The sequence below is a fragment of the Pholcus phalangioides genome, unplaced genomic scaffold (genome assembly GCF_987345545.1).
Source record: "Pholcus phalangioides strain wild (caught in Gottingen) unplaced genomic scaffold, Ppha-v1.0 ptg000011l_1, whole genome shotgun sequence".
Classification (NCBI taxonomy): Eukaryota; Metazoa; Arthropoda; class Arachnida; order Araneae; family Pholcidae; genus Pholcus; species Pholcus phalangioides.
Genome location: NW_028301604.1, coordinates 19399942 through 19472030, shown reverse-complemented (window position 1 = coordinate 19472030; position 72089 = coordinate 19399942). Strand labels below are relative to the sequence as shown.

General features: G+C 35.3%; 1 protein-coding gene across 1 annotated transcript; it reads right to left on the bottom strand.

Annotated features, from left to right (window-relative positions):
* Nucleotides 1-27607: 27607 nt before the first annotated feature.
* LOC149080183 (uncharacterized) lies at nucleotides 27608-71829 on the bottom strand. The gene is made up of 7 exons (XM_089239223.1): nucleotides 71645-71829; nucleotides 66211-66290; nucleotides 54314-54676; nucleotides 37368-37555; nucleotides 32092-32213; nucleotides 30937-31133; nucleotides 27608-28876 (listed from the first exon to the last, which is right to left on the bottom strand). The coding sequence occupies exons 1-7, from the start codon at nucleotides 71692-71694 to the stop codon at nucleotides 28542-28544; spliced, it is 1335 nt and encodes a 444-aa protein (XP_089095349.1). The 5' UTR covers nucleotides 71695-71829; the 3' UTR covers nucleotides 27608-28541.
* Nucleotides 71830-72089: the final 260 nt, after the last annotated feature.

Below are 72089 nucleotides of genomic sequence, written 5' to 3'. Positions count from 1 at the left end.
ATAATATATCGCGGGTTTTTAATTTAATGTCCAGAAGTACTAGATCCAGAACCTTGGTAAATTGGTTGTGTTTCGTTTGAATTCACAAACTCAAGTTGCAGTTGAAGCAATGTATCGATGATCAAGTTCAAAAAAGGAACAACTTACAAAATTGCATTTTTCAGTGATGCACTCTGTGGTGGAAATTATTAATGTAAGATTAAATTAAATTGGTATTTTTATGTCACCACAGTGAAGTGTACCTGAAAAAGGGGAAGAGGTGAAAATGAAAAGGAATGACAAATATACCAAACAAAAATAAAAAGGCTGGCCAGAAATCACTAGGGTTAACAAAACTTAGAAAATCACATTTATTTTAGCATTGTGTAAGAGTGATTCTCACAAAAAAATGCTTGCAAATGACAAAACAAATTCATATCACTATGATCATGTTAGAATTGACCCATGACGGAATTAATATTTCGACAAAAAAAATTACTGATATGGCTCTGCGAAAAATTAATCTAAAAAAAAGTACACACACATAAAAAACAATGAGGTACCTCATAAATTTTGCTGGCTTCTGGGAGTCTGTAAACACTGCTGATTGGTGAGGAGGCGATCCTGATGATCATACGTCGGAGAGCACTTTTGGTTTCCAGGACTGATGTATGTATGAGAGAAGTTGTCACGATTCATTTCAAAGTTACCTTTTACTGGATTTGCCGTTTGAATATGCACCTTAAACGACAATTTTGGATTACGACCAAAAGGATTTGATGAAGACCATAATACTTATAATGTGACGCGATCACTTGATTTTCTTTCGGAGGCCTCACAAGGAGCACCTCGTTCCTACGGCGTTACATCTTGACTGTGCTGACACTAGGTACGAAGTTTCTCTCGACCTTTTCACAAATTGGCGATGACGAGCTCGTCAAGTGTACGTGAGTGAGCTCGCCGCTGGCGGACGTGACTGTCCTTTGGTGCTGTAGCAGTCACTGTAACCGGTGCTTTCTGGTTTTGCTAAGCCTATACAAAGGCCCTGGCGTTGAATCAATGACAATAGTGCGCCCTCAGTTGGTAGAAGGTTGGTAACCCCTACTTGCTGCGGCGACATACAGTCTCGGCGATTGTTGAAAGTTTGAGAGCGATGTATTCAGAAGAATGACGTTCTGCCAAAGCTGCATTAAGAGTTAACTTTCAGGCGGCTTTGCGTTCTGCCGACAAAAGGTACCGCGCGTTCTTTGCAGCGACCACACACATTCTTGGGGGAGATGTATGAGCCGATTTTGCGATCGAGTTCGAATACGAAAAGAAGATGCAAATACGAAAAAAGGCATGACACACGCCATGAGAACGGCGAAGAATGCCTCTGCATTGCAAAATAGCTATAACTCCCAACTCTGCTTATACGCACTCTACTGTAATTATATCTGAGTTGATTCCGATTCAGTTCCATACAAAGTGAATCTTTAAAGCGCAGATATCTCAAAACATAGAATTTTCAGTTGTTGCCTTTTTGAAATGAGCCGTCGATATACATTCTGCTTATTAGACTTCACATGCTGTTAACGTTCGATAACATCTTTCAAATGAAAGTGCAATGACCTTTTTCGTACTCTCTAGTACCTAAACTTCTCTTTCTTCACTACTATAAAACCCCTTACAGTTAAAAAAACGCATTTTTTTTTTTTTTTAAATGATCTGTATCAATCTTTTCTATACAAAAACGTTTCAACGCCAAGTCAAATCTTAGCTATATCCGTGAAGAAGTGTGAAAAATCTTGACTTTCTTCCTGAATTTATTTTGAACTAGATCCAAACGTTAGCTGTATTTTTTTTCTTCCCTTACCTTGGGAACTTTTAAATTTTAAAGTTTTATGAAGTGTTGGGTGAACTTTAGTTGAAGAATTGCTGTCTAAGAACCTATTATAAATGGTTTTTAAGTAACAGTTGTTGAAAAGTTCAAAATTATTTGCTGCTGTGTATATTACATACTTTGGTTGTGTTTTCATACAAAATTACTTTTTTTTCGCATTGGTTGGTTGAATGCCAGGGTAAAAGAGCAGTTTGAGCATTAAATCATTTTGAAAGTCTTCCAATCGCTTCCGTAGGCGAAAAGCCAGGTAAGTATTCCGGTGATCGCTGATATGCGTCAACACGTCACGCTTTTCACTCGAAAAAAAATTAAAACAAAATTGGAAGCAAGCCCTTCCTTAAGAGAAGAAGTCATTACCAAGCACCGTAAATTCGACACACTGAATTAAAAAAAACATAAATAAATACTTCGTTTTCCAAAATAAAGAAAATAATAAAAACAAACTTTACATTTGCATATGCTATACTCTAAATCAGCGTTTCCCAACCTTTTTTTGTCCCATCGCTCCCTTCTTCAGAAATGTTTTTCTCCCATCGCCCCCAACGCAATCTAACCCATAGGATCCTATGTTATACCCGTAGTTTCTACCGCCCCCTGGAACATTCCATTGCCCCCAGGAGGCGTTAACGCTCACTTTGGGAATCACTGCTCTAAATGTAAGTTGAAAATCCATACAAATGTGTTTAATAGGGGATATGAAAGAAATCGGTGTTTGCTTGATTTATGCGTCATCAAAATCTGCACAATTTGATTTTACAGTATCAGAAGCTTTTGTTTACTAGTTTCAATTCTGCTTCTTTTCATTGAACAGTGAATGTGACACTAGCACACACACACACACACACATATAATCGAAACAGAACATTACTACTCTACTTTGAAGTAGCACAATCGGTGTGAAACATATGAGTTAAACTTATGAACTGAGTGAAGGTTGATTTTGAATCGATTATAGTACATAAAATCATCTCGGTGGTTTTTATTATACTGAAATGAGAAGGATACCATTTTTTTTTTTCAAATACCAAATACGATGTTTCCTATTTTGTTGAAATGCGTACAAAGCCAACAAGTGGAATTCTAATTTTCTTTATATCTCAAGAAAGATTAAACTCAAGAAACACTCGCGACTAATTTCCGTAAATTACACACTCAAAACGAGAAATAATCTAGTATTTCCTTTCACAACAGATTGTGTATTATCATTCACATTTGTCCTATTTTTGTATTTACTTGCCAAGAATTTCTTGAGAATCTGTGTGATTCATCAATGACACTCTGGGGGAATGTAATACTGCGCTATGAATTCAAACCATGAATCACCACGGCCTTTACAAGCGTGTAGGTTGGAGAAGAATGGGAAAAAACGGAAGAAATTCCATTATCACAGAGAACGCGCATAATTCAGGCACTGTACCTTGTGATGCATTAGAAACTTTTGCTGAAAACTCTAGGAAGCTACTTTCATAAAGAAAAAGTGAGTAAATTTTTTCAAGTTCTAGAAATATATAGAAATAGTCTCGATTTTCTGGATTGTTTTATATAAGCTAACTATTATAACGTTTGAGACGAAAATGCCCTAACTTTAATGTGCGCTTTTATCGACTTCACTACCATAAAGTTTTTAGTAATTCAATAAGATTAGTAAACAAAGAAGTAATATAAAGAAGCAATATATACAGTACTTCCACATGTCATGACTTCAATCCGTTTGAAAGCTACTTGTTCACAAAGAACTCGTATCGCGAAGCAAACTATCTAAATAGTTCTAAATAATTGAGTTCCATTGTAATTCATTCCACATTCCTACATTATTAACGCTGATTTAAAAATAAAAACCAATTGTCATCGTACAGATCAGTGAGGAAATAAAAGTGGTTTTGCTTACAAGACTGTAAGTACATTACGGCAATTGCTGTGGACTTCACTTGTTCAAAGGGCTTGGCTCTGGTGTGGTGAATGAGCTTGTTTGTTTCATACAGCTAAGTCGAATGAATATTTTTCGTCTATTTTTGAAAAGTTTGCGAAGCAGTTTATATCAATTTGTGAAGCCTTTATCGAATATTTTATGCTCGTAACTTACTTACGAATCGAGGTACTATTGAATCGTCAGTATTTGTGACTCCAAATGCCTTTTATTGCTGCAATTTCTTCGAATTCAGAAAATGCATAATTTTGTAATAAACTTTAATGCATTTTACTCACTCCAGAACTGAAAGTGATTTTTTATGAAACCATTCACCTTATAATACAATTTTATACATACATGAAATATATAGTACCAATGCCAAGATAATGTCAAAAGAAACACGAAAAAGATTTAAAATGCAATAGTTTTGTCGTTTTGAAATAAGTCAGTCAAGTTAGCATAAATGTACTGAAAATCCAATATGTCTTTTCATTTCAACCGACCGGATACAAGCGCCGGTGAAGGAATAAATAGAACTTTATAACGGACAATGTGAACTTATTTCATAACATATTAAACGTATTACATACGTCAATTGCCAGGATATGAACCGTTTCAAAATAGCGATTTGTCATTCAAAGAATTGAAATTTCAGGTTCCAAGTAATTTTTCACTAAAAGTATTCCTTTCGGTAACTTTAAGCCGAAGATATTATTTTAGAGTCAGAACCTTTTATATCTGCTATCAAATGGCTACGATTTTGCTGAAAATATTGCCTTTATAAAACATTTATTTTCACCAAAAAATTACTAAAGTTTCAGTTACGCATTTCTTAGAAGTAACAAGATTAATTTCTAAAAGTCGCAGCTGGGTCTAACAAAACTTGTTGTTTCTGCCATTTTACGAAAAGGAGATGAAAATAGTGATTTTTTTGTCACTTCAAATTAAGGTACTTCGTTCTTTGTGTTCCGCGGAACTTTTTTTTATCTTTTTGAAATACAAACTTGTCTATGTAGCAATTTAGAACAGTAAAAATTTGTGAAAACTAGTCATTCAGTTTTCATTTGTTTTTTTTCAACGTCACAAAACTCTCTCTTTCATGAGAATATATTGTTGTAAATAAATATTTCAGTGTTCTTATAGTACAATGTTTTGACTTGTTGAAAGTTTCAAGCTGCAAACTGTTCAGTGTGATACTCCGGTATTCTTTGTTTTGTTGGATAATAAAAAAACTCTTTTCCAAGAATTTAACTGCACAATTTTTTTATACGGGGAATAGTATTTCGGCGAATCTATTTACGTTACTGTTCAAATACGAATGTGATACAATTTTTTTTTTTTTGGAAATTGTTTATTTCATTTACGTACTTTACCATTAAGTAAATGTAGTCTGTGTGGTCTCCATATAATGAAACAACTTTACTTCATTAAAAACTTCTTTACAGGGTGATAATATCCAATGATGTAAATTAATGAAAATGTGACCGTTTCGATTCTATCGCAAAAATTCATTGTATATAATTTCATTATACTGAGACTCTACTGTATATACGATTAATTGAATGTAATTATTCAGACGTATCTATTCAGAACCGAATAGATACGTAGGTTGGCCACGTTTGATAGATAAGAATTCGTAATCTTCAACGTACAGTTACGTTTCAACGTATAAGATACCTTGGAACCTCTGAGTGAACTGTGAGAGGAAGGTGAATGCCAGCAGCTGCTAACATGTACCTATTCATTAAATCGAGACTTAGAGATGATAGAGACTTAATTAATTGCTTTCTGTTTCGATGACTGCCAAGACGCAAATTCAAGGGAATGCACGGGAAGCTACTTCGTTTCCTGCGCAGCGTGAGATTCTGCCAATCGCGGAAGATCGCATAAAAGATTTACGACTCTGACTTATTCTTAAATTCCATCAAGTTCAACCGCTGACGTCTTTCTGAAGCCAGTGGTTTCTTTACGAGCGACTTCGTTATAATCGGCTATGGAATTCTCTCAGTTCAAAGGTATAGATGGGGCGAAAATTATTTTCCAACACCAAATTGAAATATTGTTGCAAAAGAGAACGAGCGGGGCGTTTGCCGCTTTTGACGTATTTCTCAAGAGTCAGATTTAGTTGAATAATTACACTGGTCTACAAGGTTTTTCCAGCGTGGAAAAATTTAACTGTTCTTAATTAATTTTTAGGTACTCTGATTCAATCTAACCTTAAAAAAGGGCCATCACGTTCTAGTTTTTTTGTTATATGGTATTTAATTTGGAATATCTTTCAAAATTTACATATTTAGGCTATATGTCTGAAATGATATTAGAAATTATGTTTCTATTTTTGGTCATCTAAAACTTGGGAAATGACAACTCTGATTTTATCTCTAATTGCAACCGGATTCTCCGTTTTTTTAATTGAAAGAGAAACACACGCTTTATGTTTATGTACAGCCACCCTCTAGTAAAAAAATGAAGCTAAATCAATGCCGCAGATACATTATTGTTCCGAATAAGTTTTGCTTCTATGTTTTGCTGCCACCACTTCACATTAAGAGGTGAATACAAGGGTGCATAGGGGCATATATGCCTCCCAAGATGATCGAAAATTAAAAATATTTTTGTAAAAAATAAATATGGAAGATTAATAGAATACCTTTATCAGCTGTTTTAATCAATTTCTGTTTTATGAAGGTTAATAACTAAAAAATTATCTGGAAGAAAATCATTGTGAACCTCCCTTCCCCCCCAAAAAATTTTTTGTGACCCTTTCTAAGTTGATTATGCGTACGTCCCTGGCCCTGAGTATTTTCAAGTCCCCAAATAAGAAAACTATCGCGAGATTTTGTTATCACATAGAACTCGCCGCATGGCAATCATTTACATCTGCAATGAAGGGGTTTTGGAGAATATCTCAAGGCAGATGGGACCCTTTAATGATGAGTGATTACTGTTGGCTTTCACAGAAAGAGGTCAACGCGATACATAAGAGAAAGAAATGAATTATTTTCATTAAATACTAGAAAAATGAGTATAAATTTCGTTTTGTGTATATGCATGTGCACTCTATGGATATTATATGGTATGAATAAAAAAAAATTTTTTATGCTATTTGATATACAACTGTGTATGGATATTATATAATAACTATCGTGATAAATATATTATAATTTGCAATTAAGAATATGCCGATCATCTTCATTTCAAAGATGTGAAAGTCTTTCATAGCGTATGTGTATGTCAAAAAAATGACCATTATGCATACAGAAAAAAATAGTTCAGCGAACCCCACAGTGGTGGTCTGCTGAAGTTGGTTTTCTGTGGTTCCCAACTTCAAGGCGCAAATGCGACCCGATCTCCCCGTTAAAAAGTCTCGCCACAGAGAGCAACAGTCCTACAACGAAAAATCATTCAATCATAACACTTCACTCATAGTTAGAAAAACTGGTGGCAGATGGCAGCACTACACATAACAAGCATTACAGAGAAACAAAAAACTTCACGTCAGGTTTCACTACACGTACACGCACATTCCCGCATGTACCGATTCGTTGGGGGTTCCGGGGGGTGTGGGCGGGGCTCGTAGGTAGGGTAAAAAAATGGCTCGGGGTTCGATGATGTCAGTATTGAAGTCAGTCACCTCGTTGGGCAATTTGCCTGTTGTGGCGTTGTATTTGTATATTCATGTTATAAAAAAAAAATTAAAAAATAGTTGACCAGTGTTATAAAGAATCTCCAACGAGCAGAGGCAATGAAAGTCACCAAGGGGATTAAAATGGCCAAACCAACGAAAAAAAACATTTGCCGCTTTTGAAAAGAAGTTTATTGCTTATTTAGTTGTTTTGTTTGGATTTCCTCTGAAAGACTTAATCACACATTTCGCGCGTGCATGCTTATAGATTAATATCGTATATTGCCACTCATAGAGGTAATTGATCTAGAGAATACTAGAACTGGAAGATCAGGTGTTTTAATCCGAATAGCAACACCTTTGCCAAGCTCATTCATTTTATATTACCATACTTATTTTATACGAGATAATGAAAATACTGAAATTATTTTGTGTTGATGCTATTGTTAGTGTTAATATTATTGTTTTTCGAAGTGACCTTGAAAAAAAAATTAATTGTTAAATAATTTTTTTCATGTGCAAACTTTCCTCTCACAACTTGTGAGTATAATTAAATTAATGTGTTTGAAGAAAATATTAGAGGATATTAGATGTAGCTAAAATTAAATTGCAATAAAACATTGTTTTTATTTTAAAGATAAGTAATATTTTATTACCAGCACTCCAGGATTTGATTGCTAAGCTTATATGAAATGATTATTAAAAAAACACCCGAAATCGATAATTGGATCCGACCCGAATACATAAAATCATCATTTCGAAATGTCTAAGTCATCCACTTGAATCTGTTGGTTGAATATATTATTATTTTTATCATTACATAGCTTATGAATAAAGCCAAATGTGAGATCGGTGAAGTGAAAAATTGAGTTGTTGCCGCCCCCCCCCCATGGCCTATTAAAATTTCTTCGACGAACGCAGATTTCAGTGATGTATTGCAAACGACTAAATGTTTCCTGACCCAAAAGGAACTATGCATAATTTGTCAATATAACCGGTGAATGTAATACGTAATAACAGTGGTATAACTCTATAGGAAGAAAAAACACGCTGATTGTGAATAAAGACGCTTGGCTTCTTATGGAATTGAATATTTCAGTTCATTTTCAAAAAGGTGCAACCTGCTGCAGGGGGGGAATTTACTTTCGTTAAGCGCATGGCGCGTAATTGTTGCAAAATTGACACGTCACAAAACTTCATTGTTATAACTCCCAAACTATTCGTCCTATTCTAAAACGGAAAACACTTTTCTGTATTATTTTTTCATAAGGAATCACTGGTGTAATTATTAAGCGGCCAATAGGATTCACCTTTTATATGCAAAGAAAAATATTTGATTTCATATATTTCGAAATAAGTATAAAAAAATGGTAAAGCTGTAAAGATAAAACTATGCTACTCTTTTTTTTGAGACGTGTGATGTTGCTTCACCGTAGTTTCATCCAAACCAGTGGTAGTGTTAAATAATTCAATGCACTTGTTTGAAGATTGGCTTTGTGTTTCTTAGGAAAAAGATACGCTTGTAACGGCTTGCTCAAGGTCAAAAAATAACTAGTGGTCAGCATCAAAGGAAAGCAATTCGCATGAGCCATGACGTTAACGTTACTAGGATACAAATCCCTGCAAAGCGTCGGTAGATTCCACCCTTTGTTTATCAGACATCTATATTTGACCTCATCGTTACCTTTGACTAACGATGAAAAGATTATAGGACAACAAAAACCAATTAAACAATTATTATAACGGAATTAATTTGTAAACGGTGATGGATCCCTGTAATCAAGATGCGTGATTCATTGGTGTTTTTATTTGAATAGGGAATATTATAAATCTACTATAATTATTAACGACAATTTGCTTTACCTTTGAACAGTTCCCGTTTCTCAAATTAGATTGAACAATATATACTCTATCTATCACTTATCCACAAAACTCTTCTGAAGAAGCATTTTACTTACCTCATCCCGAAAATTTGCAACTCTTTGCCAACTGATATCCTTAATATTATTAATTTATTACCTTTCAAAAAATACATGAAGCAATATCTTTTTTCAATCAGTGACATCGAGAATTTCTTTTGATTTTCCTTAGCTCCTCAATCAGTTAAATTATGAATCTATTTGGTCTTGATCATTATATTGAGTTTTGTTATTTGTACTTATCTGAAAATTGTGCAACGTGTATCTCATATAATTGCACTCCTTGCTGTTGCCAAAAATATTGCAAATTATGCGAAAGTTTTGTTTGGACATTTGATTTTTTTTTTTTAAACCCTCCCTTTTCATGAAACTGTGTGTGTGTGTTTTTCTAATATTTCGTTTTTCTGTTTTAATTTGTTGATATTGTTCACTAATAAGCAATTGTGTTCCTTATTATTCATTACAAATTTGCAATGTATCATTAAGTATGGGTCTCTAGACCCCTGGTTGATTTTTTTTTTGTCTCATCTTGTATTTATGTAAAAAATTAGAACAATAAAACAAACAAAAAAAATATATTGGCATCGTTATATTTTTAGAGAAATCTAAAGCAATATATAGGTATCACATTAACGGAATTGCTCATTGCGCAGAAAAAGTATCTGATAGAAAGCATATATCAACAACAATGCATAAAATTCAGGATTATTTGATCGAGAATCTATGATCGATCATTGGATACAGACGCGGATTATCTCTTTCTTTCTTCTCTACACGGCCAAAGCTTCAGAGTATCAATGTGACCAACCAAGTGTTACAATTCGGCCAGACATTCTTTTTGCTGTCACAATGGATGAAGCAGGCATTGTATAAAAGATTACCTCTCTACGGAACAGCTGTTTTTGTTTCATGATTATAAGCACTGGCGTTACCAACCCAATCAATAGAATCAACGTTTTTCAGAGAAAACAAGGCCATAATCTTTCCGAATATCTTATTTTTTTTCAAACAGTATAACCAGTATATATCGTTTGTTTTTTTTCCAGGAGAGGAAAATAAGTATGGATGTCATATAAAAATGTATGAAATTTTGAAGCTTTTTTTCAAAGGAATAAAAACTTTTCTTCTACAGGCGCAAATAAATAAAACCAATATGTAAGTTACTTTCCGTGACGATGGTGAGAAACCAATTTCTTACAGCTAAAAAGGGGAAAAATAGTGGGTGTATAATTGTTGAATACAGGGTTGAATACAACCGTTACTACGGACGCCTAGTTATTTTTCTCGAACTTTCACTAATAAGGAGTTTCGAAAATTTGCATACCAATACATATCAGGAAGCCTTTCACGGTATATCTCAAATAATTAAATTTAGAATGCTATCTACATCGTTTCTTCAAAGTCATAATACATGTTTTATAGTTTGTTTATTGCAATCACAAAGAGCCAGAAATGGAGCTTGAAAAGGTCTGAAATGTAGTTTGTGAAAATTTATAGCGCAACCTATTTGCTTATTACAATTAAGAATTTATACAAAAATGAATAATTAACGTAAATGTTCTAAATTTCATTGATATTTGAAGTACAGCATGAATTTATCATTAGAATCTGAATATGCGGCACCAAATTTATAACTTTGTCACCTATAATTTTGTGCAGACAAAATCGCATCAATTTCATACCAATCCTTTCATGCGCATTGATATTTTCCTTATCATATTTTGGTATATAGTATTCAATTGATAAAAATATTTTTATTGAACCGAATATAAAACAGATTTCAGCAGGCCTTTGATGCCTATTTTAACGATTCAAACCGTAAATGTTTTTCAAGTGTCACTTTATTTGGAGTCAGTGACACTTGAAATTGAAAAAAGTTTCCCTTCTTATCAGAGAAATAAAATTGCTGCATAATTTGGTTTTAAGATTTTTTTCATGCACGCAATAACTTTTCTACTGCCTTGAAAATAATTTTATAAATTTCGATGAATTTAGTTTCATTGGGATTTAGGAAACCTTGAAAAAAAAAACATGCTTTCCAATTTCGCTAGATTTTTGCTTTTGGGGGAAATGAAAATTTACTACGTGATTTTCAGAAGAACAAAGTTGTATTTGGTGACATATCTCGAAATTCAAACGTTCTAGACCATAACCGACCTGAATAGCATGGCTGACAAATTGAAATCAGTGCATATGCTGTCATCCCATCTTCACATTTTGCCGGAAGCCAAACCGAAAATATTTTTCTCGACCTAAACTCGCTGGGTTTTTTATTGTTAACTTTTCTTATGTGGTTTGATGTTGCAAAACTTCTTTAAAATCTACATTTATAGAAAAATGGATGTAAAAATATTTAAAGTAACTTACTTTCTGCTTACTTCTGGGAACAAAATTTGCGTGAGCATAAAATAATAAAATTTACAATCATTCTGTTTTCGTATACTTCCTTGCAAAACATATTTAGTACATCTCTCATCCAATTTTCATTCGTTTTTGCTTTTGAAATAATTCCTGAAGTTTGTTCTCTTAATTTTAATTTTTTGTTTCTAATAATACCATTTTTATTATTTTTATTATAACATACGTATTTAGGCTATAACGCAAAATGTGAGGATAGAGAAATGAAGGAGTGCACCTCTCAAAGAAATTGTTGTTCGCAATATAAAAAAAATCGAAATCTATTCGATAGCGAAGTACGTTACAATAATAAAAATGTCATGGAAGCAATTATTCCGTCCTCTTTCGCGTATTATTAGGCAGATATTCTGATACATTGACGGAGACATCAAACGTTAGTCTTCTCATATCAATGCAAGTAATTTCTTTTTTTGGGGATATGTTTTTCTATCCGCTTGAATAATAATTATTGGTGAGAATTCTGAAGAATCAATCAACATAGGGCATAGAAGCAATAAGTTGTTCACGCAGTACGACGAATAAATTTCTTCCCAGCAGTCTCTAATTGCGTTCTTCAGTTCCATGACGTTATTATGCCTTTTGGAGTACCCAATCCTTCAACTGGTACCAAAAATTCTCGATTGGGTTTATACCTGAACTGTTGGCAGGCCAGTTCATCGTTGAAATGCTAGAAAAACTTCTTAGAAACCTCTTAACTTTTTTACTGCGATGGCAAGAGGCATTGTCGTCTTGAAACAAAGTCAGTCGAATCCCCTAACCAATTGTCACCATTGGGAATCAAAAAGTTTCCAAGAATGTCCGTGTAGACTTCTGAGTTCACTGTACGCTTCACGATGCTCAGTTTTTCTAATCCGTTAGCTGCTATGCAACTCCACACGGTAAACGAGCGACGAAATTTAGTTCTTTTATCGATGCACTCATCTTTAAACTTTTCGCCTGTTCTTCCCCAGACGAATTTATTGTAGCTATATCCAGTCCCCAAGCTGATTCTTGACTCGTCACTGAAAATGACATTATTCCAATCATTCATGCCCAGTATAGACGTGGTTTCTACATCATAACAACCGAGACCACTTCTGTTGCCAAGTTAAATAAAATTTAGGTATTGATATGCAGTACCTGAATCCCTTTTCTCACAAGCGATTTTGTACGGTGCGGTTGCCGACACGAACGTTGTACTTCACCTACGCTGCATTCAGCTATTTCGAGGTGGCACGGCGAGTTTTCTTGGGAATTACGATCAGTTTTCTATCATCTCTCTTTGTGGTACTACGACGGCGATCAGATCGAGGAAAATTTTCTACACCGTCAGTCCTCGGATATTTCATCCAAAAGCAGCACACCGTACTTTGAGCACAGTTGAAGATCTTTCAACATGGAAACACTATCCGTTTTTTAAAATCATTAGACATCTTCTAGAAGGTATCTCTAACACTTCAGAAAAAACTGTGATGATAAAAACCCGCTGGGTTCACTTTTTATACATTTTCTGGTTACTTTGCGCTTGTGTGAATAGTTTCATTTTCATAATTCGAGTCAACACATTGGTTTGAAACAGCGGTCGATCATTTTTTCCTCAAAATTGAGGTGATCGAACATTTTTTTCTCGGATGCTACAAGTTCATAAATTTATTTTCATGGTCAAATTATAATAAAAATTTATAATTTTTTTTTTCATTTATTTCATTCAGAATGATTGATTTTAACAAAAAATTTTCACTCGAAAAAAAAACCTGGTTTTTATTTTTTGCGTTTTAAACGTAACATTGCTAGTGTTTTCGTGGGTGAACGAACACTTTCTGACAAGGGTAGTTTTCCGTATATGTCTTGTATTAACAAGTGGAGAGGACGCACACATCTCTCTCTACATAAAATACATATTATTACTCGAATCATCGCTATACATTCCATCTGTAAAACACGTAACCGATTTTTGTCAAATACCCAAATTTTTAAGATACATTTGGTCATGAAAACTGACCACGTTTATCTCTTTTTGTGTATTGAGTTTGCAATCTTCGCAAATGGGTATGTCTCCCTGTTTTATCATTTAATTATTATGGTAAAAAAAGAATCGTGTTTAGTTGTTTCCACGTATGATAGAATAAACAGAAAAAAAAATTCGTATTATATAACCCATTAAAGACGACTCTGATTCTTAGAAAGAAAAGAAACACTGAGTAGGAACCAGTCCCACCATTTATTGGCAAAGAAAAAAATTAAAATTTCGAATGGAAAATTTTCTTACTAACCGGCATCAAAGGGTTAAATACAAGTGCAAAGGCCACAACAGACAAAATGTCCAACAAGGTGGCTGCAAAAAGATGTCCATAAAAAATATGGATGTCAAATATATATATAAACTATATAAAAAATACAGCAACCCAATAAGAGTAATAAAAAACCAATAATTATGAAAAATATAAATGATTGTCCATAAAAAATTATGATTGTCTCATCTAAGAATGGATAGCTTCTCAATTCATCCCAATATGTTCATCGTATGTCTTTTTAAACGTGTCAATTGTGTTAGAACTTACGACCCCCGAAGGTAAGCTATTCCATTTATTCACAACCCTATTAGAGAAAAACACACTATGACACCACAATCTAGAATTGCCCCTTACTAATCGATACGGGTGTCCCCTTATCGAAGCAAGTGATTGACTATGTATTAATAACTCATGGTCAATTTTATCCATTCCGTTGAAAATTTTAAACACCTCAATCATATCCACCCCACCCCGACATCTGCGGTCTTTCAATGTAAACATTTTCAAAATATCAAGTATCTCTTCATAGCTTAAGATCCGTGTGCCATGAAGAGCACGCGTTGCTCTTCTCTGTACCTCCTCTATCAAGTCAATGTCCCTCTGTTATGGTCTCCAAAAGCTGACGGCATACTCCAATCCAGGACGAACTAAGCCCCAGAAAAAAGGAAGAATTACTTAAAGAGAACAGGAAGAGACCTCTTTGAAAACGAAACCGAGCATTCTATTCGATTTTTGGCCACAGAAAACCTGAACCGAAAACCTGAGACGTTCATTAATAAGAATGCCCAGATCGGTGATCCTTGTTGCATCCGGAATAATCTGTAAAACGTGGGTTGTTCGAACAAAAATGAGCGACCATGCACTTGCCAATGCTAAAAGACACGCTCCATTCATATTCATTTGTTCACGCTGCAATCCTGTTTAGGTTGGTCTGGCGCAACTTCCTATCGCTATGATTCCCGACTATGCTCATTAGCTTCACGTGATCTGCGAATTTATTAACAATCCCATCGATACTCTGATCGAGTTTATCGATAAAAAGTGAAGAAAGAATGGGGCCAAGGACACTTCCTTGAAGGACTTCACTTGTCACAGTCCAATCACAGAATTCCCCATTCATCATAAACCGTTGTGACCTATCTCTTAACCACGATTCTTTTCAATTCAGCAAGTACTCCCTAATCTCGTGTAAACGCAAGAGTTCATCGCGTTGGACCTGATCGAATGCCTTCTGGAAATCAAGATAAAAAAACATCTACATTTTTGCCCTTACCAAAAGCGTTAGTCACGTCATCATAGAAGCAAAGAAAGTTAGTTACACAAAATTTCCCCTTTCTGAACCCATGATTATCCGACAATACATTATTCTCGTCTATCCACTTCACCAATTGCCTTTTGATAATAATTTCCAAAATTTTCGAGAGGTAATTTTTCAAACTCACTGCATGATAATTATACACGACTTCTCTACTACCCTCTATAAATATTAAGAACCACATTAGCACGCTTCCAATCCCTTTGTACGATACCCTAAGCAACACTGCTCCGTTAAATATGTGCGACTGAGCCCAACAATAAATAAGCACATTCTCTGAGAACCCTAGGACAGATATCATCTGGTCCTAGTGCTTTGCTTGCACATACATTTTTTAGAAGTATTAGGACTCCCACATCTTTCACATGAATTTGCCAAACATGACATGCTACACCGGTAATTTGTATATATCCTTCACTATAAAAGACTGACGCGAAAAAGTCATTGGAAGCCCTACACATACCCACATTGCTCTCTACCCTCAACCCTCCTATCGAGAGTGTCCAAACTGTCTCCTTACATCCATTATTGACGTACCTGGAAAATGCTTTTGGGTCTGAGCCGAAGTTATCTGCCGATCTAGATTTAACTGCTATCAGCTACCATTTTACTATCCTTTATCGCTTTCTTCAACGCCCTTCTTTTTTCAGTAAACGATGACAGGTCATGACAGGTATACGAAGGTCACTTCTTCCCTTTTTGTATTCTCTGAATGCCTTTCTCTTTTCAAGATAAATATTACGCATGCTATCCGTTAACCAGTGCAAACCAGAGGGGGTGCGATGAACAAACCTGCTTTTTACGAACAAAGAGTATGACATCGTGCAAAACAAAGCAAAATTTTGTTCTGAATTCTTCCCACTGACTTACCACATCCAATGATACAAACGAGTCTTTAACCCTGATCTTCCCCTCAAAATTTCGAACTTGGTTTTTCGAAAACAAGGAACCATTCTTTTATTTTTCGGTTTATCCATAAAGAAGCTACAAAAAAATTTAATAACCCGATGACCACTGGAAGAAAATCTCCAACCGAAACATGCTCAACAAGATCAGATTATATATTGTCGTACAGAAATCTCCAAAACTTATAAAAGCATCAGGAAACCTTCTTCCGCATTATATAAAATTTTGCTTGTCATTTTATTCAGGTATTTATTTTTCTCAAATATTTCAGTGCGAATCTGTTTTCTCAACCTTGTTCGCTCACGTTTACTGGCACTTGAAAAAAGATAGAGAACTCCCAAAGCGAACATTACGTTTTATCTCTTTTCAAAGTATTTTTATTGCCTATCGTTGTACGATGGATCATTCACGATTCATAACTTCATTAACAAGCAAAATACCCATGAGACAGTCAAAATCTTTGTTCCGGTAGGTTGATTCCCGGCGTTTTATAGCGAAAATGTTGCAGAGCTATTCATCAGAGAATGTTTCGCTTTTACTTTATATTCTGTCTCGAACTGAAAATCCACATAACTTATTTATCCACAACTGAAAAACAATGTTTGTAATACGTGGTAAAATTTGATAAGAAATTATTTTTATGTGGTCATGCAATATTAATGCTTATCCACACATTATTAATATAATTTAAATCACAAAATTTAACATAATCTATTTTGAATAGCTATGGAATTTAATTTACTCAACTCCTGTTTATTTTCGAAACTCGCAGTAAAATATAGAAAACAGACGAAATATATTTTAATGTAGATAATATGAAAAGATACGTCATTGTTGCGTCATACCTTTAGAAAAGGAGCACGAGAATGATTTTACAATTAAGAATATCCTGATACAATGTTCTACATGTAATTATCATGATGGCTTTGCATGCGGGAAAGCTAGTTTTTTTTTTTTAGGAGGGTACATATGCTACGGCTGCCTCTTTGGTTTCTGTTTTTAAACCTCGAAACAGAAATTAGCATTTGAAACACATTATCCAATCAGCTACGTAATGAAAAACAATCTTACCGCAAATACTGGTGCATGGACGACATTTATTTCAAAAAGATATTGGAGTAGTTTGTGTTTTAGACACGGCTAGACACAAGTTTTGATGTGAATACGTTCTTTGTGTCATAAATCTCGTGGTAGGTACTGACTTAATGGAATAGTTAAACTAGTCAGTGCTCTGGCTAATTAATTTCTCCTTTTTCCCCTTCTTTCCCCTTTTTTTAAGAGTTTGAAGCTAATAAAATATATTTTCATGATTAAAATTGTTTATGAATACATAGAAACTGGCTTCATCATGTTCTTAACTGTGTTTTTAAATCTCACCAACAAAAAAAATTATGCTTATTGAAATAATTACTAATAAGTCTTCAAAAATTGAAGTAATTAGACATTTAGTATCTAACAGACGGTACCATTGTCGTCTCTTTATGTACAATGTTAACTTCCTGAGATATAGCGTAAAACAATATCGTTACGAAAGCGGGCCGCAAGCTTGGTGCCTAGACCGGAAGAGATATCAAAACCAAGGTGGTATAATTGAATGTATCTTATAGAGATCTACCTGCAGGGCACATCAAAGACACTGGGAGATTCTGAATACTTCCTGAGATATGAGCGTTTAAAGAATTTCGTTACGCAACCTTTTACGAATACATCAAGTATTCTCAGATGATTTAAAAGATGTGTGACGTTACGACGCTTCCATTCCGACGATCTCCCACCAGTACGAGGGAGAAGAGAAACAGAAACGGAGGAAAGAAAAAGGCCCAAGGGGTTGTGAAGAAAAGAGACGCTTGGTTTGAGGGGAGCGCAGGAGCGTGAGAAGACACATAGAGAGGAGAGCGACTTTCGGGACCTAAGGAGAAGGTCATGGACTTGGATAGTCCGAGGAAAACAAGCGAACACATTAATCGATTCAAATTGTAAATAGCACTATAACTATAAATGTATTAATCAAGGAATACAATATTTTTATGATTTTGAACCTTCGTCTCGTTCGTAACTTTTTGACTTAATTATTACAAAACTAACGAACCTGTGGGGTCAGCTGGCCTCACAAGATGCATTCACGTAAAAAAATGCATTCCTTAGCTTAAAACATTAAATTCACTCTGCTAATTTGAAAAATGAATGGAAACGTTCATTTCTAGGTGATATGTACTAAATATTACGATACACACACAATCCATGCCTAGTTGCCGCTGTGGTGGTCGAGTGGTTATAGTGCCGGACTCGTGATGCGAGGATCCGGGTTCGAACCCCACAGTGGTGGTCGGCTGAAGTTGGTTTTCTGTGGTTCCCAACTTCAAGGCGCAAATGCGAGCCGATCTCCCCGTTAAAAAGTCTCGCCACAGAGAGCAACAGTCCTACAACGGTAAATCATTCAATCATAACACTTCACTCATAGTTAGAAAAACTGGGGACAGATGACAGCACTACACATAACAAGCATTACACAGAAACAAAAAACTTTACGTCAGGTTGCACTACACGTACACGCACATTCCCGCATGTACCGATTCGTTGGGGGTTTGTTGGGGGGTTCCGCGGGGGGGAGGGGTGCATGTGTGGTGTAGCAGTAGTAGGTAGGGCCTCTAAAAAATGGCTCGGGGATCCATGATGTCTTAAGTCAGCCACCTCGTTGGGCAATTTGCCTGTTGTGGCGTTGTATTTGTATTTGTGTATTTGAATAAAGAGTGGCGCATTGTACTAATATAGTAATAAACCGGGACTGTAGCTTCACAAAGAAATTTTTGGAATATCCATTAATAAGTATGAACTTGAATCTTTTGTGAAAATATCACTATTGATTCCCATGATGATGTGCCACTTTCTGATTGGATTAATTTAATGGTAGTTGTGGTATAATATCGTTCAAAGGTCGATGATCTAATCCAGTGTTTTCCAAAGTGGGAGATATCGCCCCCTCGGGGACGATGGAATGATCTGGGGGGGGGTGATAAATGCTACAGGTTTATCATAATATCCTATGGGTTCTCTTGAATATAGGGGGCGATGAGAGAAAAAAAATTCTGAAGGAGGGGGCAATGGAACAAAAAGTTTGGAAAACTATGATCTAATACATAGTTAATTTCCAAGACGATTGTGCTGATGTATTTGTAATTCAGAAGTTCTTGGCAAAATTATATGCATTTCGATTGTATGAGTGCACGATTTGCTTTAGAAAGCTCCATATTTCGATCCTATTGAGCGATACTGATATATTTTCGAAAGCCATATGAGGAACACATAAATACACTAATCAACTTCGTATATTAGTTGCTGGTCTCATTATGCAAAGCATAGCTAATTATAACCACGCACTTCCGACTCTTAGTGAATCAATACATGTCATATAACTACCGCAGAAATGACACCGTACCGTGAAGAGATCCTGCGGAATATTATTGGCATGCAGTATTACATACATGCGCGGATAGGGCCTAAGATGCTCTGAAATCACATCAGGGCTATATATAGTATGGGCTGTTTCATCCCTGTGAAGTCACGCTTGCCACCTTGGTTCAGTAGGCGTGGTCATGGAGCTGGTGCGTGACGTCACTGCTCTGATGCTTTTTAGTTGAGGGCATTACAAACATGATATTCATGAGGCTTATTTTACATTTTAGCTGCTTATTTAGATTTTGGCTGCTTATTTTACTATTTTAAGTGAGCTATTTCTCAATTATGGTGTTGTTTTAGTGTCAGTGATGTGTGCATGAGGTATTAATAATTAAAAGTAATTAATAATAAAAAGTATGAGTTTTGTTGCGAGATTACCATACCCATCTTAGCGCATGGGCTCACCATGGCCCACGAAAGGTATTCCCAAAGAATGATATTGATACGTAAAACATTACAAATAACACCATTTTCTGGGCAGGAACGGATTCGGGGGAATACGTCCAGGGAGGACAAATTAGTGGGAATGAAGGGCGTACTGTGAATATACGCCCTGTATTTATACGAGATAAAAAATTATTTTCAATTGTTTTCTTTTGGCTTTTAGAGGAAGATGGTAGCCCCATCGACACCCCCCCCCCCACTTCTGGATGTTACAGGTCCACAAACGGTATCAATATTACACATCTATCCTACGAACTGAAAAGGTTGTGCACCCCAGATCTAAGCCCTAAGAAAACACGACTGCAAGTCATTGAGTCCAACGCATGTAATATCTTTTTAGGAAAATTTGCGTCGTGATTATTTGAAAGACTCGCCAAAAAAAAAATTAATAATAAATCTTGATATTAAATGTTTTATATTAGTTTCATTGGTGACAACAATGCCAATAGTTCTAAAAGTCACACCTAATTCAAATGAAACAAAAAAGGTAATTAAAAATTATCAAAAGGTAATTGAAAATATCTCTCTCGAGTTGGCTTTCAATCAACATAACAAAATTTATAATACGTATTTCAACTGAAATGGATCTGAGAAAAATATTCTTAATGAAAAAGTCCCAACAAAATAGTGAAATTTCTTATTTTAATTTCTCAAAATGATGAAAAAACAAACCAATAAATATCAAGTAAACAAAAACAACAATCGAAAATATAAATTTTGAGATGTGTGTGTGAATTCAGTAAAATGGGTTGTACGGGGATTACAGATTATGGTAATTAAGGGTACGCTCATAATGCACGCATGTTTCCGATCCCAGTAGTAGGCGCAGTTTACTCACGCTGAGAGGATACACGTAAGGCGAGCCGGTTTTCGGCTGCTGTACTTTATTGTATGTATTTTTTTTACTCGTCAAACCGGTGGGAGGGAAAAAAAGCGAAAAAAAAGTTGCTGACGTAAAGAAAAAAAAGTAGTTTCGATTCCAGAGTTGCTAATAAAGTACAGTAATATCTCGGTTTTCCTGTTTTCGTTAACTTCAATTATCGTCGGGCAATTTAGTCACTGCACTTTTAAACTGTGGGCATTGTATTTGCAATATAAATTTTTGCCCTTTCATGTTAAAAAACATATTCATTGTTAATTACTTCATTTTTCGTTTTTTTATTGGAAAAACCCTATTCCCGTCCACTAGTACGCCAGTTGTGGTCCCCCACATCTACCAACAGGGCCCTCTGGTCAGATTCTCCCTGGGACTCTAAATAGTCAATTTCTTGTGGAAAAAACAAAAAATGATAAGAATCGTCTTGGGCCCCCCCCCCCCCAAGTCGGAGACCTGTCAGTCTAACACTTGGAGGGGCATAACACCAATGTTTCCTAACAGATTCATGAATTACAACTTGTTTATTAGAAAAATTGTTATTTTTGATGCTGTTAAAACTTTTTCTTTGGACATTCGAATATATAACCTGTTTTCCGAAAAAATTTGTTTTATTATTTTGGTGTCATTTTTTAAATTATATTTATACATAGTTAATAATCACTCTGTTGGATGGATTTGGAGGATTGAATATTCCGTCAGATCACAAAATGGATGCATGTCTACTGTAGGGTTGGTATGGCATTTACCTTTGACAGGTTTTTGTCGTCTTTGGAAAAACCAAATATAGGTCTAGTATAATTATTTTATAACTATAAAAAATATTTTCATTAAGTTCTCCTTAATCAAAATAAAAACATATGTGGTGGTTTTATCGTCATCTTCTCTCCTAACTGCTAACTGATGTTGAACGATTCTCTCAATTTTTTGTAATTTACCAAATTACCAATTTCAAATTTACCAGAGAACCAAGTTTGTGTTTTCAAAAGAAAATTGACAAATATCATTTTATGTTGATCAATAAATCAGTGTATCTTCTATCGCTCACAATCTAGTTCAAATACTAGTTTGACACGAGTGGAACCGGAAAGAAATATTCTATCAATTTAAATAGTATTGTTGTACTAGTTCTGTGAATTCTTCCGGGGAATTTTTTGCGTCTCACTGTGCCGGTTTGCGCAAAGCGGTGACACGCTATGCAAATGAACTGAGTGTTTCCCCATTCCCATCGGTCCGATCACTACCGATTGCCGGAATCGGAAACGCCAAGAAATTTTTCCCGTTAGTCGTTCGAAACCTGGAAACTAAAAAAAGTTGAAATTCAAGTTTTTAACCAATCAGAAAAGGACGTGTGTACCCTAACAAGGTTGCAAATCGTGCTTACTCGGTTCTATCAAAGCAATGACCACGTATTTGCTGATACCGCTGTTCACGTCAGCTGGTACAATACCTTCTTGCTCTAGAAGGTGTTGGCTGGTTCTGCCTCCGGTGCATCGTAAAACAGCCCTTAATATATAGTCCTGGAAATTATAGCCTGAGTTGTTCTGGAATTTCTCATAGCTACGTCTGACATGCTAGTCTATGCGTATATATATAATAATTGGTTTTTTTTAATTTCCAAAAAAATAAAATGAATTTAACATGTACATGTGAATGAGTTTTATTTCCTTTAAATATAAAAACCAAAAGCTTCTATCACAGTTACTATTTTTTTATATTTTTTCTAGATCGATGACGATCATAAATAAAAAACGAATTTTGAATGGTTGTAACTCGATTCCATTGAAAAGCTACAAAAAATGCGAGATTTCTTGTGAATATCTAAAATAGGTGTTTAGATAAGCCGTCTTCTCATAAATGATGATTGATTAAGTTCGAACAAATATCAAACGTAAAGTTTAACGGAATACGATGTCATGACTTCTAGCAAGAAATAACGTGAAATTGCAAAAGATCTCGGATTTCTCATTAATGTTTCGAAATTTCAATCAACATTAATGTCATTCGCTCTGGGAATTCTAATGGGATGAGCTTATCTTCTGTTTCTATGCTGTATGCTTGTGTTTCTCTACATACACGCTGATAATTAATGACCTTTTGATAGACATTTGTGCGTATAGTCTTACTTCATATACTTTTTCCATGGCATCAATTAAAAGAGTTCCTAATTGCATATGTGATTCTTATTTCCGTGTCAACTTTGCCGAACTCATAAAATTAATGACCTCCAATGCAATACGATACTCATTATTTTAATCAAATTAAAAATAAATGAACAGAAATTACATTTCTGAATCAGATTTTAAAAGGAAGTAACCCTCTATGGTTCACTCCCATAAAAAAGGTATTCAAAAACATTTTTTTTACAAAAACCAATGTAAATTGGTGTTGTTAGTATATTTTCATTTGAAACAATACATCAACATAGCAATTTAACTAATTAATGTGGATTTTTTAATTATCTAAAATAGTTAATCAAGGGTAAAATATACAGTTTGCCTCAAGCCCGTCATTTCAACTTCCTCCGGAGGGAGGGCAAACAACACATACTCGATGTGTGTATAATTGTATATACCATTTCTAGTGTATTTTTTAAAGCCGATCCTCCAAATGACGGGTCTAGTTTGCCTTGATTTTACTGTTATCGATAAACAGATAAATCTTGCTCAGCAAAGTTGCATCATTTTTACGTTGAATTTTATTTCCAATCCCTCAATTTGGTGCTATTTTATAAATCATATAAAAATTATTAATCATATAAATTTATGAACATGGAAAATTCCAGCAGTACCCAAAAATGACACAGACAAGAAATCAACTCATTCTAGAGAAATAAATACAAATACAATGCCACAACAGGCAAAATGCCCAACGAGGTGGCTGAGGGGCGGCTCATGAAGGAGGCGCCTATGCGCGCGCGCCCCCAAGTCATTAATTTAATTATTCAAATGGATTTAATACCAACTCAATACCATTGAGTTTCTTTTTTTCTGAAATGAATTTGATAAGTTAGAGAAGAAATATTTTCGGAAGCATTGATAAAAAAAAGAAAGAAAAAAAAGAGTCCCGTAGAATACTGGTCATATGGTCATGTTTTGGCAATGTTTTCCATGGAGAGCTCTGTATTCTTTCCGCTTTCGGCGATTTCCGTCGTGTTCCATATGAGGTACCCTTTAGTAGTAGAAATACGAAAGAAGGGAGAAGGTTAGCGCAGGTTGTTACTCTCGCTTTGACCGCGCTAAAAAACGCGCCCCGGAAACTCATACTGCCATCTACCTTCTATCTTTTAAATCTGTTGTATCTTTTAATATTTTTGTGATAAATAAGTAATTTTGTGGGAAACGAAGTGATCTAGTTAATCTATCACAAAAGAAATGAAATTCCAAATTTATGTATTAAGAGATGGTATTTTCCAAATACTAGTTTCATCATAACATCCAGAAAATTCAATTTCTCAGTCCGAATTTATGGTTTCATTAATTTTTATTTTGTGAAGGTCCGTTCCTCAGGTCTAGATTTTTGTAAAGGATTCGTTTTTTAGATCCGAAATTTTGTGAAGGGTCCGGAAAACGAGCCCAAATTTTGGCTGAACCCCTGATATTTGAAGAAGAGCATGAATTTTCACAATTTGCAAAACACCATTGCCGATGACAACTGCTAAACTGAAATGATGATTTTTAACGTTAAGATATCGATTAAGCTCACTGCGCTACCTATTTACGTAAATGTTGCGTTGATAGAGCATTACTATTTGTGTACTACATAGATACATACAGATAATGTGAAAAATAATTACTAATTGTAAATATATGTACTTGAATACATATCTTCGCCGATAGCTAGCAGTATATTTTTGGAAATCTGAACTTCCCCCTTCCAAAATATCCGACCACGAGCCGCCACTGTGTGTTCTAGATAGAAAAAGTATTTCACTTGCAATGCTGCTGTGGTGGTCGAGTGGTTATAGTACCGGACTCGTGATGCGAGGATCCGGGTTCGAACCCCACAGTGGTGGTCGGCTGAAGTTGGTTTTCTGTGGTTCCCAACTTCAAGGCGCAAATGCGAGCCGATCTCCCCGTTAAAAAGTCTCGCCACAGAGAGCAACAGTCCTACAACGGTAAATCATTCAACCATAACACTTCACTCATAGTTAGTAAAACTGGGGGCAGATGACAGCACTACACATAACAAGCATTACACAAAGACAAAACTATACGTCAGGTTGCACTACACGTACACGCACATTCCCGCATTTACCGATTCGTTGGGTGGTTCCGCGGGGGAGCGGGGGGGGGTTGCATGTGTGGTGTAGCAGTAGTAGGTAGGGGCTCGGGGATCCATGATGTTCTTAAGTCAGCCACCTCGTTGGGCAATTTGCCTGTTGTGGCGTTGTATTTGTATATTTGTATAAGCCGTATTTTTTACTGAAAAGCACTAATAAATGCACTTTCTAAAATACTAAAGAAGTTGAGAAATAAATGGGTATAATAGTTTTTTACCAAGTATTTGTCATGTGTATTCAAATATATACACGTGGCTATAGAGGTTAATTTTAATACAGAACAGGTATTTCAATTAATTCTATCCATATGGGAAAATTTCGTAGTTAAAACGAAAGTTTTTATTTTTGAATGCTAACTTTCTAATGTAAGTAATATATTCCCTAATTGATTTTAATATGCGAATAGCTTCGAATACTTTTTCATACATTCTCAGGTATTTTCTTTCAGATTCATACAACTTTGTTTTTGTTTTTCTTATCACAAATAATCATATATTTCATGCTTTATGTGACAGAAAAAGCCACTTTTTTACTTGAAACTCCAACGCAGCGCATATTAAAATCTCGTGAGAAACATTAGTTGTTGGGACGGAGGATTAAAGAAGAGAATCAAAGAATCTATATATATAAAATTGATTTTCTGTCTGTCTGTCTGTGTGTGTGTATGTTCTCTATACAAATCTACAATTTTAGATCGCCAAATTTTGCATATATACCAAATGGGACCCGACTTGAACGATAGACTACTTTAAAATTTCGTCAGAGCAGGGCAAATACACCCCCCGAATGGGCAGAAAACTGTCTGGCAACAATGCTTTCTCGGCCTCAACAATCACTTTCCGAACGTTTACTTTGGTTACCGTGGTTCCCTAGCAATGCTTTTAAGACGTGTGTTATGCCTTTACAATGGTTTGTCATTTCTTCAACGCTGTCAGTATATGTATAATATTTATGCTTTTATAATGGTTTGCCACTTTATTCAATCCTCCCAGTTATGAGAGGTTTTTGAATAGACACCATCATCAGCATCACTTTGAGGGTAAGGCAAAGGATGATCCCCCATAGAAATCAGTGTTAAAATGCCGATTTTAATGTAGAAATGCGGAAATTTGGTGGGTTTTTTCTGTCACATCAATAATTTCAAAAATTGTATTAAATACTCGATTTTTGAAATATTGAGTTCGCTTAGAGATAGATATACGATTAAATATGAAGTAATTAGCCCCGGACCTACTTTTGAGTTGGATATTCATGCAATAACATTGATTTCAACTTTTTATTTATATCTTCTCAAGCATGAAAATTAATGTCTCCGCGAATTGTCTTTTGATATTCAACTGCATAAATTCATGTAGTTTAGGTTGTTTTAAAATTAATTGTGGGCCCATAAAGTGCATCGAAGAAATTCCACAGCTTTAATTAAGCATTTTTTGAAGCAGAAACAGGCGGAAATGAATAACTTGAAGTTCAAAGGGGGCAATCGAAATACCCTTAAAAAAAGAAAAAAATATATATATTTTTTTTTACGTTTCTTTAAATCTAGATTGGTTTTTTGTCATGAGTCGCGTAGGAAGTCGTCATATTGGTGAACTTGGACACGGTTTGCAATTCCCTCAAAGAAAGAGGGAGGTATCACGTGATCCAAAAAAGCCTCATTGAAAAAAACCCGGGCAACGCCGGGTATTATAGCTAGTATAGAATAATAAGCAAAACTTATCCAAACTAATCCAGTGATGGTTGATTAGATGTCTTTTTTAATTCTTTTTCTTTCTCAAGGAGTTGAAAAGTTGATTAAATACATAAAAATGTTTATACGTATTACATAAAAAAACGACTATCGATGGCATTATCGAACTTGAATTGCACTCACAGTTCATCAAAATAACATCACGAGGTCATATAATGCGAATTATGTAATCTGATCATGTACAATCGATTGACTTTAGAGTTAACGTATAGTGATTTCATCCTGTTCTTGTAAGGGGCAGAGGTTTTTCTTTAAAACTCTCAAACGCAATGAGGTAATCTTTTGACGCGTTGTTACTTTGAAGGGGGAAAAAATCTCTAGTTCAATTAAACAAAATGCTACTGGCACTGCTAATTAGGATGAAAAATTTGGTTATAATTAACCGTAAATATATATAATGTCACTTTCAAGATAACAATCGTTCATCACAAGCATATCGTTAGATACATCGTGAATGATTGTGCTTAATTAACCGTAATTTAGATCTAATCATAATAAACTGAAAGTCTGAATCTTTTGATGAATACAATCATGAGTTCGGAATGATTCATTTAACTGAAATTAATTCAAGAAAAAAATAGGGAAAAACATACAAACGTTCTTTATTTAACTTATTGAAATAACCATTACATATTAAACTCTGACTCGCTACACACACCATTACTAATAACTTTTGATTACATATAAATATGCAATCGGAATAGATATTGATATGTAGTGTAGTGAAAAAACAATGTAATGACACTGGTCAAAAGTAAATACATACACGGTGAACACACAAAATGTTCATGAGAGTAAAATTTCTCATGGAATTCAAATATAATAAATAAAATGATAAATAAATTATCATACAATCATACATAAAAAAATGAGGTAAAATATGAGAATGAAAAGAAATAGATAAGATATTAGTCATTAATCATTAGTTCGATGACAGCACAAATGAGAATAAACGGTAAGCGAAAAAAACACGAATATCACAATTCTAGATAGTATGGTATGAAGCATTTACGCAACAAAAAAGATGGAAAATATTTACTGCAACAAGAAAAATTGATAGTTTTTATGAATTTCAATTTATGATGAATTACGATGCCATATTTTACGGGTTTTTCCTACCAAATGTTAATCAATTTTCAGCAAAAAATGGACAGAATCTGAAATTTATACAATCACTCGTTTTGGCAAAACGCATAGTTCAACAAATGTAATCGCGCAGCAATAAAAGTTATATCTATCCATTTTTATTTAAATTACTGGCATTTTTATAGAGGCAGAAACCAGTCTTCATAACATGGTCAGACATTTTATGAGTGATTTTTTCCCTATTACCTCAAAAATGATTTGGCAGTTACAGAAACAACATTTTGCGAAATAAATTGCTTATCATTCATTTTTATGATGAATGTTAGTTATGTTACACATCAACAAGTTCACGCTTTCTCAAATGAAACCACATATAACACAAGAACTCTCGCAACAAAAAACTATTGTTTCTGATTCGAATGTTGTCTAATTCTGAACCGAATTCTCACTTGCATCGTTCTCCCCAGCAACTATGGCAATTTCTCTTACACCTACATTTTCGTATTCGTTTTCATCTCTAGCAAGCTCGAGAGAACAATGGTCCACCAAATTCAGTTTGTCGTCTGTTGCTTTCAGGGAAGATAGAACTGGCGGATCAATAACCTTTACGACCTGTTGATCAGAAGACCTTTCTTCATCAACTGAGCTCACCATTTGTGAGCGAGCAGATCTAACTAATAATATTGTTCCCACTAGACTTACGAAAACAAAAGCTGTACTCATAAATACCACAATATATTGATGAGTGTTATCATTCGCTCCTGAAAAACCAAAAATAAAATAATAACAAATAAGCAAATGCATAAAATAAATATAAAAGATAAATATTTCACTTTAAATATCAATAAAAACTGAAAAATTTGGAAATGCATGTATGATACTACGGAGAAATTTAGAAATCAGAATAGAAAAACAATTATTTTTAATTTTATTTTATTATTTTCATATTGAGGAAGCATTGCACTCCGGTGCTAATAAAATTAATAAAGTAATTTTGCTTTTTACTACCATTGCTTTTGTATTTTTTACATCGAAAACATGACAAAGCAATCGGCAAAGCATCAAAATCGATTCTAGAATTAATGAATATATAGTTGATATATCTTCCACATTCCCTGAAAGATTCGCTTTACTCAGCAAAGAGCCTTTTTCAATGAGCTTATTGACCAGTTTACCTAAGTGTGAAAATGACGTGAAAACAAGGTGACAATGAAAATTTTCGATTTCCAATGTCGCCTAATGATAAATATCAGCCTACAACGATTCGACAGCGGCGCATACATACTGTTGTGAAAATCGAACTACGAGAATAATCGAAGAGCTCGAGTATTACTATGTGAAAGCTGAACGGAATAATCTATACTCCTTCAGGAGTGTTTGTTTATTTAATTTTTGAAGTGAAACTTCTATAGCGACGTAAGATTGAAAGGGACATAAGGGTGAACGTTTATGAGTGAAAGGAAACCATCCCAAAAAAAGAAAAATGCTTTCTTTTTCCTCAAAACCCATTCCGTGGAATAACTGGTTGTGTAATGAACTTCCGAAAAGCAGAGGGGTTGTGGTGGTGGTGAGGGATGTTAATAGACATTCGGCCGTGTAAGAAAATAAGGGGGGTGTTGGTTCGGACGGTTTGTGTCGGACAAAGACAGTATATTACTTTTCTTTACCTCCCCCGTGACGCCGCACCACCTGGCAGTACGAGAGTATATTTCACACGCAAATGCGCAAGTTTTGTGACGTTGCGGTGCCAGCTCTTAATTGGCTGCGCTGTCATAAAGCTATACACATCCAGAGCGCTTCATTTTATTTTCCTTACTTTTCACTCTTGTACTAGACTTCAGTCCCGATTTAGAGCCATCCATGATTATCGCCAGAAATTTTTAGTGAACAAATCTGCCACACATGGGATTTACTATGGGATTATTACGGCATTTAACTAAATTTAAAATTTCTAAATTCAATTTTAAATATTTCAATTTTTTTTTCAATTTCAATTTTTTTATTAATATGTTAGATGAATTAAAATTACATTTATTGAGATGATCTACTGATGTGTCAAACCTAGAAGTTTCACCTCTATCGCGCGAGATTCTCACGGAGATTTTTTTTGGGGAATTTTTTCATTGCTATATTGCAAAAGGAATTTGAATGATGCTGCTAAAATACTTACGTTTCACATGTGTGCATTAATACGCTGAGTTTTCATACACTATATGTTTAAATGCATATTAAAAATGGGATGCAACATTTAAAATGGGTTGTTCGACCGTGGGCATCACGGAATGAGCCAAAACTGGCATAAAACTGACTAGGCACATAAAATGGGAGCAAACAACGTATTAGATAATTTCGAACGAGATGGTGTTACTGAATTTTACAGTTGTGGAAAATGTGCCCGGAAAATTTCGACATTTTTGCACGTACGCCATTCGAGAATCAATGATGTCATTGTAAAATAGAAATGAGTCTACTCATTACAATTTTGTCAAGCAATTCATCCTACTTGACCTTCTTATCTCAGTGATAGGAATCTTAAAGTGCTGAATAGATTGAGGTCCTGTCACTCACAGCACCGGCCGTGCAGTTTGAGCATAAGTAGTTTGTTTTAATAGTGATAGGGATCAGCCTGGCCTGCTCGCAAGAGCCAGATCATAAAGCACATGGGAAATGAATTGACAGACATTTGCGAGAAGAGCCATTCCGTACTAATTTAATCAAAAAACTGGCTATAACTTTTTACAGGAATGATGGAGAACGATGTAATGTATGGTGCTGGTCTACATGATAATGCAAGGTATAGTAATAATGTTGATAAACTTACTTTTCGGCTCTTTTTGATATTTCTTCTCCAGTGCAGTTACTTGTTCTGCTACAAAACGGGAATCTTTGAAATGATTCAGTTTTGCCTTTTCACGTCTTTCATCATAAATTTCATTTGGATCAGCTTCAAGAACGCTATGACCAATAGGTTCAAATGTGTCTTTATTTTTGTCAGGTTGAGTGTTAGGAAATGCAACTCTGCAGTAAAAGAGTAAGATAAATATATTTAAATTATACTGATTAATCTGTTAGGGAATCAAATGCATATGCAATAAACTAATATTAAAGCATAATTGTAAAAAAATGAATTAGTTTTTTTTAATAATTAAACATAGCGTATAATCATGTTTCTCTGTGAAGTTAATATTTTTTTTCAGCATACAGTAGGAGAAGTTTCAAAGTTTATTTCACTCTCACTCATTTACGTATGATGGAATATACTTTTTGAAAGGATTGAAAGGTAGCATCTAACGTATGTAGCTCCAAATATGAAAATTTATGACATCTTTATTTACTGTACGTATATCGTATGAAAGTCATTAGTTACTGATGGTGCACAATTATTGTCACAAAGGAGTTTAATCATAAAATAATACTTAAACGGAATAAGACAAATTTTAAAACACAGCAAAATAATCCTCGAAATTGTCCAATTAAGGTAAATATTAAGCCTTATACAGTCATTTTAAAATTGCAAAAGAATATCCTAAATACTTGATCTTCTGTATTTTTTGACCTACTAAAATTACGTAGGAATCTAAAGCAAAAAAAAGTCTTTGTGCTCTAAAACTTTTACTTTTCTCTTTGCTGCAAAATTAGATTTCATGTGTGATAAATTTTGAGCTAGTTGAAGTTAATGCTTCCTTCGTAGCTAAAGTGAACGCTAGCTGATAGAATCTCAAAAAATAGCTCGAGAATGACTTAAAATTTTGAAAATTTCTACAAAAGCAATAAAAAACTAAGAATTTTTTTTAAAGTAATCTTTAATATTGGGGTGAAAAAAAGCCTATTCACAATTTTGTTAACTGAGTGACTAACACTTTTAAAGAGAAGTGGAATTCATAAATGTTGTTGCAGTCAATATTTATCGGGAATATGATCATATATAGTATGTACATTTGCAAATTTTCTAAATAAATAATAGGATTATACTCACGCTGCTTTCACAGTAATATTATTGGATGCAAAGTTACAAACTATGAGAAATCTCTTGGCATTATGTGTTACAAGTTCTTTATTTTCATGGACTAAAACTGGTGTCTCAACTTTGGAGGCAAGCTAAGAAAAATGCGTATTTTTAAAAATAATTTTTGACAACAAAAAAAATAGTGCAAACGTATTATAAATTTAATTGGTTAGTATATAACCCCAATCAAATTAAATTAAATGCGAATAAGCATGCAACAAACGTGTTCTATGATATTTCCGAAAATCAAAATATATTTTTTCTTCTTTTACCCCCCCCCCTCCCCCCACAATTATGTCATGAATATAATGAATTTCATATTCGCATATTCGCACTTGAGATGTGTTCTAAATATTTTTATGTGTATTCATGACGTGAGAATTAATCGAAATCTTCATTTATAATAAGATAACCAATTGTTTTCACTTCGGAAGGAACGTCGTTGGCGTTGCAACTTATATTGTATTTCTCAATTGAAATATTCTTTGTGTATTTGTGAAGTGCAGTCAATACATGCATTCCACTACTGATAAAAATAAAATCAAGTTTGTTAATTTAGGCACAGATTTCATAAGTTTAATTTTACTCGATGTTGACATAACTTTTACTGGAAAATATTGGATTTTCATCAGCGTGCTCATACATATAATATTTTGCATATGCAATTCACGTAATTGAAATGAGTGCTTGTGGTATGGCGTTAGGCCTGAACCAGGATACTCATGGCCACGAGTTCCTTTTCTCCTCCAATAACTACTAAATATTATAAGAACACGCATATGGCTCAGGGCAATAACAAAAGTTAATTAAATTTAACGGAAAATTGTCGTTAATTTGTTTATGATAATATTGTGCCGACGGGACTTGAGTGGAGAAAATGCTAGTTTTTCTAATTTTTGGGGGTTATGTTACCAGTCTTCATTAGACGTAAAGATGTTCCCTAGAATATCCTAAAGATATCGGTAACTGATGAAAATATTATGAAATATTTCAAAGAAGTTCTATATCACCACTCTAGCTTTTAAAATGTATAATACAGGGTGATTCAAAAATAATCATCGGAAATTTAAAGTAATATGTTTCAAAAAGTATTACAAATAGCAAAATGGAGGATATTTCGTAAGCAACAGAGACACACATTTCTAGTTTTTCTCCACTACTTATAAGTATTTTCTGCGTCCCCCTTTCGTTACTCGGCACACATACACGGTAGTCCAATTCATTCCCGAAACTGCATGTCAGTATTAATGTTCGTAAATGCGGTGGTAATTCGGTTCCTGGGCTCATTCAAAGTGGGTGGTTGTAAAAGCACGTTTTTAATGAAACCCCAAAGGAAAAAGCCACATAAAGTAAAAGATAGGAGACCTTGGAGAATATGTGTCAACTACTATGGAATTTGAGTAGTTTCTATGGATTTCTATCACAAAATACGGAACTGCGGTGAATCGTAAAAAACTACAGGAATCTGTTTTTTTTAGAAATTTTTAACTCCTTTTTTTCAAGGATTGAACTTTGAATTCCATTATCCGAATTGAATACAAAATGACTTCACGCAAAAATCGCATCTCCAAAGAATAAATATCAAATTAATAACAAATCAACCAATTGACATCAAAAAAGTGCAGTTTACACATCATCATGGCCTGGGGAGTTGTTTATAATAAATAAAAGTTCAGATTTCACTCATAGAATGGTGTTGTGAAATGAAAACCTCGACAGCTATTTCTATAAAATTGATTTCCCGTGTGTATGTTCTCCATACAAATTTACAATTCATACCAATCTTTGCCAAATAATATATAATTATGTGCAACAAACAGGCTGCTTTGAAGTTCGTCAGTGTTTGACAAATGCCAGATAGGCTAAAGAAAACTGTTCAGCAGCAATGGTTTTTGGAATGTATTTTTGTTACCTTGGTTCCCAAACAATGGTTTTTTCACTTTTTAATGCTCCCAGTTTATGAAGAAATTCCTTGCGGTGCCAAGTGTAACTAATGCCAAGTTTGATATAGAATGTCAGATTCACAATTTTTTTCCCAAATTGAGGAAAATTGATTTGAATTTTAAAAAAAGCCACGAGAAAAATAACTTTCGGGTGGCCCTCTCCCGGCAGTGAACATTGTCACTACGTAAAGGCTTGGTTGCAAGGTTAGCATGTATAAGTACGCGTGTTGCACTGAAACAAGCGATGAAGAGATGTCGCATATTTCAAAACACAAAACACTTTTGGAATATTGAATGTTTCGGAATAAAAAAATTATCTTCTTCATATCCCGTTTACTGCTAAACAGTACAATTTATATGTTTCAAGTTATACTTTTTTAAAATCCGATGATTATTTTTGAATCACCCTGTACTATAAAACTGATGTTTATGTGTGTAAACACACGGCATCACATAAGATGTGATGTTCCTTGCTATGTGTGTTACTATATAAGATGCATTATAATATTAATCAATTCAATAGTAAAATAAAGTAAGTATACTCCATACAAGAAATGCTAGTGAGTCATAATTGAGGATGAAGAAACTTTGATAATGAAATGGTACTAGAATATATACGGTCACAGCGAATACGGGATCTAGAGATTTAGCCCCGACACGTTTCGTCCCCGGTACATTTCGCCTGCCCTGACCGTATGAGTAACCGAGTGACGAATTGAGTGAGTGATTATCTGAGTGACCGTCTGAGTAACCAAGTAAGTGAGTGATTGTGCGAGTGACCGTCTGAGTAACCAAGTAAGTGATTGTCTGAGTGACCGTCTGAGTAACCAAGTAAGTGATTGTCTGAGTGACCAAGTAAGTGACCATATCAGTGACCAAGTAAGTGGCCATATCAATGACCAAGTAAGTGACCATATCAATGACCAAGTAAGTGATTGCATTAGTGACCAAGTAAGTGACCGCATGAGTAAGTGAGTGTGAGTGGTGACTGTATGGTTGAGTGAATGACTAGATGACTGATCAAGTGAGTATCCGTATGAATGATTAGGTAAATATCCGTATGAATGATTAGGTGAATTACCGTATGACCAGTCAAGTGAATGGCCGTATGAGTGACCAAGCGAGTGACCGTTGTTTTTGTTACCTCATACGGTCACTCACTTGGTTACTCATCCGGTCACTAGCTTTGTCACTAATATAGTCACTCACTTAGTGAGTGACACTCACTCATGTGGTCAATCTCCCACTCACTTGTTCAATCATATAGTAACTCACGCATTCACTTGGTCACTGATAAGGTCACTCACACGGCCAGGGCTGGCGAAATGTCAGGGGTGAAATTTCCGGGGACGAACCGTGCCGGAGCGAGATGTCGGAGGCACAATTTCCGTAAACCAGCAAATACAGGGTTTAAAACATTCTTATGATTTAAATTAGCTCGAAAAATTTTCAATCTGTGAAATACTTTCGAAAACATTTCGATTTGATTTTCTTGACCAGTATTCAACTGTAATACTTGAATTGATATGCTGTGAAATTCAAAGCCAAACTCTTTAGACAGCGGCAATGATTACACGAGGACATCAATTTAGTGCAACTATTCTTTATTTGATTAATTGAAAGATTCATATTCGGAGAATTAAAAATGCACCGTGATCAACGTTGGGAAGAGAATTTATTTTAAGCACAAAATTGCGTGTCAAATAGTAAAGTCCAAACAATATCTCACGAGCTAGGATACTTTCAACATCCAAGTTGTTGGCGTTGTAATCTATACTGTTGTTTATCGATAAGTTTTGAAAAAAAAATTCGTTTTCGTAATCCACTACAATAGGTTAGCTAACTTCAAAAAATATATATTTCATACATATTTTTTTTTAGTTGCCTCACTTACTACACCCGTAGCAACTCTTAAAAGTTTTTTGCTCAATGTATTCTTTCACAGCGATGGGAATAAACTGTTGCTGGCAGGGTTCGGTGCAAAATATCTTCAACTCATTTATCACTTTTCAAGAATTGAAAGCTCACAAAACGGGTTGTTGTTCGGCGATAAAAGGAGCGATTCACTTTACCCAGTTTAATGGTCATAAAAAAATCAATAGATTATCAAGGTTTTACTTCTGCGTCTTTGCTTCTGGAAACTCTTGCAGCATCTGGGGAAAATATGTTGACTAGTGTAGATATTTCTAATAATGGATATTTGACGGTAGCGGATAAGTCGAAGCCACTGGGGAGCAGTAGAACACTCGCACTCCATCGCGTACGGATAAGGGATAATTCCCAGAAACATTTCCATAGCTCAATAATATGTTCACCATATTGAGATGTGAACAGATATATTATACCGTTGTATTTGGTAGAAGTGAATGAATATTCATATTTAAATGCTATTTCATAATAGATATTAAATGTTCTTTTCATCACGTCAGTTATATACATTAAATTGAAATGGATTTGTGAATTGCAGAATCAATAAATATTATTTTGATTTTGATTTTTTTGTTTTACGTTATCGTTGAACAGCGATAAATGCTACACATGTACCGTAGTTATACCAGGGTGCATAGCAAACAGGAGATATGGCATTTTACTGGCAAACCGTTGACCCTAGAGATATACTTCCAATTAGAAAAAGTTTCCACATAACGTGTAGTACTCAGATATGTCATTCATGTTTCAAGAGGTTGTATAGTTATTAAAATAAAATAAAAATAACTCTTTTTATACAGGCCACGTGTGTCGAAGAAACCAATTAGAAAGTTGATGCCCTGTCTCTCCTGATGCCAACAACAAATAATTGTTGTTGGCATCAGAAGAGACAGTACGTGTATACATTAAGTTTCATAAGTGTTCGAAGTTTTTCCCTCTACAGTAATGCACTAAAAAAAATGTGTGATACATTCCTATGTGATTCTGTTTTGTGTTTTTGTGTTTTCTACCTCCCCTAAAAAGTTTGTGCGTTGACGTTTGAATCACCCTGTATAGATACCAAAGAGTGGTTAACATTGATTTCACATACGGTACGCATTTTGAATTTTTAAAAATTTCTAATTATCCAATTTTTTCAGTTTGTTGTAATTTTCCACGTTTCCCCCACATAAGAGTTTTTGTTCATTCCAAAACAAAAGTATAAGTACAAATTGTATTCATTCAAATAATTCATTTCTCATAGTTCAGTTGATATCATTCACTTGAATGAGAGAAATACAATTTTGAATCTAAAAAATATATGGTTTCTTATGTGATCTAAGGAAAAACAATAATCATACAAACGATTTAGTATATAACCTAAAAATTCCCGACCTTTACGCTTCCACAGATTTTATGAGAGATCACTAAAGTGTATGTTGAGTTGGAACTGTTTGGATCTCCGTAAACAGCACATCGATCGTCTTGGACGGAATCAACAGAAATTCTTCCTCCAAAATAAGGTCCAGTATGCACTTTCACCTCTGTAACGTTTCCGAGACAATTGGTAGTGGCAGCATTAACTGGTAGGAGAAAAGTAAGAAAAATGAGAAGTAATATTAACTTGTTCGCTCGAAGTAATGGTTTAATATAACATTTTTTGGCGAGAAAATGTAATGACAACCCAAATGTGAGTTTCCCCATTCAATGTATTATAGTCGATGAATCGACAATCGTGGTTTTCCAACTTTAAGGCGCAAATGTGTGTGTGTGAGCCGATCTCCCATTTAAAAATGCCTCTCCACAGAATGCTATCAGGCTTACAACATTTAGAATATTTACGCATGACACTATGTGCAAAAAATGACCTGCCGGGCCGGCTACGTACGAATTCGGAAGCCAAACGGCAGCACTTGGTAAGTAACACATACCTAGGGTTACCATATCCGAAGATTTAGAAAGGAGGACTTCTGCGCAAGCAGACTTGGTGTCGTCACTTATCCCAATTTCTCAATAGATGGCGACCAGTTCCGACCAGTAAAACCGACCACAACCATAGTTTTTCCAAACTCTAAAATAGAACCGCTAAAAAAGCAGAAACAGAAAATATTCTGGGAATTTCGACGGTATTGGTGAATGCGTGTGGGAAAAAAACACTTATATCAATGAAGAAATTTGTTTCAAAGTCGAGAAAAAAAAATTTCCCCCTAAAAAATGAAAAATAATTCCGGAAACCTAAAAAGGAGGATAAAAAGGCGAATTTTCGGAAACGTAGGAGGACGCTTGAAATGACAACGAAAAGGAGGACGATTGGTAACCCTACACATAACAAACATTCCGCAGAAATAAAGTTCGCATTACTTTCACAACACATCGTAACATGTAACCATTCGTGAGAAATTCCATAGAGGAATATAGACGAGGAGCGTGAGCGGTTTAGATAATCTAAGTCAAATATATCTTAATTTTTATTTATTTATTTATTATTATTTTTCTGCAGATAACATTTTTCAGGTGAATAATGACACTGTGTGGAACTTTCATGATATAGAACTTAAATATTTTTCCTTACTAATGAACAAATGCTTAAGTATTGGGAAGAAGTTGAAAATTCATTTTCAGATATTCTGGTATTTACCAATTTCATTATTTCCTCAATTTTAATATGAGTGTGAATAGGTTTTGTCGGAAGAAATTCTAAACTTCTTATTCAGAATTCGGGAAGTAACCAAGAATGTGGAAGTAATTTTGTTCGAATAAACAAAAAAATATCATAAAATCTAATGTCTTTATCAGGAACATGCAATCGCGTGTTTAAGAATCGCAAAAGCTTATTAAGTAAAATTGAACAATGTTTTTTCCTAAAAGTTACGTCTCTCAACGTAAAATTGCCCCCAGTAAAGAATCTAAAATAATAAGAAAAAAAAAAACTTGAGTCGAGACATTCTTCTAGTGTTCTCTGTGGCATAAAATTCATTCTCCCTTATTTTATTATTCACTTTTGTGACTATTTTTCTGTGTAGAGATCCAGTATTACGAAGAAATATAGAGATACCGAATTACAATTTTGAAATACTAAATTCGATTTCCCCCAGCGTTAACTAAATTGTACGAGAAACTTTATCACTTTAACAACCGAAACCTCATTTATGTCTGCAGATCAAATAGGCTGTATCCTGTCTTATTACTTAGTTTTATTTCACTGATAAGAGTTTTTAGTACTTAGGAAATCAAATTTTCTCAAGAGCGTAGAGAGAGCTAATACTATCTGTGCGGTTCGGTAGTATTACGATTCCGTAGAGAAGTTTGGTACACGGCTAGGCGACTATTTCATGCATGTTATTTGAATTCTGAAAATCTTATTAGATGACTTGATTTTATCACTTACAAGAAAAGGGAAGACCGTCGGTGCGATGCAATCAATGCACCACGTTTTACTCAGGCATGCCGAATCATGAAACTGCCTAGTGTCTCATCTTTGTGAGACGAAGCTGTTATTGGAATTCTACGCACGTTTTGTATGGAAATGCTCCAAGATTGACGTGGAGTCAACATTCCTAACACTTGGAAATTTCTTGGACACGATTAATAATCCATTACGTCTGATTAAGTTCTTATATGCCAAAGTAAGTGATTCTCAAAGTTAATTTTTGATAAGTTTGTTTGATATTGAGCAACTTTTTAACACAGCATTCATTAATTTCACGACGAATACACATGTATTTTTAAGTTTCCAATTAGTGATTCTAATAAAATTTTGAGATAAAATTTTGATTAATAAAATAGAATCTGTCTTGCATTGCAAAAAAGTGAGAAAAAAAATACATCTATCAAAGTCACAAATATAAATATTCATTTTTTGTATACTATATATCCGAGCAAAAGATACTATTGTGGTTCCGATTCCTCTGAAACAAGTATAATTCAAAAAATATTCGAGCTTTACTACAATCTATTTTAGGAATTTATTTGCCTTTTATAATCATATTTAATTCTAGATAACGCATTCAATTTTCCCATTATCCCATTTACTGAGCCTAAGTTAGAATATTAATGTAATAGTTAGTTATGACTAACTAGATTATTAACTAATAAACTTCTCGACGTTTTCATGGCCTCAATTTTTGGAAACATCCTATGAAATACTACCACATTTAATAAAATGATTAATAGGTGGCACACTTCGTAGATTAGAAGCTAAAATCATTCCAATTAAATTAGGATTTACTCTTTTCAACTCAATGTGTTTCTACTTGGTGAAACATTCCCTATGACGCTTAGAATAATTATTCGAAGTGATCGTGTTCGCATCCCAATTAATGTCATTATGAAGGTTTAATTCCTGCGGTTTTATTCGTTTTTATTTTTTTTCAGATCTCCGCCTCAGAGATGAAAAGAAACTTGTCCTCGCAATTTTTAAGAACTTCAGATTTTGAATTAATTGTAGTTGGAATATTGTACTAGTAATTAAACTTCTTAATTACATGGTTTGCTTGCCGTAGAATTTTCATTTAAAAGTTACTCTCAAATGACGGAAATATAAGCCTGTGACTTCACGTAGAAATCATCGGTTTCTCACAAAAAAAGCACCGATAAATACTTTCTTTCTTTCAAACCGAGTACAACTCCGGTCTATCACCATCTATGAGCGATTTACTACCTAGTGAGTTGTACCGGAAGTGTAACTGTGTGTGTGTGTACCTAACAGTCTGAGTGCGTATGTAATGTTGTGTTTGATTTTTCAGTATCGCCATCTATATTTCAGAAGTAAAGTGAGTGATGTGTTATGATTGAATTACATTTGTATTGTTTGTAGGCCTGTTGCTCTCTGTGGCGAGACTTTTTAAAGGCAAGATCGGCTTGCATTCGCGCCTTGAAGTTGGGAATCACAGAAAAGCAACTTCAACCGACCACCACTGTGGCGACGGTGGGGTAATGTGGAGTAACTGTGGGGACCGATAAATACTGGCGCTTTTCCGATAATGTTTTTTTAAGTCGCTCTTATGGAGTGCGCACTCATAGTAACAGAAATGAAAAATTCTCAATTAAAAAAATGTTTAGTAGTAAAATAAGGTGGCTGAGCTTCAATTATAGAAATAAAAAAATAATAATGTAAGAGGAAATATACTAAAACTTTTTTTATTTATTTATCTCACTAATAGATCTGACTAAAGGAAGCAGGCTTGTCTGGTACCTTGGGTACCAAATTCGCCCTTTGCTCGTTCAAAATCAGGGGGGTGAGGCACCAAAATGTATGTTTGCCCAACACGCGAGAAATTACATTTTTATTCCTAGTTGTGGCCCTGGCCACTGATCACTTTCGGATCGGTACTCCCATTTGGTAAAGACGACTCTGTTTAATTTTTAGAAAAAAATGTCGCTTTTCATGCACAGAAATTCATTAAACTTAAATCAATCATCAAACTTATCTTTATACTATTATTTTAATTATCGTCAGGAAGATATTTTAATTAAAATTCATTTCTTGGTGATTTTTAAAATGAATGTCAATTCATAATTTGGCCACCTGTGTATAGCACAAGTGCGGTGAGAAGAAAGATTTTCAATAATATCCCAGTTTTGCCGCAGAAAAAGGAAATTTATCGGAAAACTCCATTTTATAGTTCCATTAAATTTCCAAAAACCATCTTTTAATTAGAAAAAGTTATTTTAATAAAAAAAATATATGCAACTGAAAGATATTTATTTTGAATGCGATCGAGACAAAAGACGAGAATTTTCGTGGAAAAAACTTCTTTCAATTTTTTCTTTTTGGTGTCATACAAATTGAGCTTTTGATTTTTTTTGGAAAAATTATATAAATTTGGGATTTCACTCTGGAATATAAAAGTAGTATTAACAACGTAAAATAATAAAAAAAATTAAAAAATAATAAAACAAGTTTAACTCTTTACACCTGAGCCAAAACTGATTATTTTTAAGAAAAAAACGTATTTTTGATTGATTCGTTTTTATTGTATGTCAAAATTTTCTTTAAAAATAAAAGGGAAGAAATAAATAAATTAATTTGTGTCGATGCGTTCACCAGAACTGTTTGAGCGACATACGCATATGTGAATATGCGTGTGTCGTGTATATATGTACGACATTATTATTAAAAATGAGGAACATATATGTACCTCTGCAGCGAAGAGGATATACAGTGGAATTTCAGTTAACGAACAAAAATTTTGAACAAATTTTGACTCGGTTAACGAGTGATAGTTCGCATTACGAGCAAAAATTTGCGCTTTTTATATTTATTTTCACGTTATCACAACTGAGCTGATGGTTTTTTGCTTTCGCCCACACACGTGTTATGGAATTTTGGGTATATCGACATTGGTACTGGTTTAGGTGCTGTGCCGATGTAAAACATCCATTGTTTATCTCGAAAACAAAAATTTCATTTATTATAGCACTATTATCATTGATATATTTTCCTAATATTACCAACATTCGATGAAAACAATCCAATTTTTATTCTAATTTTGTTTCATGGACAGAGATGAATCCAAAAAACACACAGGATATTTTTTTTACCCGTGAATTTCTTGGATGATATCCAAGGCCGTCTTAAGAGCATCATGGGCCCATGGGCCAAGTGATTTTTCTCAGGGCCTAACTAGAGAAAATTCTCTCGACTACTACTTCTCGTTATTTAAAGCATCTCTTCTTTTGAGGTCCCCGGGCAACGGGTGTGCCCATGCGTTGAGGGCCGCAACTAGGTACTTTTTCAGTTGGAGCAAGGATGCATTTTGGCACCCCCCAAGTAGGGTTGCCGGATTTCAAAAAACGTTGGGGGGAAGCACAATTTTCCGGTGAATCATTTATTTAAATGATAGATAGCAGCAACTACTGGCAAAAATCATCATTAATGATAGTTTCCTCACGTTAACCTGTAATATTCGTTACTACTACACGAACTGAACTTTCAAAACTTTTTCTTCACCTGGATTGTTCGTGCAAGGAATTATTCTTTTTTGATGACTAATGTGCCCCTTAATTATTTTTTTTTATCTGAGAGTGCCTGTTACTCTACGCGGAATGACAGAACAACATGGTACCAGAGCCGCATAGGGAAGCCCTCGTGATAATAAGATCTGATACTATGATTTTGGAGAAAAGTATGCAAAGTGGTAGATAGGGGCCATTCAAGTATTACGTAAACAGATTTTCAGCCATTTTTGACCCCCCTCCCCCCCCCTTGTCAGCAAAAGCAAAACACTGACCCCCCTCTCCCCCCCCCCCCGTCAGCGAAATTTCGTCAGCAGCTTAGAATATTTCATATCTTCAAAAAGGGTTGGTTGATGAGGCAATCAACCTTCAAACCCCCTCCCCCCTTTTCATCAAAAGTCAGCAAATCCGAAACCCCCTTCCCCCCCCCTCGATTCTGACGTAATACTTGAATGACCCCATAGGTACTTCCAGCTAGGTAGGGGTTGGGCCCGGAACGTAATTTTTTTTAGGGGCTCCCCTCTGATGCTTTTATTACAGCACTGCATGGAACCATATACAATACAAATAATTTCTTCTATGCGGCAAAAACTGAGCGTGTGTGGAAACAGTTTTGTAAGGATCATATTCAAGGAATCACGTGCAACTACTGTATAGAACGTTTTCTTTTTCTTTTTCTTTTATCCAATACTTTTACAAATGTCCAAAGCCATCTATCTCATCAGCATCATGGGCATAACAGCACAGTGATATTATGCGGCCCTCTTACCGGGCTGGAAGTATCAGCCGACCAGTTCATATATTAACTCTCGAAATTGATATCACCAGATTTTTTTATGATGACTCGTTTATGCATCTGAAGACCCCTAGCAATGCCCAGGTGGGCATATGAATTGAAACAGTCTACAAGTTAAGACTTTCTACTGAATAAAAACACAACAGAAATGTGAAAAAAGTTTTCGTGTCAGTTATTTACTATACAACATTCTGATAGAATTAAATCATAGAAATATTTATAATTGTATCTTGCGAGCTCTCTTTGCAGCAAATATATCAATTATTTCATCGAAACAAATGGTTGACGCTCTTTTATGTTCAATCAAAATTATACTTAAATTAGAAAGTCTTTCTTGGTCCACATTGCTTCTCAAATATTTTTTAATAATCTTCAATTTACTAAAACTTCTTTCTCCTGAAGCAACCGTTACTGGAAGCGTGAGAAATATTTTCAGTGCGGTAGTAATATTTAGAAATCCCTCTTCCAGTCTGCTTCGGTGCATTAAACTTAGAAGGATCGATTCTGGCGCAGTTTTGAAAGCATCATCAATGGCTAAGCTAAGGCGTGATAATTAAAGCTCTCAATTTCTAGAAGAAATTCTTTCTCACCAATGTCATCAGTGTATGTTCTGGAGAAATTTTTACCCTCTTCCATTAACTCTTTTAATTCCATATTATGAATTTTTTCCACATTCAGAAAGCTGAACTTCTCATTTATTTTTTCCATTCCGTAGAATCGACTTTTCATTTCGATGATTATTTTGTCAATAATTTCTAATAAGACAATTTTAAAGAGCATTTCCTCTGAAAATTTGCAGGATTCATACGGGCAGTCCTCGTCAAACATTTTCTTCCTTTTCTTTCTTCGTTTTTCTTTAAAGTCAATGGGTGAATCAATGACATCAGCAATTTTTTTAGCTTCAGTAACCGCTTCAGCTGGAGCGTTGCCCCTTATCGATGTCAGAATATCCAGCATGCCATGAATGCTTCGGACCGATTGATCAATTGTAACGTCATCTTTTTGAAGACATTTATTCATTCTATACATACCTTTCAAAAGTCTGTACCAAAAACAAGTAAACGTGATGAATTTGAAGTCAGTAAGGTCTTTAAAAAAAAAAAACAGCCTCGGTTTTGGTCTCGGGAGTGGGAGCAGAACTGACTGAATCTTTTTGTTGTGCACTACACACGCTATGCAGCCGGGCTCGTGAGCCATAGTGAAAAAAAAGTTTAGGAGATAGTGTGGGCTATGTGTGTATAGCTCATTTCTCTCTCATTACACATGCAGAAAATCAATTCTATTGTGGAAATGAGTTAATCTGGCCAAAGTGAGAGGTACTAATTGGATTTATTTTGAATGACACAAAAATTAAACTCACGACGCAGCTGTTTTATGATAGCCCGTGCATCCGTTTCAAGTGAAATCTTCTTAAGCCGAGGTATCACTGTTAATGAATTTAGATGCGATAATTTTTTTTATACTGAACTCTAAAAATTTATAAATTTAAACATACCTTCATGGCTATCAAACAACCACGATGTCATGAAAGAGGAGGACCGATGCTCATCCTTTTTTTTAACTTTCTTCCTATTCTGTGCTCCCGATAGTTTCTTCGACATTATCGAACACATTTTCAATCATACGAGATACCTAAAATTAACGCTCCATCTGCAAATCGGCGAATACAAAAAAAAGACCAGTCTCTTTTCTAAATCTTTCGACGTTATTGGTCAGTCAGCAGGATGATCCCCATGTATGGAATAAAAAAGCAGAACCACATGCTTCCCTTATGGGAAACAAAAATGCGCTGCAACCATATATATGTCAACTCATCAGTTAGAGCTTAAAGCCAGGTTTTCCTAGAAGCAGGTTTCTACAGCGCGTGCAGCGTGAAAACGCTGATTGGTCAAAAAACTTGAATTTCAGGCTATTAACCAATCAGCGTTTCCACGCTGCACACGGCGCAGAAATTCTACTCTTAGGAAAACCTGGCTTAAACGCGCAAAAAAACTCTCAACTCGAGACGTCGTAGCGAGCGGATGTACTTTTTGTGATGTGCCACCTAGGTCCAGCTAGTGAGCTCGCACCTAAATGTTTCTCTCTTTTCAGGAAAATGCCTAGCGGAGTCCTGATGTGCTGCTTCCTCCACCCCAAGCATAAATTCGTGTCTATGCGGAGGCTTGAACGCAACTGGAAAATCCATGAGTCATTTCATACAAGATAGTCCATGATGATGATGATGAAGAATTCGACTAGGAAACACTGTGGAACCTGGTGAAATCCTTCCTGATCAGTATCCAAGCCGAGGCTGAGGAGATCGAAGAGGTCCTGACGACCAAGCGTTCCTGCAGGGACGACTCTATTTTCAGGAAAGCCTTTCGTGACGTCCAGGGAATCGACAAATTGGGGGAAGAAGAGCAAGAGGACATGAAGCTGAAAATCGTCGAAAGACTATACAAGCTGGCCCACGCGACCCCCAAAGACAGCTGTGACATACAGAGGAGGAGATGCAAGGCCAAAAAAGACGCCTCAGTGGACGTCGAAGATGAAGAAGTCCATCAAGTCATCGATGATGGAGTAATCGATCCTGATCTTCTTGTTCCCGGCAGGACCAATCATCTTTTTCCTCTTTCCCTTCATACTTTCCTATTGTGACGTCCTCTTTTAAATGTAAATTCCTCTTATTTTTATTTTTTAATATCTCTATATCCCCCCCCCTCTCTCTCTCTCTCAAAAAACAAAAATCTCACAAAAAAAATCTAAAACTTTTAGAAAGCCCAAAAAATCTCATCTATTCCTCTTTTTTCATTTCTCCCACTGGACTGTTTTTTCCTCTATCAACTCTTCTTTTCAGGACAGCAGTTCAGCCAGCCAATCCTGATGAAGGCGAGCTCTAGGCTAATGGTGCTCCGCCATCCGGTCTGGGACAATTTCTCTCTTTTACTTTAAGGTGCCGTACAGTTGTGGTGGCATTTCACAGGCAAAAAATTGTGAAAAGACTGAACTTAGCCTATATATTCTTAACTTAGACTGAACTTAGCCTATATATTCTTAACTTAGACTGAACTTAGCCTATATATTCTTAACTTAGACTGAACTTAGCCTATATATTCTTAACTTAGACTGAACTTAGCCTATATATTCTTAACTTAGACTGAACTTAGCCTATATATTCTTAACTTAGACTGAACTTAGCCTATATATTCTTAACTTAGACTGAACTTAGCCTATATATTCTTAACTTAGACTGAACTTAGCCTATATATTCTTAACTTAGACTGAACTTAGCCTATATATTCTTAACTTAGACTGAACTTAGCCTATATATTCTTAACTTAGACTGAAATTAGCCTATATATTCTTAACTTAGACTGAACTTAGCCTATATATTCTTAACTTAGACTGAAATTAGCCTATATGCTTATATATTACAGAAATTGGAACTTGGTCTTTTTATTCCTCGGATTTGACCTCACACGCACATTTACACACATTCTTTTACCACACACATCCACCGTAGGCGTCCTCCAATGAGGTGTTCCCGGTAAGACCAGTAGAACGGCCTAAAAATTGAGTTCCGCGGGACTAGCGAAAAAATTTCAATTCAGTTCAAGGCTTAAACGCTATGCAGATAGGGCGAGAAGGGAATCCGAATATAATGGATCGGTATCCTGAAATCAATCACCATCAGCTACTGTCTTCTTTCTTGAAATCGTTGTGTTTGCACTATGAGAAAAGGATAGAGCTAAGGGAACCATTGTTCATCAAAGAAACTGGACAAACGAAACTTCCTTTTTCCCTTTCTATGCATTTCCTTCATATAACTTTTGGCAATTGAAGCTCTCCGCCTTTTTATATGTTAAACGAGCAGTCCAATGGTGAATTCGGTGCCCCCTTAGGTCCAGCGCCCGGGGCACGAAACCCGCTTGCCCCTCCCCCCCTCCCAGTTGCGGCCTTGCATGCGTTAAGACGGCACTGATGATATCTCTAAAGAAGGGGATCAGAAGGGTAAAAACAATGAAAGAAAAAACAATCTGAATTCGGCCTGTGTAATATTGAAATGTATGTATTTGTTATGCACGACAAAAATATGAGATGAACATACACAAATTTTTGTCACAGTTATCATAATGTAATAATAAGTTATACTTATTATCTTTGTCCACAACTTTAGTGAATATTACCAATCCAAGTGAGCAACAATTATAACCTGGACATATTTTTAAAAGTAGGGTAGGGACAGAAAACTTCTCGAATATCCTTTAACATGAGGATGGATCATGAGGTCGTCATAGTAAAAAAGGTCTTTTAAATCGTGTACTTCACATTGTATGGTGAAACAATGTACCAAATATAATTTTAAGAAATAAAACGTCCAAAAAGTATGCAACGTCAAAACACAGGACTACGGTAGTTACAAAAAGAAGTGAAGTCCCGTCAAAAACATTTGAAGTAAAATATGAAGCCTGGTCTTGAGATTCTTTACCCGCAAAAAGTTGTGATTATCTCATGTAGAACCAAGTGAAATACTGTTATAAACTGTGACACTTTTATTCTCAAATCATCATAAGGCTACACAATTTTAGTTGAACATTTTGGACTTGGCGATTACGCAGCTTGAGTGTGTTAGCGTTGGCCAAGTTTTATTATTCAAGTTCATTAATAATATTCTATCAAATATTGTGTACATAAAATTTGAACATAATGTGAATAAAAGTATGTGTATTTATAGCGCTGACTTGATTTAACATAACATGTGGTAAGGTGGAATATGTGCTGCGTAATTGCCAAATCTTAAAATATTCAACTAAAGGTGTGTAGCATTGGAGTGATTTGTGTGTGTGTGAATCAGTGACGTAGTTAATAACAGACTTAGCTCTACATCAGATACAACTTTTTTCGTGTAAAGAATCTCGAGACTTGGTTTCATTTTTTACATGAAATGTTTTTGATGGGATTATTATAGTGTAGAATATCTTTTTCATCTGCATGCATGGGAAATTCGCTGACCAGATCATATAAGAGAAGGAAGGGGGGGGAGGCGGAGAGACAGAGGATCGAAATGGATGATGATACGAACTTCGAAACTAGTTATGGGACGGAGTGTCAATGAGGAGGAATATACACGGAATCGTGCAAAGCGATTTGAATTTATCAATGTTACGAAAGTAAACCAGTAGTAGCTGTTAGAGTTGCGCTAGCAAAATGAGTTCCGATTTTGAAGTGCAACCCCATCACTTCTAGGAATCGGAATGATGGTGGCCGTCCAGGCACGCAAACAAGAACGAAAGCGGCCTCCCTTGTCCGCAAACGAAACTGGTCTTTGCACGCAAGAAAATCGCTATACTGTTTCGCATGGTAAGGTGGCCGTGCGGTCATGCAAACGAGAGCGAAGGCGCGACTGTGCAGGCACGTCGACAGAAGCGGAAGCCTTTGCACAATTATACAATTGGCCTCTGACAGTGAAATTGCAGTTCGTCGCTGTTGCGTCAAATTATTGGTTACCGTGGGGCTCTGTTTCTTGCAAAATGTAAACGATTATACTATAATTTATTCAGTTTCGAGGAGCCCCACGAGAATCAGAACAACGTAGAGCTTTTAATTTTTTTTTTAACAAAAAGTGCATTACAAAAATCAGGTTAGACGAACGTTTTCACTGCATACATTCTCTCGGTGCAAGACAATATTCTACGATATTGTTGAATATCTTTTTCATCTGCATGCATGCTACAAATTCGCTGACCAGATCATATAAGAGAGAGGGAAACAGAGAACCGAAGTGGGTGATGATACGAATTTCAAAACTAGTTATGGGATGGAGTGTCTATAAATAGCAATATTCAAGAAATCATGCAAAGCTATTTGAAGACAACGTTACGAAAGTAAACCAGTAGCAGCTATTAGACGTGCGCTAGCAAAGTGGGTTCAGATCGAAAACAGCTGCACAGGTCTGCTACGCTAGTGGCTGCCATTTCAACAAGAACAAAGACGGACGGACGGCCGCACGCAAATGAAAGTGAAAGTCGTTGCATAACTTTAAAACGCTTCTTACCAGTTCCCAATTGTTGCCTCAAATTATTGGTTACTGTGGGGCTCTGTTTCTTGCAAATTTAAACGATTATACTACAATTTGTTTTGAGAAGCCCCACGAGAATCAGAACGTTTAGAAGTTTTAATATTTTTAACTATAAAAAATGCATTAAAAATAAGCGTAGACGAACGTTTTCAGTGTGACAATTCTACGATTATATTCTAGAATATCTTCCATCTGCATGCATGAGACATTCGCTGACCAGATCATGTAAGAGAAGGAAGAGGGAAGAGACAGAGGATCGAAATAGATGATGATACGAACTTCGAAACTAGTTATGGGACGGAGTGTCAGTAAGGAGGTGTATGCACGAAATCATGTAAAGCTATTTGAATTTATCGAGGTTACGAAAATGAACTAGTAGCAGCTGTTGGACTTGCGCCAGTAAAGTGCGTTCTGAATTTGAAGTGAAAGCCCATCACTTCTAAGAATCGGAACGAAGGTGGCCGTCCAGGAACGAATGCGGCTACCTACTCGCAAGAACGATTGTCGCATAATTATAAAACCGATTATCGCCAATGGAGCTGTAATTCCACTGGTGAAGGGTGTGGTTGTGGCAAATTATTGGTTACCGTGGGGCTATGTTTCTTGTAAATTTTAAACGATTATACTTTTTTTTAAAAAGCCCCATGAGAATCAAAATTTGTAGCTTATTTTTTTTAATAAAAAAGACGGATGTTTTCCACTGCGTACGTTCTCTCAGCACATCATTCTGCGATTATATTCTAGAATATCTTTTCCATCTGCATGTATGAGAAATTAACTGACCAGATCACATATGAGGGGTAAAAGGCTTATATCCCTCATGGGACAGAGCCTGGACCACGGCTGGTCTTACAGATCACATATGAGAGAAGGGGGATGGAGGAGAGACAGAGAATCCGAATAGATGATCATACGAACTTCGAAACTGCTTACGGGACGGAGTGTCAATAACGAGGTGCATGCACGAAATCCTGCAAAGCCATTTCAAGTTGTCGATATTGCGAAAGAAACCAGTAGCAGCTGTTGGACTTTCACTAGCAAAGTGCGCTCGGAATTTGACATGCAACCCCAGCGCTTCTAAGAATCGGAACGAAGATCGAACATCGATCGAACGAAGGCCGTAACATCCTTTTCTAGAACCAACTTTAGGTACACTTTTGAGATCCTCATATCTCCGTATTGAAGTTGCTCAGGAACTTGACATTCTAGAGCATTTCGAAAATTCAAACTTTGATTTTCCTTTTTATCATTAATTTTTGAGAATTTGAACTCAAATCTGGGGGGGGGGGCACGGCAGCTCCCCAGCCGAGTCGATGTACTTACAAAAACAAGTGAAATCCCATCAAAAACATTTCATGTAAAAAAAAAATGTAGCAAAGTTTCGAGGTTCTTTACCCGTAAAAAGTTGATATCTAATGTAGAGCCGAATAAAATGCTGTTATTAACTGCGACACTGATTCACAAATCACTCCAAAGCTCTACATCTTTAGTTGAAGAACATCTTTTGACTTGGCAATTACGCAGCACGAAAATTTGTCGGCCGTAGTTAAGTTTTATTATTCACGCCATGATAAAATTCCATCAAGTACTGTTTACGTAAGGATATGTGTATTTATAGCGCAGACTTGATTTTACATAACATGGTAAATTGCAATATGTGCTGCGTAATTGCCAAGTCCCAAAATGTTCTTCAACTGAAGGTGTAGATCAGTGTTTCCCAAAGTGGGAAATATCGCCCCCGGTGGGTGATGGAATGGTCCGCGGGGGGGGGGGGGGGGAGTGCGATAGAATCTAATTTTATAACATAGGATCCTATGGGTTCGCTTGAGTTGTGGGCAGTGAGACAAAATTTTCTATTGAAGGGGGCGATGGAACAAAAAGTTTAGGAAACTATTGTGCAGAGCCTTGGAGTGATTTGTGAATCAAAAAGTGTCGCAGTTAATGATAGCATTTGATTTGGCTCTACATCACATATCGCAACTTTTTGAGGGTAAAGAATCTCGAGATTTGGCTACATTTTTTACACGAAATGTTTTTGATGGGGTTATGATCTTTTTGGAGAACATCTTTTTGCCATCTACATGTATGAGACGAATTATTTGACCAGATCATATAAGACTATGGTCCAACCTTTCGGGGTAATGTGCTTATATTCCGTATGGAGCAGAGCCTGGACCACATTTGGCCTTACAGCTCATATAAGAAGAGCGTAGTACTTTCAATGGACTAACCTTTGCTGCCGGGGTGGCCAACCATTGCCAAAGCCATGCCACAATCAAGATTATTTTCGATGCACGTGCCGCTCTACGAATTTTAAAAAGAAAACTATGTCTTACTTTTTTACAGGGCATTCCGTTCCTGCAAAATATTTTTCGGCTGCCCTCTTATTTCCGTAAAAAATGCTCAGTTTGTCTCTCTTTTGAGTTCTAAATTGTTATTTTGAGTCAAATTCGATTATCTCAATATATATTGTGTTTCTCTGTACATCGGTAGAGGTTCAACTTATTTATACTATGTTCGACATAGATACCGGAACCTCATGACTCAGGCTGCTTGCCCCCCACTCCAATAAACTTTGTATGTCGGCTTAGTATCCTCCCAAGGATTTGTCGATATACAATGTAATTGTATTATTCAATGTATGTCCTCATGCCGTCAATTCTGAATCGCGTACAATTCCGTTGAGACAGCGGTGGGCCATGTTCTGGTTAGGAGATAAATTTAAATACTTTATTGACGATTTATCATATTTACCAATACGAGAGCTGAAGATTACACATAATCACCGGTAAATGTGAAAAACAAAATTTATCAAACTTACAATAATGGTAGGTAACTATGCATAATTACCGAATTTATTCAATTTCAGTTACATACATAGAGGTTCTGTTTTGATTGGGAAAAATTATTGTGGTGGTTGGTTACTTTTCGTTGGTACTTATTGTGACCCTTGTTTTTTTCGGAGGAAAAGTGGCGCCATCTGTTGTAAAAATTGGGAAAATTACGTCAAGGGCTTGTGCACACTGGCATACATCTCCCTTCCTCATTTTTCAAATCTGGTAACCCTCGACAATACCTGCATGCCAGTGAGAGGGACAGACAGGAAATAACTACATGACGTCTGTGTTCAGAATGAACAGCGGGGCCATAGATAGAAATTTGTTTCGGTGGGGGAGGGGATCAAACCAATAGAACAACAGACCATGTCATTTCATATACAGTGAACCCTCTCAACAATGGCTTTCAAAGAGACCGAGCAAATGTTACCATTATTGTGAGGTTACCGTTGTTAGGAGAGGTTCAGTATTTCTGAAACATATACTAAATATTCTGATTGGTTGTATAATTATAACAGCTCATGTTACTTTATAATCAATTAGAAGAGGTTGTTTTGTAGCACGTAACATTTATTTCGCATTAAAGATATGTGAATTTTTTCGTGAAAAACTTTATTTGTGATTTTCCATATTGTTAATTTCATTCAAAAATTTCATGAAGAAAAATGCGAACAGCTGCGCAGTATATCCTCGAACATATATTCTTCAGAGCAGATTCACCTCCTCCGATATAATCAGCTATTTTTTGTTTTATATCTAGGGCAGTATTTTCAACTAGTGCTTACTCGGGAACTTTTAGTCACAACAGCATGAAAAAAAAGGAAACTCTAGGGTCTATGACATAACTACTTGCCAAATTCTAACCATAAATTCTTCTTTGTTCTTTTCTGGAACACATCTAGTGCGTACACCAGTTAGCATCTACTTGAGCAACCTAGGGGGTCCACGGATAACATTTTGGAAACCAGTGACGTAGAAATGTACCCGTAGAGTTATTTTTATGTTCGAAATACTCAATTAAGGAAAAAACTCCTTCAAAGCAAATCTTTGGGATTATTTTTCTCATGTGATAAAAAATGCATCATTTTTCTTTCATTTTCATTTCCAAACGTGACTTATTCAGAAATCGTTATACAGGGTGCCCTGTAAGTGCTACCATGGCCTTTATCTCATCAACCGTCCGTCGTAGATGTACGATTCCAATTTATAAAATTCTCAATAGGCATTCAAAAGTTACCCTGTACCAGTTTACTGTTATGGAAGGTTTTTTCTGACATTGCAGGGAGGTCGAACCCCTCTGGTCCCTCCCTCTCGCCAAGGCCTTGGCGGACAGTCATTATTTTGAGCATCCTGACTGTGACTGCACCGTACTTTTATAGATTAAGCGAAATGCTGTATTTTCTGAAGTATCGCATACCTCGATCGATTTCAAATTGGAGACTTGCTTTAATAGGGGTGAACGGGTAATTTAACTGACTGCTGGAGTTTATTTGGCTATGATTGGCTGGATATTCCGCATTCGTCTTTATCATGAATGTCCGTAGTTTGTAATTTGAAAATATGGGTGACCTAGAGCAGAGTGGTGATCTGAATTTTACAAGGTTTCTAGCAAAAGTTTAACTTGATAACAGTTTAACTGAACATCTGCGATTATTAAAGCTAATGTTTCTGTACATGGGAATCACATACTTACAGCCAAACGTAGTTCCTTCAATATTTTTCTTATTTTTTGTTCTACTGAAGTCCTTGTTACCGTAGGTGAGTGTTCTGAATGGAACACTGGGTTCTACAGTAAAAGAATAATTTGTTTGCATCCTTAATTGATACAGGTCCGCTTCATACCGACGCCTTCCGGATCTCTTCAGCACATCATGGATATTTGTTTTCTGTTTGGAGATGTCAAATGATAGCAAACGAGACCTACATGGGTCTTTGGACCTCCATGGCGTTCTTTCACAAACATCAACGAGGAACCCAGATGGTTCTGGTCCTCTTGGATAACTCCAAGTCAATTTTGCGGTTCGGTAGCCGGGCTCAACAGTTAAATCTTGAATTTCTATTGAAGAAAATAATCGATCAACATCTTACACATGTATATCACATTCGTGTAGGCACAAGTAAAAAATTCATGTAGAGATAGAATAAAAATACTTTGGTTTTTTTTATGTCTCGTAATATATAAGTTAATTTCACAATCATTAAAACTCAATTTTACACATTAAAAGCAAAAAAATTTGGATCCCCAGAAGAGAGATGAAATCACAAAGTATGATAGAGTGTTTATCTGCATATTTTAGCATCTTTATGGCTCCACTGTTTTAAACCAGTAATATAATGGCCACGACTAATGCAACTGTGAAATACCTAGCGAACTCATCATCATCCATTTTAAGGTGAAAAAAATCATTTTTTGACATGAATAGGGGAGAGCGGGGTTATTATACCGAACAGTGTCGGGAATTCCAAACACCGTTGTTCTCGGTCACTGTTTAAATCTAGAGGGTTCTGATTAGAGTGTTGCAGCCTGACGGCGTTCACCGTAAACTCATTGAGTGGGCGAATTCCTTTCTAACTGTGTTATTGCGAGTGGCGTGTAAAAAACAATTTTTTTTCGGAACTTTCGTTAGTAAATTGGTGCTAATTTGAATAAGGAATAAGTAAAATACGGCACTTCAAGAGAGGTGTCTAACTCAAACGACATTTGTCTTACATGTGGTGAATTCGGTAAGAACAAAGAACTCTGGTTTAGGTGTCGTTTGTGTTCTGGGTGGATGAGCTCAGAGTGCAGAGACTGCAGAAATTTTTATTTGTAATTTTTATAAGCAGCGTTAGGTTCTAAGCCAGTTTCAACTCTGCTGTTGATGTTATATTTTTGCTATTTTTTAAGAACATAAATACAAATGTTACTTAAATTTTTAGAACATGAAAAGTATTCATATCCATTGAAAATAATTACTAGTTTTATGTTCATCTTAGTTGTATATTTCCACAGGAACAATTGATTCTAGAGTTGATTATGTGATTTACATAATTAAATTAATTAATTTTATAAAAAACTACGTAACGGAAGCTACATTTCTTACTTAGCTGACTCCGTTCGGTATTGCCCCGACCCAAGGGGCGATTCCGAACAGTGTAAGCTCTTACAAAAAAAATGTATATGAAATCTTTATAATGTCAAATGTTTTGTGGTTTTTAGTAGGTAATGAAACAGGGTACCTATAGTAAATTCTTTCATGAACTATTTCAAATAATTCAGTAATTAGAGATTTCCCATAAGTGTTCGGCATTACCCCGCTCTCTCTCCTACGTCTTTTAAATCAACTGACGATATTGGGATGGTTCATTCGCAAAAAGTCGCGTGGCGAAATCCTTTAAACGCTCATATCTTAAGAAGTACCTAACGCAAGGTAAAACAGCAATGATATCGTCAGATATCAGGCCCCGTGGCCCTGTGACGTGCATTGTGCTTACCACAGATGTTTAATTTTTTCATTGTTTTGTGTTAGTTTGTATAATATATTTTCGTTTTTCTCTTCTTTTTTACCCCATATACTTTGAAAAAGTGTTCTCATGTTTGTTAGGTGGGGGGGGTAGATATATTGGTTGGCTATGGGAGGCTGTTGCTACTTTTTGCACAGATGCCCTTTACCTTAGAGGTTCCGTAAGGAATATAAATGTAAGTATTTGTCTGGTATTCCAAGTTCAAACTATTCCAAAGACAAAGCCGATGATAACGAAATAATTTCATTTCGTCAGTACCTAACACGCGATTCAAGACACAAAAAACGTATTCACATCAGAACTTGGTGCCGTGTCTATGACACCGCCTATCCCAATTTTTTGCTCATAGTGACGTCTAATCTTGAAAAAAAAGCCATAAGGAACAGCTATTGGGTGCAGCGATAATATTGTCGCCACACTTTGCACATATATGGCGGATGAGTCTGCTTAGGGTTTCCAGTGGCTATAACAATTAATCTAATGTATTGCACAAGCCAATGAGGATCATCGAATGGACGTCATAATCATCACAATCACGTCTATTTACAAAGGTACAAATAAATGATCGCCGTAGAAATCAATGTTAAAAGTGCCGATTTCTCTGTGTAAACGCGGAAATTTCTTGAGGGTTTTTCGTCATGGCAATAATAATTTTAAAATTGAACTCAATTCTCAGTTTTAGAACTCATAAGTTTTCTTAGAAGTAAGAAGCCGTGAAAATTTAGTTTTGAGTACGATATATGGGCTGCAACATTAGTTTCAATATTCTATTTATATTTCATTTAGTAAGAAAATGAAAACTTATGTGAATATATTACCTTTTAATATTTGGGGACCGCGTATAAACAATTGTCTGTACGTATACGGCCTTTAGTAATATAAATGACGTGTCTGAAATGAACATGTTATTCGAATATATTTTTAATTGAAAGTTTCTTTCTCTAATCAACGGTTAATGAGTTATTCGAGCTAAAATGAAGTTATGTTTTCACCTTGTATATGCAGTGTCCACTGTTATCGTTATCCAATGGCTATTTCCTGAACAGTTGGTTTTAGAGGCAAATTTCTATTAGAAAAAATGTTTCAGATGATACCGTCTCTCATCTCAAATGTCGTTTAAAATAAATTTAAAAAAAATGAATAAAAAAATTACAAAATTTAAATTTTTATACGGTCCTTTTTGTCCTTAAAAACCTAATTAGAAAGTTGTTTCCCTGTCTCTCATGAAGCCAACAGAAAAATTTCCAGCATAAATGAGGGTAAAGAGCGTTGTCCGTTAGTTTTTCCTGCTCTTTTATAATTTTTTTCTGATTTTGAATTCAAATATCTCACCAAAAATTTCACTTAGAAACATGGAAAAGTTTTTGTTGGCCTCAAGAGAGACAGGACAACAACTTTCTAATTGAAATTTAGTGGACAGAGGGACCGTATAAAAATTTAAATTTTGTAACTTTTTAATTAATAACTTTTTAGTTGAACGGCACTTAAATTCATGGGCGACATCATTTGAAACATTTATTTTCTAATTGAAAGCTATCTCTAAGACCAACGGTTCAAGAAATAGCCATTGGACAACAATAAGAGTGGACACCCTATATACTGTATAGCCCTCCGAGAACGTCCATCCCTTTGGGAAAGAGCACAAACCATCCCAAGATGGTCTCTCTGGGCGATCATCGGTCATGTCTGTCTGTCTGTATACTGTACAGACATATTTTAAAAACACCCGTCACATTTCAGTTTTTGATTTTGATGTCAGATGAAGCCCCCAAATTATATAACAATACCGTGTGTTGTTTTTTTAATGAAGGCTTATAGAGACTTTACTGTGGTACCCTGAATTAATAAACATCAACTTTTACGCAATCGCTATTTGTTTCAAAGCATGAGCGTGGCTTTTTTTCCATGATTAAACTTCTCACATTCGTTAAACAAGCCCAGACACGCGATCTTCATGTCGAAGAATAAAGGATAAGAATGCCTGTCGTGAATATTTTATAAAAGCGTGGTGAAGTAGAGAGACATTCAACTAATGGAACGGAATAACCGAGGTTTCTTAAAGCTTCCAGAAAATTAGGAAACAATCGAGGAAAACGATCCTGCTTGGTAGATCCTAAAAATAGAAAGGAGCATTATCGAATGCCATTCCTGCTATTTCTTTAATGAGATCACATTTCCAAACTACTTGGTAACATTTTAGCAAAAGAGACCTGCTACTATCTGTAATGAAAAATTTGAAAAATTTAACCAAGAACTCGAAATAATATTAAGGAAGACATACACTTATTGGAGATCATCTATGCAAGTGAGGGGAGGGGGGGGGGTCTTTATGGTTCCCAACCATAAACTAATCGTTCCAAATCTTATTTAATTCCCAAAGTTATTAGCAACATTGTTATATACATATGTATGAGCAACAAATAACAGATAATAACTAAAGACAATACAGTTACTTTTCCCGTTAAATTACACGAGTCATTTTTTGTTGTGACCACGGTCAATGAAGATGTAATTAACCAAATGAAGCATTTCTTAAACCCTTTAAGCGGCATTGGACGAGATATCTCCCCCATTAACAGCGTCGTACTATAGCATTGACAAGCCCAGATATTATGGAAAGTTGATTTCTCAATCAAACACTTTTCCCCTATACCTCTTAGTTTACACCAGCTGAAAATTGGAATAAAGTCTAATCTATTAAAAAAGATATGGAATTTTGAAGGGGGTTTAGTGGGCTGCTTAAAGGGTTAAAAAGTGGGTAAATGTTTTTTCTTAGAAAATACTTTCCTATTGAATTAGTACCACACATCACCTGAAAATTTCTCTCATAAAATGTATAGCATATCAGCGTGCATTCAATTGCGTTTCCCACAACTCGCACGTGAACTCACATATAAACAAATACGTATATCACCAAACACGCAGCACGTAATAGAAAACGTATCCATAGAAAGATACGGAGTTTGTTATGAATACCAAGTCCAGTAATGTTTCCACACTTACCGTAGGTGTCCCTTGTTTTAAAAATACAAGACATGGCGTTTCTCTTTGCACGAAAGTATTTTTGCTGTTAACTCAAAAGAAATTTCGTGTAAAACTCGTTTATTTTTACCTGGTAAAGAACACGAGAATAACAAACTTCTTATTTGTTTTTTTTTCCTGAATGTGAAAGCTTTACTTACGAACAAATTTTTAATACTGAGTTAAAGGATGTGTGTGTGTGTGTGTGTGTGTCAGGCCAAGTACTTATGCTTACAGAATCGGCTTGGTATCCTTGAACTTGGATGAGCATTACAAAAAGTATTTTTATTAAATGATTAGAATGTGATTATATATCAATGCGATGAAATGAATCTGGCTTAATTTTTTACATTTATAGCCTGTGGGTGATTTTAAAAATAATCAGAGGAGGGATTAATAGACATTTTTATTTTCAAGTTTGTATCAGTTTCCATCTAATAGTATGTTAATATTGAATTACTGGAGACTAACAAGAACTTTGATACCTAGGAAAAGACAAAATTTGTTTTTCTGATTGCATTTTTACCCTAGGACATGAATTTTATACGACCAGCCCGTAGGAAAAAGAAATTGCTAAAGTTATTAACGATGTGTTGCTAATGATTCGCCGTTTTTTTTTTTTTTTTTGCTTAATGTCTCACAAGCTAGGAATTTTTATGAATTAAAATGGTGGTCTAATTAATTTGCACACGACAGATTCATAATTAAAAAGTAAGCATCTTAATTACCGTTCTATACGAATACCTATTGATTGATTTACCGGGACGTAATTAATATTAAACTTAACTCCTGGAAAAATAAGACACGATAGTTGAGAAGCCCGAAAACTTTCAAAAAACTCAGCAGTGAGGGGATTTTTAGATTTTCATATGTGGTAAAAATGTAGTACAGTAGACTCTCGATAATTCCACCGTAAGCTAATCCGGCCCATCCAGTAATCAGGCGTTTTCTTGCCGGTTCTTCTGTTCCCTTGCCGGATCATTTTCTTTTAGGAAAAACATACGCGTGTTAACTTCCGTCCATAAATACACGAACTAGATAAAAACACGAAGACAAATGAAAAAAAAATGTATACATATCCTCAAGGGACTATATACTATATGCCCCATATAAAGATCTCATCTATGAAGAGTGTTAGCTTCTTGTGGATGTGGAAAATTTCGAAAATGCCACCACATGTCTTTGCGTGCGTCTGCTGCTCAGGGAAAAACAATATACCAAACAAAATATTCTGTATTCTAACACACCCACCCATCCTGTCAGTTTAGTTTTTACTTTGATTGTCAGTATCTTTCATTTGTGAGCGTCTTGTCTGCATGTCTGTTGTTCCTCTTGTGTATGGAATAGCATAAAACATTAACTCCCATTCAAAAGAAATGAGATTATTAAAAAGCGTGAGAAAAGAGGAAAGTTGGTTGACCTTGCCAATGAATATGCCTCGCCCCGTGCACCCCTAGTTTCTTTTTTTTAATCCAACGGACTAATACAATCACCAGGTATAATTATTATTTTTTTGTTACGACAAAAATGTACAGATTCATTATGCAAAGTCATTTCAGTAGAAAAAATTTATACATTTTTTTTTTAAATATTCCAAGTTCTTATTTAAAGTTCAATTCATTTTTGGCTTTATATGGCATTTTGTTAACAAAGTTCTGGCGTACAGTAGTTTAAATAATTAAATTCGGTATAAGTAATCTTTCCCGTAATCCAACGTACCCTGGCCTGATATGTGCCGGATTACCGAGAGTCTACTGTATATTCCACCAACAAAAGGAACCCACCCACCTACATATGAAGGTTTTTAAAAGCTGGCTGATGAATTTAGGAAAGAAAGAAAATTCAACTGCCCTTGCGGGGAATAGAATCCACGTCCTCTCACTTGCCGAGTTAGGGCACTACACTACAAAGCCAACGAATCTCAGTCTTACCTTAGAGTTCGTGTGCACAGAACGTGAACCGTACATAGATGGTCGGACCTAACTCAGGGTAAAGCTCACAATGCATGTGCTCACATCATCTTCACAGCCAGCTGTTAAAAACCTTCGTATGGATAGTGGAGAGAGAGACATCATTCTTGGATAAGTCTCTATCGGATGGCAGTGTCAGCAATTGTGAGCTTTGCCCTCAGTTAGTTCTGACCGTCCATGTACGGTCCCGTTCTGTGCATACGAACTCTAAGGAAAGACACATATTCGTTGACTTTGTAGTCTAGTGCGGTCACCCGGCAAGTGAGAGGACGTGGATGCGATTCACCGCAAGGGAAGTTGTGAATTTTCCTTCTCTCCTAAATTCATCTTCGCATCAACCAGCTGTTGAAACCTTCGTGAGGAAAGTGAAATCATCCTTGGAAAGGATCTACATATATGTAATTAAACGAACCTCAGAACTGTCAAACTAAATGAAATAATAAAAACAATGGCTATTTGCAGGGTGATTCAGAAAAGATGAGTAAAACTTTAAGAGGGAGGTAGTACACACAAAAGCAAACAGAAAAAAATAAAAAATAAGTATTATTATTTTTTTTGTGTTTTTTTTATCTTAAAGTTCTTCCCATCTTTTCTGAATCACCCTGTATATGTGCTGTAAGTGCTATGAAATTTCACTGATATTTCTTTTGTACACGTTTATGTTCATGTCTAGTTTCTTCTGTCTTATAGAGTTTGAAACGCATAAATTTCTTACATTTTCGCACGTAAATGATAAAAATTATTCATCAATTACATTTTTATTGAAATGAATCGTTGCGAAATGTTTGTCAAAATCTAAATAAAATATTGAAAATGAATAGCTCTTATTGAAAGTGAACTAAAGCGTAGTTGAACTCGACAGGAAATTGTATTTGATGCAAGAGAATAATCTTCTGGAAAAAAAGGAAGATTAACGTTCTTCTTCCACATTTACTCTACCATAAAAGTACTCCCACATAATATAAAATAAATAAATAAAAAATCTAGCTTTGTATTTCAATAAGGAGCTTCAGGAATTTGCAGCCTACGTGTCCAGAAGTTTAAGTGTACGTCGCTCAAGCCTGTCGACGGTTTTTCTGTTCTCTTACTTTTAACACTCTGATGGTCAGTTCCACTTTCTGAATTCACTGTTCACCGAGAAAAAAATGTCGTCAGCTTTTCATCTCTTGCAACGAGTTCTACAATTACAATGTCTGAATAATTCATCAGATTTTTAAGGAACGGCGACAAAATTATTTGAAGAAAAATTTTCCGAAACTCCATTTAATTACTCTGCTTTTGTGAATTGAAGTTTCTGTTTTGAGGTCATTATGGAACTCGTCTTCACAAGTCTACGTGGATTTTTGTTCAAATGAAATGAGAAAGCAATAAAATTAAGCCGTTTTCATTTTTCATTTCCTTCCATTTAAAAATGTGTAGGATTTTTTTTTATTTTACAGACTTAAGAATTTTGAATTCTTTCCATAACAGCAATCGAGCCGAGACAGAATATATTATAAAAGGATATTATTCTCGTTATTGTTCGTTATTAGAGATAATTTTCAATTTTTCACGTAAGAAATATATTTCCAGCGATATTTAGAAAGTTGTCGGGTGATTAAATTCTCTTTGGAAATTTGGTTGGAGCCACCGAGATGAGATTGAGAAGATGAACGTTTGTTGCCTCGACGTAAAATCGATCCACCGCTTCTTCTGTTACGCGGCGAGCATTATATATGGTGTATGCATTAAATATGGCCATATAAAGCAAGTTCACCATTCTTAGAAAAGCAGCGAATAATTTTGCTGAAAGGCAGCAATTCTTCAACCAGCTTTCTCAGGGTGTTAAAACTCATAAATTCATATATACAGGGTGTCCTATGAGTCCTAGTATGACCTTTATCTCATCAACCATCCATCGTAGAGGTATGATTCCAATTTAAAACATGCTGAACAGGTGTTCGAAAATTACGCTGTACCAGTTTCGAGAGTGAAAATACAATGTATAACAAAATTATCTCCCTGTGCTCCAACTTCCAATTAAAAAGTTGTTGCCCTATCTCTCTTGATGCCAACAAAAAAATTCCATGTTTCCAAGTGCAATATTCGCAGAGATATTCGAATTCTAAAAACGGAGGGAGTTAGGGAAAGAACAGTGTTAAATGCTGGTAAAACGGTTTTCTGCATTTAACGCTGAAAAGTCACTTTTCTATACGTCCAGCATTATTGTCTAAATTTTCATTATACGTCCTTGTGAAAAAGAGGCTTTTTCCACTTTTTTTTCTAAATTAAGAATATCTGATTTGACGCAGTCAACTAGTAAAATACCAAAACCAAAAGGAAATTCTACTGGAAGTGAAAGAGTGAACTGATACTGTACATGTGTCTCATTAGCAGACCTGTTGCAAACGGTTATTTTTTTAACGTCTCACCATTGTTTTCTACTGCTTCAGAAATAACACTGGGAAAGAAAGCGTAAAACATAGTGGAAAATAAAGGAACATCTAGTATAGTCGCCTTTCAAAAAATTAAAATTATTTTGCTTATGGCTTTGCCGCGTTTCCATAATTCCCAAAAACAGACAATAAACAAATCCTTTTAGAGACCGCATTAAAGGGTTCATCATCTTGCTAAATTCTTAAATATCTCTCTCACAACTGTTTACAATTATACTAAAAATTATGGTTTTTGAGGTGACAATATTCATAAAACAATAATTTCAGTGACGTCTTTATGAATTGAGGTTGCGCTCAAACTCATGAAAGACATTTAACATTAAAATGAGTAGGAATGAATTGCGATCGAAGCCAACGTCGTATAAACGGGGTTCCACTGTAGTACTAATTAATATGGCTCTAGAGTGACACAATGGTGTACAACCAAGTGCAGCATCTAAATAAATTATACTAATCCCAAACATCTTACAAGAACTTTTGTGACAATTTAGGATTGCCTTGACGCCACTAATAAGAAGAAAAACAGCAGAAACATGAGACGTATGCGTACTCACATCACATCTAGGGAGTAATAAGTCACGGGCCACCGACCCAAGAAAGCAGACGTGACTTGACGCGTCTGTGAATAATGGCTCTGGTTTTACTGACCTAATGAGCGATGGGCCGTCTCTAAAGTCATCGTTCCTACCCGGTTTTATTACAGCATACCGTAGCAGCTCTCACATTATTTCGTTATGTTTCTTCTCCCTTCTATAATGTTCCCCACTATTCCAAGTAAATCTTAATATAAGGTTGAAAATATGCTGATATAGCTTCACCATTATAAGCTCCCACTATTCATGTCTTTGCAAAGTCAATGTTTAGTGCCTCGTATAATAATGTTCCTTCATTATGATTTTGTTTTTTGAAAATTGTCGAGTTTCTCACGAGTGGGAACAGAACAATGGGAATAGTTTTAATGCTCAATGATGTAACGCGCCATAACTGCTGTTATTCTCACTTTGGTAGTCATTTTCTCTGTATCGTAGCGAAAAATTTGTAACGCATTCATAGACTTAAATATGTTCACTTTTATATTGTTGATGGTTCGTAGCATCATTTCACGACGCAAAATTTATAGTTAAAGGTAGGGCCAATTGGCTGGAACTCCTAAATATACAGGGTGTTTCAAAAAGAATCACCCGATTTGAAATGCGTATATTACGAAAAATATTGAATATATAGACACTTAAGATTTTTATACTACATGGCTAATCATAAAGTTTTTTACAAACCAAATTAAAGGTACTCAATATGTCCACCTTGGGATGCACGGCATATGTCTATAGGGTAGCCAAATTCGTCCCAATCTTTTGGGAGCATGTTTGCATCCACTGCGAGTGGATTTCTGTGGACTACGTGCGAAACTCTGTCGTATGCGCTCCACATTTTCGTCTGACATGCGGGGACGGCCAGGGGATTTCCCTTTACACTGACAACCCGTGTCTCGGAATTGTTTATACCATCGCCTAATGCTCTGAGCGGTACGAAGATCAACACCAGGGTATTGTCGACGAAAAACAGGATAAACAGTTGTTACGGACTCACACTTCACGAAGCTTAGAACACAAAACAATTTCTGTTGTGCAGTCGCCATCTTGACAAACACTGAAGTGGCGGGCGAAGGAAGAGCGTTAGCGCTACTTGTCGGCAACTGCGTGAAACTCAAGATTTTCTTCTTTCCACCTATATATTATTCGATCAAAACGGATTAAAAGCTTAATAGTTATGATTTTTTTAAATCGGATCATTATTTTTGAAAGGCCCTGTACTGTATACGTAAATGTATAGAGTGACATGAAATTTCGAAACATACAAATTAACCCGTTAGTAGGCAAGCACTGAAATATTCAGAAGAGAAAAACTTTGAGGAGGTCACATTAAGCAAATGAAGTACCCTGAATGATATTACATGAAAAGAATCGTCAGTATTTAAAAAAATATAGGAGAGATGTTGCACTTCAGGGAACACACGGTATTTATATGATTTATGCAGATTCGAATAGTGCAAAAATAGCATTTATTGTTTGCCATCTTACTTTTCTATCATTGTTGAAGAATGCACAGCAATATTTGTGGAAGTTTGTGATCTAGGAAGTGCAAGAGTCTAAGCTAATAATTGATGTTTTAGACGCGACTCTTACTTATCTTTTAATTTTACTAAACAGTATATTCTGTTGCACGTGACCTACATTGTTTGTTCACTTTACGGCTCTATATATATATATTCATTATCGTCTTTCTTTATTATATTTCAGAATTTCATATTCCCACTTCACTTTTTTCATAAAAAGAAAAATAGTTATCATGTTATCATGGATATGCTTCAACCCTCGTATATGAATTTTTTACTGAAATTTTAATAGCGCAAAAGTTTCTATTTCTTTTACTTCATCATAATCCTAATTTTTACACTATTGACATAAATAATTAAAAAATTCTTGTCAAAATTGATGTACTGATACTAAAGAATTCATTAGAATTTCACGTTTACTGACAGCGTAATACTGTGTGTGTGTGTGTGTGTGTGTGGATTTGTCACTTAAAAAATAATCAAGTCACAATGAAAAATTTTTGTATTCCATGTAATGAAGTGATACGAAGTGATAATATTCACTTACCATAGTTATACTGAAATTGAGATCTGGAATACCCCATAATACACCAAATTAGTAGTATAAAAAGACCCGTTTTGTGACTCCTGAAAATAAAACAAAGTAATTAAAAACCATTAAAATCATCAGCTAATAAGTTGATCTCGTCCATATTACATTTAAATGAAGGAAACTAAAAATAAAAATAAAGTTTCAGTGTTTCAGAGAATTTGTATTACGTGGAAAAGTTTTACTTCTCTATTAGTGGAAATATTGGAGTATATATATAAAAGTGAAAATAATAAAATTTCACTCTTCTATCATTCTAGTACTCTCAATGTTGAATCTATGCGGCGTTATGTGCATTCTCTTATAGTACTCGTAGTAATGAGATTTACCATCAGGATGTGAGTTTTTCACTAAAAGCTTTTCATAACGCAATTTTATCTGCTTTGATCCAGGTTGAAATTGGGAAAAAATATTTTGTGCGTTTAGCCTGTATGAGTGCATGAAATAATTACCATATGTTAACACTCAGGACATATAGTAAATGCTTAGCTGAGGGGGCACTTGTCAAAAATATTATCAAGAGGAGATAAAGTGCTTGAACAAACTTGTTTGATAGTACGGCTCTAAATTTTCAAAGTATTATTTCCATTAAGTCGTATGAACTTTAATGCACCGTCCTCACATTCCATAAAAGCGCCCTTTGATATTTTTCCTAACTTAATTCACAATACTTGAAAGCAAATTTAATTTCATATGGTCACTATTCTAGAACTTTTTTTTACTAAAATTTCATTTGTGTTTTTATGCAGGTGATTACTTAATTCCCCTTACATTTTAATGGCGAACCGTTGATCCTACATTATTATTATTATTATTAAATTATCCAAATGAAGTTTAGACCTCAGATAAGTCATGCGTATTGGAAAGGGTTACATAGTTATTTAAAGTTAAAAAGATTAACTTTTTATACGGAGACCCCGTGCTCAAAAACCCAATTAGAAAGATGCTGCCTTGTCTCTCTTGAGCCCAAAAAAATGTCACGTTTCCAAATGCAGCATTCGCTGACATATTTGAATTCAAATATCAGAGGAAAGTTGTGAAAGAACAGCATCAATGAGGGACAGAAGCGGTGTCCGTAACTTTATGCTGTTCTGTCCCCACTTCTCGCTAATTTATGAATTCAACTATCTCAGCGAATGCTGCATTTCAAAACGTGGGATTTTTTTGTTGGGATCAACACAGACAAGGCAACAACTTCCTAATTGGGTTTTGAGCACGGGGTCTCCATATAAAAAGTTAATTTTTTTTTATTTCAGCAATTATGCAACCCCTTGCAACGTGAATGACGTATCTGAGTTCAAAACACGTTATTTAGATAATTTTTCCAATTAAAAGTATGCCTCTAGGATAAACGGTTCACCAGTAAAATGGGGCAAAGCGGGAATTAAGTAATTCATTCATCATCCTGTATACCAATTTTCTTCAAGTTTCACGGATTATGCATATTTATTGAGTGTAAAACTAGCAATATTGGTAACGCGCATTTTTTCTCTCTTATCACATTAGAGTCTATCAAGTACGTACGTTATTAGTTGTCCCTCGCAGGTCTTTAAGCTTTGGAGGCTTAATTTTTTAGTTACAAATGTATGTGAAATTATCATTTAAAAGGTCTCCTTTAAATACTCAATTTTGTTTCCTCACGAATAAATTTGTCAATGGAAACGAAACAAAAAGATAAACAAACTATCAATATTTCATCACTTTATTTCACGTATCGCTCCGAAAGTATATGCTATCTCTATTTGGGTCGGTGACATGGCGATGCTCATCACGTCATGCGTTATATGATTACTCAAATTTTCACACGCATAAGAATTTCCACTTGATGTCACAAGAATCTCTTCGAATCGATTCAGCGCCTAGCGGTTCAAGACGTGAGCTAAAAATATTATCTTGCTGGTTTTAGAAGCGCATCATTCGGAGAAAAAGTAAGGGAACTCATGAATGATGGTTTTTGGATGGTAGTTGATGGAATATCAACTACCGTTGATATTACACCGCTCCTTATGCTCCATATTTTTATCCGGCATAAATTTGACCGCATTTACCTCTTTGGTATTAATTTCAAAAGACTAATATAATATAAAGTAGATGATAATATCATCTACTTTATACTATATTAGTGCACATTCTCTGCATATTCCTCTATAATGTAGAGATATAGAGGAATATGCACGATTTTCTGTACATATTTGCTGAAGAGTTTCATACATCAGTCTGAATTTAATCTTCCGCTTAACAATGTGTCGATGTAGCAGACAATGACTGTACCCTTTTTCCCCTAATTAAAATCTGATCTTATTATTAATTATTTTATTGTTCTGTTTATTAGTTATTATATTGTGTGTTATTTTATTGTTCCGATTATTAACTATTTTATTCACATTTCATGAATATGTAAGAAAAGCTTTAGCAATTATTTTTTGACGTCTTGGATATTTTTTACCAATAACCTATATTTTCGAAATATTAGCAAAAGTTACGCATTGTTTAGAGTATTTCACTTTGTGTTTATTCCAGTTAACATTAAAACATGACAATTTTTTCCTTTGCAAATTGATTATATTTGTTATTTATGCGTTGAGACGTGAAAACTATGCTTCTCGCAACGTTTTTCCTTAACAAATATGAGTATTTGTATTTTTTCATATTTAACTTTAGCTATTCCATTTCACAGTGCAAACGTTATTGAAATTTCAGTAACAAGTGATTTTTCGCCTATTATATAATAACGTGTTGCTAGATTTTTTTCCCGGTTCCCTTTTTTTTTTTTTTTTTTAAATTTAGAATCAAAGAAATTCTCCTAATATATGAAAAACACTGTCTGTATCCCGAAAGAACTCATGCGATTCACAATGCGTATGAAATGCTCTGAAATTAGACGTCAAAGAATATGGAAGTAGGAAGTAGATATACATGCTTTTAGTATGATGGCATGTGTTTGTATTCAGTGGGCCTACACCCAGACTGGTGAACCCACGTGCATCGTATGAAAAATGAACGCGCACACCAACGTTGAACAGACAAGTTCATCAAACGGAAGGAAAGATAAAAAAGAAGTCTCGTTTGTTTTGTGTAGGAGCAGTCACTTGCACGTCTCGTGTTTGAACTTCTTTATGCATAAAGTCAGACATCTTTTCTGTCCATACAATGTGGCATCTTAGTTCTTCAACGTGAATTCCAAATATTGAACAGTCCACCAAGAGCGTACCCATCATCTGAACTAGAGGGGGAGCAACTCACCGATACTAAATTGATACGTCTGTGCTGTGTGCCAATTACTACACTTTAATTTCTCTTCTGGGGGGGGGGGGCAGCTGCCCCCTCTGTCACTCGCTGGATACGCCCATGTAGTTCACATATCTTCCACGCATCAGTTGAAATTAAAGCACTTCAAAACTGTTTTTGTTTTAAATAAATATTTTTATATGGTACAGCCTCGATATTACAAGTCTCAAAAGTCGAGGTTCTGAATAATCCAAAGTGAGCTCTAGAATTTTTTGAAATCCCTTTTCGAAACCTCTCTCTTTCCGTTTTTTCTGACGAGAACGCGTTGCGTTTCATTTTTCTTAAGAATGCTAGTAATCTCAGTTTTAAAGGGGGTCTTGTTTGATTCCTAGACTAAGGACTTCAGAAGATTCCACGTCAGAGCTTTTCACTGGCTCCTCTATAGAAAACTTATAGTGTAAAAATTTTCCTATCTGGCCCCAGTGTAAAAAAAACCCGTCATCCTCCCTTATAATAGAGCTATCAGTTTTGGCAGCACTGATCTGTGTGTGTGTATGAAACTAAGCCCTTGAATTAAGAATAAAACAGATTCAAAAAGAGCAAGTACGAATAGGCGCGCGTGCGGTAGTCCAGGTCAATAAGGTACTCGCCTAAAGTACCAAAGGATGTTTAGAGGTGTCGCGAGTTCGATACCTGGTTCGTCCTTGCCAGCAAAGCTTTTCTGACACAGGGGTACAAAACAAACGGCGACATGACCACAGAAAAAATTGCTACCGCAGGGAGTCCCCCATCGACGGGGTTAGGGCACCAACCTATCGATGAGTATAAAAAATAAGCCTGCCGATCGGAATCGGCAATAAATTGTAGGTCCCGGGGTCTAATTAGCCCTCGTGCGCAGAAAATGACCGTGGTGCGACTAAAATGATCAAACGAATACGTAAGTTCAAAGGAAAAAATTAGAACAAGTACATTTCATCAAATGAGAATGAAGAATCGTTTTCTATTTATTGTTTTTCGGATAATCCGAGATAGTCTCGATCCCATTTACCCCGGATTATCGAGACACTTCTGTATCTAAAAATAGTAATGATGTATAACTATATACATTTATTTCTTCATATCACGCAGCAATTTTTAACTCATTTTTGCAGGAAATATGATGAAATTTGGTTAAATATTCCTTCAATATTAATAGTTTTGCATAACTAAAACAATTTGAATGATTTACATACTATGAGAAAAACATGTTATAAATATATATATATATATTTTACTTAGTAAAATAAAAATAAATGTTTCACAGTCGTTACTATAGTCGTAAATAATGCGTTTCATAATGCATGTAAGAAGTATTTTCGAAATTTATCTATGGATTTTACTTAAAAACACTGGTAATTATCCATGTGTGTCAAGCTTTTTAGATTGAAATTTTCGTTACGCAACAGTCATTAAATACAGTGGAGAGCTAATTGCAGATGGAGAGTTAGATTTTGATTTCGATTTTGCAGACATTCATGAGTGAGTTGCGAATCAAACTCATTCGTTTCGAACCGGAGAGGAATGCAATAAATGCGGCTGTAAAATGAGAAACCATTTCAATCTAATAAATTCGTGAATTTTAAAAACGGACGGTAGAGTATCATTTTTTTAAAGAGAAACATATAGAAACATCTTCTCCTAAAATGGAAACAGAGAGTGAAAAAAATATTCATAATGAATTCCGCGAGACCCGGTAATTTAAAACATAAAACTAGAAATGAAATCCGTAAAGGTTGGTTTCGTGAAGTTACCACAGAGTCATTAATTACACAAATTAAAACTGGAATTGGAAGTAATTTGCATATTGCAATGATAATAAATATCTGACCAAATTATAATTTACATCACGAGCAGTTTTTCTCGCACGCAATATTTCACGGAATAAAAATCGCATTTGGCTGAGGTAGAAAATTATTTGATATAGATATATATGAATTTCAAATTATTTTCCTCTGTTTCAAAAAAAAAAATTATTAGTTTTTTACGGAAATTCAAAGAGGGTAATTTTAGAATTCTCTTGCCAAGAGAGAATTCAAAATAAATATTTAATGCAAATGTAATCGGAGATGTAATTTAGATCTTCAGTAATAGAAACATCAATTACGAGATATTCTAATGCACATACCTCGTGTAATGATTTGCAATGTCGAATGGCATTTGAAGGATAGGCACCATGGTGATGTTCCTTCATCAATGGTTTCTACTAAACTGATATCAACACCAACTTGAGAGAGCCGGCTTCTTGCACTACTTCTGGTTTCTAGTAGTGCGACAGAAAAGAAGGAAAAGAAAACTAGTTCTTCCTCTATACAACAACAACAACAACTTAGTCTGTATATAGTAGTACTATATTCATCAGCAAATGTAAAAGACAAGATGGTAAGTATGAATGGTTCATCCTGAATTTGACTCCGCTGCTCAGTGAAGTGACCCGAATTTTAGCCTTGGCCTTGGTTGATTTAACAGAAAAGGAGGCGAAAAAGAAAATGTGCCAGTCGGAGTAATAAGAAGCAAACTCATGTTAGATTGGCGTGACTCGCGTCGGTCATTCTCTGGTTTACTGGGTCATG

Bases quoted from the DNA above. Each gene is read 5' to 3' on its own strand.
- LOC149080183 (XM_089239223.1), bottom strand. From the start codon at position 71,694: ATGGTGCCTATCCTTCAAATGCCATTCGACATTGCAAATCATTACACG. The intron at 32,214-37,367 runs GTCGGGAATTTT...CATTTTTCTTAG, and splicing joins AAATCTGTGGAAGCGTAAAG to CTTGCCTCCAAAGTTGAGAC. The intron at 28,877-30,936 runs GTAAGTTTATCA...TTGGTTTTTCAG, and splicing joins ATATCAAAAAGAGCCGAAAA to GAGCGAATGATAACACTCAT.